The following is a 71,565-nucleotide window of genomic DNA, read 5'->3' as shown; positions in this document are numbered from 1 at the left end:
ATTGCAGCAACATTATTGAGTTCGAATGATTAAAAGATATGGGTCATATGTGGCCTGGATTTTGTACCTTGAAAGCAGCAATGAAGAACCAGGTCAATGGTTAAAATAAGAGACGATTTCGCAGACAAGGAGAGTTATGTCTCGGCTGGTATGCTGTTGTTCGAAGTGATATCATGAAAATTAATAGTGCAGCAGCGACGATGAAGATTCTGGGACAGAAGCTGCTGCTGTGATCGTAGTTGACAGCGATGGTGGAAGTTGAGCTTGCTGTGATTGAAGCTATGATGATAAAGACGAGTCGTAGTCTGCTGTTTGGCTCGAGATGGAGTGTACTTAGATGTTCACGGCAATAGACAATGGGAAAATGGGTTCGATGTGGTCCGGAAATTGGGTTTGATTTGGGACAGTTTGAACTGTTTGGTTTGATTGCTTTTGAGTAGTATTGGCAAGAGTCTGGTGCTGTTTACAGTGGCTGTAGAAGATGGGTTTCGTTGACAGTTCTCAATGAAGAAAATGGACAGCAACGAGGTGATCCGTATGTTAGCTGATAATTGGAGGCAGTGATGGTCGTGTTGGCTGAGTTGTTAGCTGACAGAAATGGCAGTAGTAGTTGGGGTCTTGGCATTCCGTTCAGAGAAGAGAAGTTCGTTGTTGCCTGGATTTGGAAGGAGTTGGTTGAGCCGGTCAGGGAGTACCGTGAAGAGAGGGACCGTGATAGTACAGTGATGTTTCCATATTTGGTGGGGTATATGCAATCACGTTTTTGCATGCAAGGTGGGACAAATTCTTTACCAACATTTATGGAAGGAAAATGAGCAGGCGGCATCTATAAGCTCAGATGCAGACGAGTGTTGGAAGAGAGGAGGTGGTGGAACCTCATTGGGTGACTTTGTTTATCACTCGACATGTGGCATAACTCAATTGGCTAGTGACGTGGTATAGAAAATGAAAAAAAGGAAATCAGATTCCTGCTTGGGGTAAGAAGATATATTGAGCCAGGGCGACAAATCAAAGGAGGGAGGCCCGGCCATAGTGCCGTAAGGAAAGAAGGATTTTGAAGTTTTGTTTTCGATTCTTCATTTTGCATTAGTTAGAGTTTGATTTTAATATGTTTATGGCTTTTGAGAAATCCATGTCTAACTAGAGTCATGTTAGGGTTTAGGTAGAAATCAATTAATTGTGAAAACTCTACATTGATATATGCTTAATAATGATTTGATTGATTAATAGTTTTTCTTCACAGAGCTTGGTGTTTAATCGTTTATGTGATTTTCTTGATTATTTATGCTTTTGAATTGATATTTCGTGTTTCGGTTAAATCCCTAGACGTGGTATGCAAGGATTGATAGGTAATGCTTTAGAATCACTACCCATGAAGCAAAGAAAACTATATCGGAGAAACAGTATTTGAAAATAAAAGCATGGAAGATATTTTAAAAGATTAGTAGAGTTTGCATAGTTATTTGGTGGAAACCGAAAATCCTAATAACCCGCTCTCATTCCGTTTATTGTTAACAATTATTTATTATTTCATTTTGTCCCGAATTCCTGAAAAATCGTTAAACATCACCTTGTCGATTTGTTGATTCTTGGTATTAGTTAGTAGTAGTATTTCACACTCCTCGTGGGAACGACCTGTACTTGCCATTGTCTACTAGTTAGACGTTGTGCACTTGCAGTATTATTATTGTAGGTTTCTGAGCCTACCAACCTTCTAGCGCCAAACTGTGACTACTCGTTTTCCCGTAGTCTACGTAATGTAAACTGTTCAAAGGATCAAATACTATGTAGTAGTGATACCTCTGTTGAACTGATAATGTTAAGTAATAAAAGATATCTAAGATCACGATAATAACAAAGAACACAAATATAATGTAAATGGTACTAAGTTATCATGAGACAAGAGATATTACGTGGTTCGACTTTTGTCTACATCCACGGGGTAATGAGTGATTTGTTTGTATTAAGTTGTAGGGGTTACAAAGATCTTAAATGCTTCCCAAATTAATATAGAGAACTCAAGTTGAAGTAAATATTTAAGTTCTAAACATTAAAGAGGTATAAGCTTAAGACTAGATCTTCTTCTCTTAGATATTGAATGCCCTTGGTTTGTTGGTGAAGCTTGGTATTTATAGCCTCCTCTGATCCAGGTATATTTTTGCTATCTTTGGATCCATCGTTCCCTGATATACCTTCCGTACAAATGGTACCTTCGTTCACCGTGCGCTTTCTCCAGTCGGACTCTGCCACCTCAGCTGACCCACGTTCCTTCGGGAACTTCCCAGCCTCAGTACAGACTGTACCTTCGTTCACCGCTAACCTTTGCCATTCAGATTCCGCCACGTCATTTCTCTCCACGTGCTTTGGTTATGCGTGTAGATAAGAGATTTGTGCATTTAATGTTAGATGCGTCATCTACCTCTGTCCCTTCGCCAGCTGCCCCTCCATAGACTAGGCTTTACTTTTTCCATCTTGACCGCCGAGGTATCCCTTCTTGGGATGAGATAAAGCAGATCTACGAAGGTATCTTCTGCTACTCAGATTTCTCTGTATAGCGAGGGCTACACAGTTATCTTGTATGCGATGACTAAGATCGTGACACGTGCTCCGCGGAATATTGGTATTCACAACATCAGCATCAGAGTAGGATTTATGGATAATAGCCTTTCCTGCTAAGACACTTTTTGTTTTTGGGTTAAAGGAGAGGTAAGGGGGTTACTTGGCAAGGAATTTGGGTGATTCTATGTGGGTGGGATAACATGGGGGGGTTTGGGTGATCAAGGATTCTACAAACCTTGCAAAATTTAATACCATTGAGAGCATAAGAAAACTCCAGCCAGTGAGAGATGGTGGTGGTTTCAAAAGCTTCTATTCCAAATTTTAGAGGTCTAGTAACATCTATAGTAAGCTTAACTTCCATATTCTTTTCATATCTGTCTCTGCCATAAGGTTTTCTATCATATTGATAAATATCAGTATGTTTCAAGATTCCTCTAATGTAAGGAATGATGTGCTTGAGAATTCTCTTGATGAGAATCCATACCATGATTTTGGAGAAAAGTTCTTCATCAATTAAGTTAGGGCCACCAGCAGGATCCTCAACCAGAACCATAAGTGCGCTTTTGAAACACTCCTCTAGTTCCTCCATTTATGAGAGTAGTATAGTCTTCTTCATGAGTGAGCCTTAGAGTGTAGAAATTTCTTCTTCTATTCCAGTTATCCACTTTAATTCTACTCATCATTTCCCAGTTGTCATTAATGAAGTTGTTGACTCTTGAGGTTTCAAAGCAAATATTACTACATAGTTTCCCTATGAAACACCATTTATATCCTAACTCATTCTTAGTTTGGATATTTTCTGGGTTCAGGAATACTTTTGGGAATAGACATAGCTAAAGCAGAATTCATTTTGTTAACCAGACTGTCAATACTATCATTGTTTGAGGTAGATGAAGAAACCATAATGGTAAGAATGAGAAGGGAGTAATGTTTACTTCGCTGGTAGTGAGTGAGAGGTAAGCAACAAATGGAAGAAATATAAGTAGCAAATTTAATTTGAAAATAGATCACGTGCACGGGGTTGTACAAATTAGTGCTGAAAAAGTTTGTTTTTTGGGTATTGAGGCGTCCAATCAGAGTTCTCCAGATGATCGTTGTTTTGTCCTTGAGCAAGAGCAAGTAAAAATTCACATGCCGAAGTCTTGACCAGTTGATGAAGAGTTGTCTGCTGGCTAATGGTAATTGGATGTTTGACCCGTGAGGCACTCTACAAAAATAAATACATATATATAGCGCCTAAATTTGAGTGACCAAACTGAATAGAAGAAATTACTCGGGATTTGTCATCTTGACCATAACTTTGTTCCTTCCGACTTTTATTGACTCCCACATGTGCCAGTAGCAGGAATTGGGTGGAAATAGTGTGATGGGTGTTAAGAGTGGTTGTGTCAGGGTTTGCCGATTGGACATGTTCACCAAGTGTCAAGTGCCAATTGCCAAAAGAGCATAAAATCTTTCGAATCGATTTTATGAGTGTAGGATTTAGGCTATGGGCTAGGCAATGAGTGTGTCTGAAATTAGTGATTACACGGGTAGAAGGGAAGTTAGGGGGGATTAATGGGAAATGAAACGATGTATCTTTGGGAACTACTCACATTAAGGGAGGGAGTAACTGCAAAAGAATTTATAGGTTTTCCTAATTTCCATTTCCATAAACTTTCCTCCTTCCAAACTTACTTATTCTCTGTAAAATTATTAAAAAAATTTGAGTGCCAAATTGAAAAAGCTTACCTTTTCTGAAATGTCTAACAAGGGTGAGAAGATTGATGTTGCAGTTGATCCTGATTTTGCGGTAGAGCAAAGATTCACTTGCATCTTTATGGACATGTGGTGGAAAGATTACCATACGGAATTGCTTTTCCTCAAGGATGTGAATCTCCAGACTATGAATATAATTTCAATTAGTATCTGGAAAATCAGCGTCACAACTATACAGTTAAAATGGAGATGATTGATCTGCAAAGGGATCCTCCTGGATTGGTGCAGCCTCTTCCTAGACATGATCCAGTTGAAGAGTTGGCTAAAGTAATCAATCAGCAGAATGTTCCTTATTATGATACAAGCAATCCTTTTACCATACAATGTAGATTTTATGAGGTTGGAAGTGGCAGCGGTACTGGCAAAGATGACAGTGATGTTGAAGAAGTTGATGCTAATGGTGATGGTGAAATGGATTGTGATGTGAAGCCAGAAACAGGGGAAGACGCTAATGTTGATGCTAATGGTGATGGAGCAAATAAGAGGAAAAATCCAATGCAGGAAGATGAAAAGTCTATTGATCAGAAACCTAAATTGTGTCAGACTAAGCATGGTTCTGATGATGATCAGTGGAAGTTGTATGCTTACTACCCCCACTATGGTCCTTTTGAGGTTAATGAGGGTGTTGCCATTTTTGCTGATCGCTTTCTGGTGGACGGAGTCGGTCATATTGAGTTTATGTCTCTTACCATGCCAGCAGATGTTAGCCATTTCATTCGATTTTTTTCCATGCAGCCGTGGAATTATGAAGCTCCCATATTTTTATCGTTCTTTATTCTCTTTGCCCTACTATTGTCGGTCTTAGACAAGAAGTCTATGGAGGAGGACCAGAAGATGATGGTGGTGATCCGATTAGTGTTCCCACTGAGCCCGCCGATCCAGCTGAGGAGGTCGATCCATCCGATCCTTCTGAGGTGGTCGATCCAGTTGGCGTGGAAGAACCTGTACCTGTACAAGAGCTCATCCCACAACCGCTTGAGCTCCAATCGAGGCCCGTCATACTCCAGCCCGTAGTACTAGCAGTCAGACCCCTACAAGGAACTCGAAGTCAGACTCGTTGTAGAAATACTAGACTTGCCTGAATGGTGGAGATCAGAGTAAACGGTGACATGGTGGGGAGATTGGATTGCAGCAGGAGGTAAGGATAGTTTTTGGTTTCGTATAGCTGCAACTTTATTGGAGGTTTTGGTATAGACTTTTGTTTTTGGATTTGAATGGTGGATGTTTAAAAATCGTCTGATTTTGGGTTTAAATATATAACAATGTGAATGTATAGGATTAAGTCTAAGACCTGTTTCAAATAACTCCTTTTCAGAATGCTTAATGGTATTATGATAATTATGAGTTAGGTTGTTTTTATGATCTTTGGTAACATAGTTGTGGGTATAATGTTGGGGGGGGGGGGGGGGTGAAAGTATTGAGGGATGCCTGGGGATTTAGGATGTGAAGATTGAGATGTTGAATCAATTTGTAGTTATAGGACTGACCCACACTATTGAGAGCAATAGATAGTGTAGAAAAGGTTATTTGTGTAAAAAGCGAAGTATCTTACCTTGGTGCTTTTCCGTGATGCGATCTGTATCTGTGTTGAGACTTGTGGATCTAGAGTTTCCTCCATTAGTAATTGAAAATAGACTGCTAGTGATTGAATAAATGTTGTTGGTGACTTCAAAGATTTCTCCATCAGTGATTTCAGAATTGAAGGTAGTAGATGTGATGATTGCGTAGCTTTGATTAGTGATTTCGTAAATAACAAGCATCATTCTAATTAGAAATTAGCATGATCGAGAGATGCAAGAGAGAATAATCAGATGAATTTCCGGCATAAACTAGCCGTTAATAGAGAGTAGCGGTAAGCAAAATAATCGAAATAAGAGAAATCCCGATCAGAAGAGAGATAGAGTCGTACATGCGAGACAAAAAGCCATTTCAAGTTACGAAACTCCGGAGAGAGAGTTGCACTCATGGCCGGTCAGTGCTCTTTTATGATCATTAAAATCTCCTTTCTTTACTGATAAAAATCACACTCCCACGCGATAAAAAAAGAAGGTAGGCAGTGGAGACTGGAGCGCAGCTGGGTGTCGACGGACCAATTTGGACAAGGCACTGTAGGTACTGCATATAGACCAGTCATACAAAAGGAGAACGGGCTGCGGACTTTCTTGTTTTCACTTCAGTGGGGTGTAAAAATCATTTGGATGAACCGAAGTACGCATTTTTAAAACTGAGAAAGCTCCTCTATCCATCGATTCTTTCACAGAGAGAAGAAAGGATGTTTTGAGAACAAATATTCGAGATGGGTTGTTCTAATATAACTCTTCCATTACCTCTTCTTCACATCTCTGTAAGTCTGTCCCTCTATTTGTTCTGTTTTCTCTTTTTCTCGAGTCTTAGTTTCATTTTCTTTTCACCGAGTATTTTAGCAGAACCATGGTGGTGGTGGTGGTGGCGGTGCTGGAGAGGAGACAAACATCTTGATAAAACCAACAATTCCTTCTTATAAATGGCGCTTAGTTATCTCATATGATGGCACTAAATTCTCAGGTTTGGGTTTTTCTATAGAATGGTACAACTCGTGTTTGTAGAGTAGTCTGTATGACATTTTCAACTATGTTGAATGCTTAAGAACTGTGAATACTTGGTCTTAGGGATTAGGCTGGCAGGTCTTTTTATGATTTATGATCTTGTATTTGATAATCCAGTGAAACTGGAGGTCTTACTTGCTTTAAACAACACAAAATTACAACTTAAAATAGACACATCTAGCAAAACAGTATTGGGGAAACTACCAATAAAATTGGTCTCAATTAACCATGTCAGGACTTTATGAACATCACACTATTGCATAGCTACCTACACTCTCAGACTCTCTCATAAACTGATTTTTTTGCTGAGAAACAATTAGGGTTCTTTATTAATTACCAAATACTCCTTCCGTTTCTAGAAAAGAGTTACTATCACTTTTTCTAGGCTAAAATCAAAAAGTCTAGGCTAAAATGAAAAAGTGATAGTAACTCTTTTCTAGAAACGGAGGGAGTATTATTCATAGCTTGCTCGACTGTTGAGGAAGATAACTTATCACGGTCGTGTCGTCGTAGATATGAAGAGGATTATTTTGATTGAAGAAAAATTCCTAAATTGTTATCCAGAAGAAATCTGATTAGAGGAGAACATTGAAGTTACGCAGTAGTGTGTTGTGATTAAGTGTGAATGTTGTAACTGGAGACTAAGTCTACCAAGTAACTGACAATAAGAGCTGTGCGGATAGTTTCCTAAACTTTGCAGTGGTTAGAATCAGTGGTTTGTTTTTTCAAGTTGTAAATAGTTGTGGTTCAAGCAAGTAAAAGAATCGGTTTCATCGAATTATTAACATCTCGTATTACCTGAGGAGGGAAAACATCTATTGCTGATTGATGTTATCTTGATGCCACCCGATGTTTACATTATCACATACATACATATGTATATATATATATATATGTCGCTTTGGAAATCTTCTAGGAGAGACAGGTCTCTGACACAGTTGCTAGTTATGTTTTAGGATGGCAGTATCAGGAGACAGTGCCAACTGTTCAGTGTAACATAGAAAAAGCTTTAATGCGATCAACAAAGCTAGAGCGCAAGGACCTTTGCTTGGTTGGTGCGAGTAGGACAGACGCTGGTGTTCATGCATGGGGTCAGGTATGTTTTTCTGACCTTTTTGAAGAATGGAAAGCATTTCAATAACGAAGAAGCCTGTAATATATACACTTTTCAGGTGGCACAATTTCTTACTCCTTTCAACTATGAAAGCTTGGATAGCATTCATGCGGCAGTCAATGGTCTTCTTCCATCTGATATTCGTGTGAGAGAGATTAGTCCTGCTCTGCCTGAATTTCATGCTCGTTTTTTCCCAAAGAGCAAGATTTATCACTACAAGATATATAATGATGCTGTCATGGACCCACTCCAGCGGCACTTTGCATACCATTACACTTACAAACTTAATGTTGTTGCTATGAGGGAAGCTGCAAATCACTTTGTTGGAACACATGATTTCTCTGCATTTGCTAATGCATCAAATAGAGATGGTGTGGCAAATCCTGTAAAGCATATTTTCCGTTTTGATGTCATTGAAATGGTAATTCACATAAGTAATAATACCTGTAAAACCCACACTACGTTCTCTCGCGCCAGTTTAATTTTTCATTTTCCAATCTCATCAAAGGCTGTAGATGTCTTTGAACTGACATACAGTTTTGTCCAGGGACCCCTTTTGCAGCTTGAGGTTGAAGGCTCGGGTTTCTTATACAGACAAGTGCGAAACATGGTAAACATAAAACGTTGAGCTATTTTTATTTATTTTGTTCTTAAAAAAATTGTGCTGCTCTAATATTTATTTATAGGATAAAAAGCTGTTCACGTATCATCCTTTATTTGTTTACCATATATCTTGCAGGTAGCGTTATTGCTTCATGTAGGTAGGGAAGCAATTCCCCCTGAAATTGTTCTGAAGATTATGGCTACTCGAGATCGAAGGGAACTTGCAAAATACGCCTTGTCTACTCCACCTCATGGACTTAGTCTAATGTCTGTTTTGTATAATGAAGAGTTGCTAAAGCCTCCCCCAGATTCTCCACCAACTAGTTTTGGCAGATATCATACAATAACCCACTGTAAGCTTCCTTTCTATTGAAGAGACGTACATGTAATTTTGCTAGCCCATGTATCATCGCCAACACTTGGAGGAAGTAATAATAGTATATGAAGTTCAAATTTTAGAGAAAAAACAGCAATAACTTTTATTGTTTCTTATATAACAAACCATGTGCGGGAGTTGCAAAGTTTCTTATGAAATTGGTGATACTTTGACTTAAAAACTGGAACAATCCTCAAGTATGGCGAAGCAATAGTACTGAGCGCCTTGAGCTTGGGTTTGTAACCTTATAAACCTATCTATGTATTACTTTATAGTTACTATCTAGGAAGATTGCATCTTCTTATTAAGTCATGGTTACAGAGAAGGGGTTACATTGTGGACATGATCTGAACTTTGATCAGTAGGTGGGGAGGTAAGAAGTACATCAAAGTCACTAAGAGTCCACTCAGCCATCTCATCTTTGTTGCTGACATAAATTTCTGTTCCCATATCAATGGAAGTCCATATTCTTTTAGCAGGAGTAGTTCCAGGATCCTGCAAAAGGAGAAGGAAATTAATTATTATTATTATTGAGTTGTTCAGTGTTTTTGAAGTGCAGAATGTAGAAACTGACCTGATAAAAATATAGTCTGCTAGAAAGGCCGCCAACATCGAGTTCCCAAGTTTTCGGGTCTCCAACCCATCCTTGTCCTTGTTTTGTAGGATATCCATATTTAGCCCAAATTGGGTGTGGTAGTAGTTGAACCAGTTCTTGTGCATGAGGGTTGCTGTAAGGATCACAGAGACTAACCGGCTTCTCTAAGTATTTAGCATTCCCAGGAGCACAGTAATAATGGTAAGCTGAATATGGGAAATTTGCAGTGTCATTTCTGTAGATCTTTTTATCATTTGGATCTATATGAAATGGCGGGCAATTTATTAGATTTTTAGGACTGCACCATGCTGCTGTTTCAGGGTTGATGATCATCTCGCTGTATCTAGTTACATCAGTAAGAACATCTCCATCACAAGGAGCTCCGTTGTTCTTCCAGCAGCTTCCAATGTCTATCAGGTAAAACTGGCTCTGGGGTCCTCCCCCTTTCTTCACATCCAGGGTCACTCTGACTTTAAAATTCGGCGATTCCGGGAGCTGTAAATGAAGGTATTTTCTTAGTTATAACATTCTACTTTTTTCATATTGATGGATATATTGAGAAGATAGTGATCAATTGTATACTATTAGTTATAAGAAAAACATTAAGAATATGAGTTAACATCCGTACCTGCTTCATCATTCCTCTTGTGTCATAGTGATAACCCCCGGAGAATCCTTTCGTTGCATCAGCTCTTAGATACAACATCAACCATGGATATTTCTTTGTTGTCTTGAGTTTATGCTTGAAAATCCATTTCCCTCCAACATTCTTCTCCCACACTACTTCGAAGAATGAGATCCCATCGATCCCTTTTCCTATATCAGAACCAAGATCGTAAGTCCCATTAAAACTTCCTCTCATTATATCCTTTCCAATGAAACCTGTTGGTTGATGATACAAGAGAGGCTGGTTCATGCATCCATCTCCAAAGCATGGGAACCTCCCTGGCTTGAAAGGGGCTGCCTTTTTCCCATTTTCAGGACATAAACCAGACATAGTATCATAGTTTCCATTTTTCAGCATCACCATCCAAAACTGCCATGGATATGAGGTATCTTTAACTTCACATAATGAAGCCAGATACAATTCCTTCTCCACTGCATAAAGGTCTGTGTTGTTTAGAGCTTCTGGGCTCAAACCTAGGAATTGATGTCCAACCCCTAGTTTGTTATCAGCTTCAGTCACTTTATGATTTAATGATGAGCCTGGCCAAAAACACAACAACAATTGTAGCATATCTATCAGATGCGATCAGAAGACCAAAAAGAAGAATACAGTTGCTTAATGCAGTTCTGTAAAATGAATCTGATGCAAAAGAGAGACAATACATTAAGTGATGTTGCTCTACACATCATATATCAAAATATCAAACTAATAGTGATTTTACTTTGCTGGTTTTGGATTAACTAAAAGCTGGGTGATAAATGAAATGCAGGGCCAAGATTAAACAGAAAAGAAATAGACCATAATCATCTTTTTTGTTGCTTGTTATGAAATGCTTGCTAGAGAAATCAAAACAGTCAGCGGCTCTTGGACTTCCCATCTCAGGAGCTTCTTCGCCAACTTCATTGCAGAAGTTCCATGCTTCAAATGCTAGTCTCAATCCATCTCTTCTCATTCCTGGGTCTCCCAAAGCTGATGTATAACGGTGTTCTGAACCAAAGCAAGTTTCAGAAACAAGTGTAAGTACCATGAAAAACAATGCAATAGTTTTCTTCTCCATGGTTAGGTTTGTGAGAGGATTGACAAGTTCAGAGAAATATGCTTCCATTCACATGGATTTGAGTACAGCGAATGCCTCACGGATCACATAATTGAAACAGTTTCATATGGAACACATCATTTTTCTTTTTGGCTTTTTGCTCAAATGAAATTCACTGTGTGCTTTTTCTATAACTAGTATGTGTACATCACATTCTGGTGCACTAATTCATGTACTAGCAACAAAGAATCTGATCTATAAGAAAGCCATTTGGATTGGTTGTTTAACTTTTACTGTAAGGCAGAATCCCTTTTAAGTTCTTGGTGGATGTCATCTTAGCCTGATAGAGTAGGGTATACTAGTGGGTTTGGGGTCATAAAACGATATTAAGTTGAAACTTGACAAGGCACCAACCACTGAGAAAATGAGAAGTAACAAACTGAAAAAGATGCACATTCTAGCAGTTTACAGAAACGAAACATCCACTGGATTCCTTTACCAACTCTCCATTTCCTAATATATGTTTAGATTGAGAAGATCTATCGTTCCTTCAAACAAACAAAAAAAATCTATAGAAGTTATCTAATTTGGATGCTGATCTTCTATCAATATATGAATACTTACTGATGTAACTTTCATTTCTTGGAACCCTGATTGTAGATGCAGATAAAATGAACGTGAAACTGAGTAGCGTGATCAAATTTATACTCAAGCTAGTAATTGGTGCGAGCAATTCTACCATTCTGTCTCCTGAATTTTGAGAGAAAAAACTTTAAAAAGGAAAGAAAAAACCCTGAAATTTCTACCCTCTTGACTGCATTTAGAGCAAACTTACATTGAATCAGTGAATCACTTCTGTATTTATTATATGTGTATCCAAACTAATTTTGATGACAGAATGAACCAAATAAGTAGGATAGAAACTGGAACAGGTCAAGTTTCCCAACCAATTTGCAGTCAAACAAGACCTTTGAGCTGATATATTAAGCTGGTTTTGTATGTATGTATATATACAACAAATGAGAGTCCATCTCTGCAAAATTGGATCACAGATTTTTCTATACATTTATAGTATTGTATAACATTAAACGAATATACAGATGGTCTACGATGCAGGCTTGGCTAATTCGTTCTCTTCACATCTGCTCCCTTCTCTGCCCGTGGAACAAAGATAATCTGGCTTCAACCATTGAGAGAATACTGGTTCAGTTTGTATTCCTCTTTATATGGATCTTTGACTATCCAGTAACTCAGGAAGTGTGATCCTCCCAGAGTTGTTTGGGTCAATCTTGTCAAACTGGTTGCAGATCAGCAATATATCTTTCTCATTGATCTTTCCCATCTCTTTGAGTTTGAGTATCACATATTCGGATTTACTGAAACCAAAATTTTAGACTAATTAGTATTTGGAAACATTATGCTTGTATAAATAACTTGCAAAGACAAAATTGTAATATGTAATATTGTACAAATGATACGGACACAAAGCAAAAAACTGTCGAAATGACTAAATCTAGTACTATCTTTTTTTCTGAACGACTCTCGAAAATGTGAATCTAGTACAGTTATCAATCATATGGAGTGAACTAAAAGATAACCTTGTGATAATGTCATAAGACAGTTCCCAATGCATGGTTATTTCGAAGTTTTCGGGTTTTACTTATGAACTAATGTTTTCACCTAAAGCATGTTCAATGTAGAATCCAGCGGATCCAAGAAGTATATGCGTGATCTCTGCTAAGTTAAACTGTAGTAGCTACTATACCTTGCTAAAAGATTATATTGAGATGAAAGTTAGCAATGTACCAGAAAAAAGAGGAAGGTTTTACATTCAATGTAGATGCAATACTTTGGAGCTGCAGCAAAAGCTATCAACACCGAAAACTATTAGCATTCCGTCGGAGTTTAATAACAGAACCTCATGATCGAAATCTCTAAGTTTACAATAATGAATAACAGCTTAAACATGCTGGATATTTACATAGTAAGAATCCACATGGCACACGATTCCAATTTCGATAAAAATTCATCTTAAACTACTTGTATATTCACAAAGGTTTGGGTTCCTTGTAGTCTCCCTACACAAGCTGAGCTCAATCACGGGTTTGACTATTCACCCGATAAATCAGGTCATTACTTGGTTGTACTGCCGCTGTAAAATTTAGGCTCTAATATAATCAAGTTAATACTACTCTCAAGTGTTTCCCTTTTAGGATTCTCTGCACAAATTTGTGTCTACCTGTGCTACTCATCCTAGTTTTTATTCGTCATCGCATTTAGTTCATGGTTATAGGATTCCTAACATGCTTTTCATATAACAAATTATGGGTTTATCTAAACAGTGAGTAAAGCATCAGAACACAAAAGAAAACACATAAAAATTCCGAACCTGATAAAACCATTGTTATTGATATCAGCTGCAAGCAAATCTTCAACTGTAATCTGTCTATGCAAAACCCACTTTGTCATACTTCTATGCCTTTTATCAATCCTTAACTCAGCCAGATATAGAAATGCTCTAGCAACCGCCAAAGTCGATGACAAAAGCCAAAACGATGCAAACAATCTTCCTTGTAATGTCTTAAAAGCTCTATCACCATACCCAACAGTTGTAACAGACATGACTGACAAATAAATCGAATCAATCACATCTAACTTCTCAACAAAATGTAAAACCATTGCACCCATTCCAATACACATTATAACAACCACAAGTGCTAATCCAACCTTCATTCTTATCCTCATTCTTCCTTTTTCCACATCAAAAATGTAATTCCTCGCCGAAAACTTTTTACGGGAACCATTAGCCTTGCTACCCATATCCACACGACTATTTGCCAAAATCAAAGTTTCTTGCAAATCTAATGCATAATTCAGCACCCCACTTAGCAATATATCTATAAATCCAAACCCCACTAACACAAAAACACAAGCAAAGATTTTTGTTGCAGGTGTCAATGGTGCAATATCACCATACCCAATTGTACACATAGTAACGATACAGAAATAAAGTGCATCAACAACAGGATGTGTTTCTATACCAGAGAAATTCTCTTGATTGAATGAATATATAGTTACACCAAAAATCAAATAAAAAACCAATAAAAAAAATGCTTGTCTGACCATAGAATTTTCAACTAGTTTTGGTTTCTCTGCCAAGGTTTGACCTTTGAAATCTCTCATAATAGCCATAGCTGGAGCAGTTCTTGATCTTGTAAGACCATGCTTTACCCTCTCAGGTGGTGTATATTCATCATCTGCTGATGGGTCCAGATGATGTGATGATGAAGATGCTTGTAAAAGAAATGGGGCTTCAAGATCTTCAAAAATAATCTGGCTTATAATAGACTGAGATGGTTTGAACTGGATTTCTTCATCAAGGAGATGGTTTTCTACCTGGGTTTTTGGTTGTGAGGCTAGCAGTGATTGTCTTTCCATGGAAAAAGACTAGAAAAGAAAAGATTTTTATTCTTCAGAGAGTTTTGGGGTTTGGATAGAGTCCAAAGAAACAGCAAGAAAAAGGGAGAGATGGATTTGTGGGTGTAGAGGGTCTATGAAGAAACATAAACACTGTGTGAGTTTTTAGTTTTTAGATAGAAGAAGACAAACACAATCACCAACCAAAAGAGAGGCTTTTAATTAGCAAATAAAACTGAAACTGAGTTTGTATTATTAAAGTTGGTGGTGGGTCTGAGACTCTGAGTGTGTGGCAATTTCCGACGTAGAATCTTGATTATTTTTCCGGTGATGGGATACACAGTGGTTTCCTTAAAAAGACCTAAAATACACAGTACTATTGTATACCTCTAGCGATGAAGAGTGATTTACTTGAAAGACCTAAATATCTCTGACACGATATTCATTACGCGAAAATGGCTGATGCGATATTATTATTGCAGGCTTTAAACATTTTTTTATCATCTGAGAATGGTAGTTGGATATTTAGAATTTTCTTCACGACCAGGACAACTTCAGCCGGATGGGTCGTTTAGAGACTTAAGTCAACATCTTGGACCAAAAAATCCCATGAAATTCTGAATTTCATTTTCATTTGATAAAATGTCGAGTAAAAATGATAAACCAATATCAAACATATAACTTGAATCAAAAAATCCGATTCATTTACTCCCTCCATTTTTAAAAAATAGGTAAGTTTGGTTTTCACAAAATTAATAAAACCAATCATTGTACCCACTTTTTCATGTTTTTTCCTAAAATATCATTTGGTCCCTACTCATTTGTTATTAGAAAAAGAGGAGAGAGAAGTGATCCCCTTTTGTATTATGAGAGAAAAAAAGAGAGGAAAATGGTCCCTTTATGGGTATAGTAGTAAAATCATAACATTTAACTTTCCACATATGGAAACAAGCCTATTTTTTTGACATACCCAAATAAGGAAACCTGCATATATTTTAGAAACGAAAGGAGTAACTTTTTTCATAAAAAGAATTTTGTAAAAATTATACTCCCTCCGTCCCACCATTAAGTGACCTATTTGGTTTTTAATTTTGTCCCATCATTAAGTGACCTATAGCTATATTACTAAATAAGGAGATATTTCTAAAATTACCCTTTTAATTGATTATAAGAAATATAAGAACTATGCATAATTTGATAGGCATGTTTATATTCGTTACGTAGGTGTTTTAAAATGCTTTTCAATGGTATAAAGTTTGCGAACATCCGTGGTGTAGTTTGAGAGATAAATCATTTCAAAATTTCATTAATTATTATTCATAAGGATATAATTGTAAGAAATGCTTAAAAATCTCTTTTTCCTTGCTTGCCTTAAAATTTGTGCAAACTTCAACTAGATCACTTAATAGTGGGACGGAGGGAGTATATATTGATTCTAAACTGCAAAAACTTGATTTATACGACAAGCAACTGCAACATGAATACATTATGACCACTTATGAATTACAACTACGGTAAATTCTTAACCTTGATAAGAAGGTTTGACTTCTTAGAAATAGTGCTTGTTAAGTCAACCTGTTTTCCTTTTAATGTTCATAATCAATCTATTTTAAACAAAGGGCTACGGTAAAAACTCCAGGTTGGTTCACCAATTACCGTGCATTCTCCCTCTTTCCCCAAGTTTTTATGTGCTTCACCGATAGGATATCAACTGATATCGTAGAATAAGTATGTTCTTTCATGAGCAAGAAGTCAGGAAATTCTCATGCTTTCCGTTGGTCAACAATTACATGTACTCATACACGTAGCGGAGTATCTATATTTCGACAAGCATATTTTGAGTACGCATATCTTTAAGCACATCCTGTAAATATTTGTTAACTCATGAACCAGATCGGTACGCGTACCCGTATGCAAACCAAAAAGGAACTGTGGTCAAGGAACCGGTTTGGTATCCATACTGGTACACATACCAGAAAAGTTATGTGTTCCGGAACTCAATTTGTGTATCCATACCGTTACGCATACCTAAATAGTCCCATGAACTCCGGAACTTGGTTATGCTTAATAGTATATAAACCGATACACGTACTGTGACTGACCTGACTAACGAACGACTATGGTATTTGTACTTTGTACATCTACTAACCATGTCGATTATTTTCAAATGCAATAAAATTATTTATACGAGATAGTTAGCAGTTGATCAAATCTCTAAAAACACTATAAACTTATTTGATCACATGATTGTGACTCAAGGTTAAAGTCTTAAATGTTTATGAAAATGAATATTAATCTTATAAGTTCAAATCGTCTAGTTTCAACTAACCACCTTGAACATAGTCTTTATTTACGGTTCGGTTACGGTTTCACCTAACCAGAGTGTATATCTTGTTTATGTAAATCAGATTCAAAGATTCATCTAACGGTGGATATTGATTGTTTGGTTCCAAAGCTATCTTAGCTTAAACCTAAATCAACCTATGGTTTGAATGTCTATAAAAGGGGAACTTCAAGAAACTGGGATCTTTGAATCTCGACACTACTTTTCTTGGTGTGTCATAGTTGTTACTAGAGTCGTCCTCTTCCTAAAACCCTTTTATGGTTTAATGACCACAAATACTTTATTGGGGTTCGTGAAGCCTGGTCCAGCTATTGTTTATCTTGATAGCTCGAGTATCCTGATCTTGTTCGATTGTTGAGTTGCTCACTTGAACAATATAGATAGAAATTATCAAAGTTCTCTTCGTCTCAGACTTTGTTGTCCCGCAAGTTTTATACTTATGAGGTGAATAATAATCTAGGCTGCACTTCAGGTTTCATAAGTCCTAATTTTGAGGTTAGATAGAATTTGTCTATTGCTATCGATTTACAACACCTTAATCAAACATTTTGATCGTAAAGGAAATCACATATAGGCTTATCTGTGGGAGGCAGATTGGTTTAAAGTCTTCAATTGAGTTGAAGCAACTCTTAGCTGGTGTGACGTCAACTAAGGGATCAGTTGTGCGGGGTCCTGCTGTGATTCAAGAGGCGTAAGGAACGCGACTGTAACAAAATTGTTGGGAGGGTTTAATTCAGTCTCAACTACATTACAGTCCGAAGTTAATTGATAGTAGGCTAGTGTCTGTAACGGCTTAATACAGTTTGGTGTTCAATCTGGACTAGGTCCCGTGGTTTTCTGCATTTGCGGTTTCCTTGTTAACAAAACTTCTGGTGTCTGTGTTATTTATTTTTTAGCATTATATTGTTTATATTTATAATTAAAATATCACAAGTTGTGCGCTAATCAGTCATATTAGATACATCCGACCTTGTTTGTTTGATACGACTTGATTGATACTTGTAAATTGATCTATGGAATCACCAAGTACTCTCACCCAGAAATCAGGTTCATGGACTTGTGTCTGCAAACGTCCCGATTTAAGAGATAGAGATAACACTCTGAATATTCTTTTTTGATTGAGATTCACTATGTTGAACTCTCGGAACTCTATTTGAGTTCTTCCATAAAGATTGCCTAAGAAAAAGTTGGTGGTGTATTTTGGTACCCTCGCGTTTTCAACTGGTATCAAAGCAGGCAAACACGTTAAGACCTAAGAAGTCTGTGTTTGAAGCAATATGACTATATGGACATAAGTAAAATCTCGAAAAACGTATCACCCGTTCAGAATCATTCAGACATGTTTCAAGGTATCGGTTCACGTGAGAAAATTGTCACATCTGATACATCATCTAAAATTGTGGATAACTGGGAGACACACCTAGAAGAACATTTAGATAAGCTTTCAAACGAAAGTGATTCTGATATTGATAAAGATGTAATTAGGAAGTATCACAATATACCAAAGTGTTTGACCATCTCTTAAAGGGAAAAGGGCCAACATCATGTCTGATTAGTTTTCTGACTCCTCTCTGTCGAGAAAACAAAAACTTGAGAAAGGTCTTTAAAGGTTATGATTGTAATTACCATCTATTACAATCCCTTCTTAAGGATTGCGAAGAAGATGTGCGTTCAACACATTATGAATGTGAAAGTCTTCGTAGAAATCTCATTATGTTGGAAGAAAAACTTGTAAGGAAGGAAGCAAGGTTTAACTCTCAACAAATTAGTTTCAAAGACAGAGAAAGCGTTTTTCTCACTCGAGAAGGACAGCTTGAGGCTGATTTAACTGCTGCTCGTGACAATATCAAGTAGTCGGAAGAAAACTTGAAAAAGTTCAATACTAGTTCAAACAAATCATCCACTGTGCTAGGAGCAAGTAAAAATCATCGTGATATACGAGGACAGGCTATAAGGGAATAGATGCTTTAAGTATTAGCAAAGAGGTAAAATTTGTCAAAGCTAGTACTTCCTCTCAATAAAAGGTTTTCACCAATAGCAAAAGTGAAATACCTATATCGACAGTTGAAGTTCGAAAGAGAAAATTATATCAACCTCTAAAAACAGCACACGCGTATCCAGGTAATAACACTTCACATGTTTGTTATTATTGCGGTAAAAACGGTCACCTGCAAAAGGAATGTCATCTTCGCAGAAGGGATGAAAAACCTCATGATGTTCTTATTTGGGCACCACAAGAAGTTATCAAGCCTAGATTATATGTCAAGACTAATACTCTTGACATTATGGGTTGTCAACGTCCGACCTTTAGGCAAAGAAATTAGTGTTGTGATAAATCTAGATTTGCCTATAAATGTCATACAAAGCCTTTTCACTATTGTAATGATTATAAAAATGATGACTTTGTAAAGACAAGATCCGATGCTCCCGATTGGAAAAAGATTATCCTAAAAAATAGTCATTCCGATGCGCTTCAAGAAATCTTGAAGAGAATAATGGGAAGAAGAGGATGCCGAGATCTCAGAAAGACATCACCACACATTTTTGAACCTTCAGACAAGGGTTGATCATACGATTTCTGATCTCAGAAAACAGATTAACCAATTACAGGAAATTAAGAAGATAAGGAAAAAGATGAATACAGGTAAGAGTTCTACCTCCTTTCCCTTTAGTGATACAAACTGTGCTAAAGATATAATAGGTACAAAACAAGGAAGATCATCAAAGAATCTTGTTGTTCATGATGGGCATTTGATGGATGCCCACCACAACATTACTTGATTATGGTAAATTGTGCTTCCTCCTGTAGTGTATTTTCTTAGAGGACGCACAATCTTCTCAAGAAAGGTAACACATTCCTTCTTGATGCTTAGTGTATCTTGTTTTGAATACATTTCTGTTTGTAGTTTAATTCTTCATAAGGTTACTCTTTAATGGTCAAGTTTATTGGTATCAATTACCTCTTGTGCTCTAGATATGTATCTACTGAGCTAAGAACAAGGTTGATTATATTTTTCTGCTTAAATGAGTCTGGTCACAAATCATGTGTTCACGGACCCATATGCGTGTGAGTACCCAAACCAGTCCGGACCTATCTCTTCAGAAGATTTTAGAAGGATCTCTCTTCCCTCGGTTTCCTTAACCTAAAAACTGTGATATCTATATATATTCAAGGTATGCCTAGCTTATAATATATACAAAGTGGTGGAATAACTCGTGAACGTTCACAAACCATGGATGCTTCTAAGTTTTAAAACAACACAAAGGAAGACAACAAGAAGATGGAGGATGATGGTTCCTCAGAAATTGTTGAGTTTTACGATAATCTTGTCACCATATCCTGTTACTTTTCTCAAGAACATATATAGTCAAGCCCGGTTCAGATGTCCCGAGACTTGGTTGGAAACATTATAAGTGACATCAAAGTGGTGTTCGAACAATTTTCTGCTGCTAAAAGGGATCTCAAGCTACTAAATTCGAAACTGGTAAAAGCCTTTGATGATCTTAGTTCTCTCAAAACACAAGTCGCAGACTACATATGAATTATAGTTCTTCTTATTTTATAGGACACTTCTCGTGAGAATTTATTCTTACTTTTGAGAAGGATAACAAGGGTTTGGTATAGCAAAAATTGTGATTACACAAGCTATTTCCAACGTTTTTCATCTTGCATGTTTTTAGATTTATTTTATTTAAATTCTAGAGTTGTTGGAAGATGAACTTGAGTACTTAATAATTATCGGTTTAACTATTGCAAAAGTCTTATGAAATATATGTGATTTTACATTTTTTGTTAATCGAGCTGATATTTCATATATGCTCAGATGTTAAATCTATTATGTTTTTATAAACTGAAAAATAGAACAAACTCTTTGAGAAATTTTATTGCAGTATCGATCTACTCGTGATCACACTTTTGTGTTATTACTGCAACATACACTCTGTAAGTTTTCTTATATTGAGTCATACCGATTAAAATTATCTCTTTGTTCGAAACTGACGTTGAGATTAATTTAAGTCGATATTAAGGATACGAATCCATGTGATTTGTTAATGTCCGACAAAATCCTTCTTTTTCATAAAGCAAGGTCATTCATTTTGTTCTCTTGCGAATATCATCAAATGGGGGAGAGTTCTTAAATGAACTTGTGCTTAATTGATATATCTTTGTGGGGTGTATGGTTGTGGAAATCAAAGGGATGCTTGTATCTTAAATCTCCTAGATGAGCGCTATGTATTGTCTTAGTATGTGATATCATCTAAATAAAATTTATATGTAAACACCTTGGAATCCTGAAGTATCTTTTAGTTGTATTCATTATGATCCCACGATTTTCGTAGCTTACGGATCATTATGTAAGGATGAGCGAATCAAGAATCTATAGATTTCACCTATTACGCAAAACATGTAAGTATTGATTAAGGGGGAGAAACAATATCACCATAGTATTACTTCAAAGTCGGCATACAATTGAACTTTGGAGAAAATAATAATACTATGTTTCTGTATTACAGCGATTGAGAATATTTGCTTTCTAAGTTGTTACCGCTACGAATCTTCAACAACAACGATGCTGAGTTGAACACGTTCAGTATCATTGCAACTTGAAGTAACGAATAATTCAAGGAGTTGAAGAAACCAAAGAAATCAAGCATGATGTATTCGAGGAGTTTTTAAAGCTTTATATTTTTATCCAAATGTATTGATAGTTTTGTCACAAAAATTAGCAAAGGGGGAGATTGTTAGAGCATTGCTCGGTTGATTTCATAAGTGTTGTTATCTCAAGCTTGTTGTCAAAACTATATCTTGATTTCTAGTCTACAATTAGCTAAATATTGGATTAGGATAGAAGTGTAGTTGATAAACGGAGATCGCGGCAGTCATCATTACGTTCTACAGTTTGAAGACAAAGATCAACCGAAGATTTTGGAAAACTTCTTCAAAAAAAAGTAAGTGAAAACTGAACCACCTTCTCAAGTTATATTCATCTTTCTATCTATGAGACGATGTCGCATAACTTATTAGACTATCATGCATAACTAATTAGATTAAGCTTAATGAACATTTTTTCATACTTGATGAATTTCGGTTAAGGACAATTTATTGTTCGCATACAAAATCATGATTCAAGTTTTATCATTCGAAAATAGCTTGGAACATTGATATGTGTCATTGGTGTTATTCGGGAATGTTTCGAATCGATTTAGAGAGAAATATAAAACTACTATAGATTCGGATATAAGACAGTGTTATCAGTCTTACAAACTGGGAAAAATGTTATAAGTATGAAGCAGTATTACATGTACTCGTACACGTATCGGAGCATATATATGTCGAGTAGAAGATTTTTGGTACGCGTATCTTTATGCACATCTTGTAAAAATATGTTAACTCGTGAACCGGATCAGTACGCATATTCGTATGCGAAAAAGGAATTGTGGTCACAAAACAGGTTTGGTATCCATACTGGTACATGTACCAGAAAAGTTATGTGTTCCGAAACTCGGTTTGTGTATCCATACTGGTACGCATACCAAAATAGTTATGTAGACTCCAGAACCGGTTATAGTCTTAAGGTACACATACCTAAATAGCTCAGTGAACTACGGAACTTGGTTATTCTTAATAGTATACAAACCGGTACACATACTGTGACTGACCTGACTCACGAACGTTTATGATATTTGTACTTTGTACATCTACTAATCATGTCGATTATTTTCAAATGCAATAAAATTATTTTTACGAGATAATTAGAATTTGATCAAATATATAAAAACACTATACACTTATTTGATCACATGATTATGACTCAAGGTTAAAGTCTTACGTGTTTACGCAAATGAATATTCAGCTTACAAGTTCAAATCGGCTAGTTTCGGATAATCACCTAGAACATAGTATTTATACATGGTTCGGTTACGGTTTCACCTAATCAGAGTGTATATCTTGTTTATGTAAATTAGAATCAAAGATTTATCTAACGGTGGACATTGATTTTTGGTTCCAAAGCTATCTTAGCTTAAACCTAAATTAATCCATGCTTTGAATGTCTATAAACGGGGAACTTCAAGCAACTTGGATCTTTGAATCCCGACACTATTTTTCTTGGTGTGTCTTAGTTGTTACAAGAGTTGTCCTCTTCCTAAACCGTTTTAGGATTTAACGACTACAAATATTTTATTGGGATTCGTGAAGCCAGGTCCACCTATTGTTTATATTGATAGCTCGGGTATCCTGATTTTATTCGATTGTTGAGATGCTTACTTGAAAAAAATCGATAAAAATCATCAAAGTTCTCTTCTTCTCAGACTTTGTTGATTCCGCAAGTTTTATACTTATGAGGTGAATAATAATCTAGGCTGCAGTTCGGGTTGCATAAGTACGGATTTTGAGGTTAGCTAGACTTTGTCTATTGCCATCGATTTACAACACCTTGATCAAACTTTTTGATCGTAAAGGAAATCACATATGGGCTTATATGTGGGAGGAAGATTGGTTTAAAATCTTCAATTGAGTTGAAGCAACTCTTAGTTGGTGTGATGTCAACTAAGAGAATCAGTTGCGCGGAGTCCTACTGCGATTCAAGAGGCGTAAGGAACGCAACTGTAACTGAATTGTTGAGAGGGTTTAATTTGGTCTCAACTAAATTCCAGTACGAAGTTAATTGGTAATAGGCTAGTGTCTGTAACGGATTAATATAGTTTGGTGTTCAATCTGGACCAAGTCCCGGGGTTTTTTCTGCATTTGTGGTTTCCTCGTTAACAAACTTTCTGGCGGTTGTGTTAATTCTTTTTCCGCATTATATTGTTTATCTTTATAGTTAAAATATCCCAAGTTGTGCGTTAATCAATCATAGTAGATACATCCGAATTTTTTTGTTGGATATGACTTTATTGATACTTAGAAATTTATCTTTGGAATCACCAAGTACTCTCACCCGGAAACCAGGTTCATGGACTTGTGTCTGTAAACATTCTGATTTGAGAGATAGAGATATAAAAATAAATATTCTTTCTTGATTGAGATTCATTAAGTTGAACTTTCGGAATTATATTTGAGTTTGTCCATAAAGATTGCCTAAGAAAAAGTTAGTGGTGTATTTTGGTACCCCCGTGTTTTCACTTCCACATAATAGGAAATAGAAGATAGTTTAACGACGGAACAGGTTCCCTTCAGGATCCATATGAAACTTGGTATTATAATTAAAAGTATTTAGAAAAATTTCTCATCTGTGATTTTCTAAAAATCAACACCACTCTGTTCTTGATGACAATGCATATTTTATTGAGTAGATGCCAAATTATATCCATGATGCAGATAATGATGAAACTTTTATAAATCCTTGAATAAGAACTACTCAAATCTATTAAAGCTTGGACATCTCCAGGGATAGTGTCTTGCCCCCTCGATTTTGCCAAATTAAATGAGCTCTAGATAAGCAAGATTTTTATATAATGGTATAAAAGATTTCCAATTATCGTTTTCTCCTCAAGCGGCTGAACAAAACTAGAGTTTCTCTTGTTCTAAATAAAATACTAATACTCATCATAAACTTGAAAAGTTTTTGTGACGCTCAATATTCAGCAGTGGTTGACCAAATGGAATATAAATAAGCCTTTATAGCATAATTGGATCAAGAATTGGGAAAAAGCTCTATAGTTAAACGTGTTTGGGCGGGAGTAATCCAGGGGATGGGTGACCTCCTGGGAAGTTGTTGTTGGACGATCGTAAGGGTGCCCGTCGAAAACCTCATAATGTCGTATAACTGCAGTGGCTAAGTGGGGAAATATTGGTGGAGGGTCGGATCATTAAAGATAGTATCAGATTCGACAAAGGGTCAGTTTTTGATGATGACAGAGTACACTGGATGGGTTGGGCCAGTTATTAGTCTCATGAGTAACAGAAAACATCGGAAATCTGGGTTTTACATATTTCCGAGCCGAGGACGACTCCAATTTAAGGGGGTGAGATTATAACATCCAATATTCAGCTGTGATTGGCATAATGGAATATAAGTTGTCAGAGTATCGTTCGGTCGAGCTTGCAAGTTTTTCTATATCAAGCTTGTTGCCAATGTTAGATGTACAAAACTATATCTTGATTTCTAGTCTATTAAAGTCAAGTCGCATACTAAGATTAGATTATGCTAGTTGAGTATCAGACATCACTGAATAACCCTTGAAGATTGAAGACTGAAGAAAAACATAGACACATACGAGGACTTCATCAATAATAATATGTGAAGACTAAATATCCCATGTACTCGTATTTTTTAACCATTCTATCTACTGAGACAATGTTGTATGACTTTAGTATTACGATGAAAATTTCAAAAAATAAATTTCGAGTTCAAGCTAGTAATTGATAAATCCAGAATTAAATTTCAAGTAATTGAAGTTATTCTAAAAGAACTTATCGCGTAATAAGTTTAGAACAAATTATTGTTAAACATGTCATAATTGCGTAAGAAGTTCATAAGAGACATCAATTTATATTCATGCTCACGAACTGATTTAAGCTTATTGATAATTCACCTGATGAATAAATCTCTTATTAACTCACATACGTGAACTGATCTGGTTAGTTCTTGAACTGGTTGATTTTGAGATGTTTTAGGATACTTTTAAACCTCATGATGAACTAAGTTGGTGTTAAGAGGTTTTTGGTACTTTTTGTACGAACTGATTTGGATAATTAACGCACTTATAAATATAAAAAGTTCTTAAATTCCGAGACGATAAATTGTTCACAAAGTGTTTTGGACAGTTCAAGAAATGGTTTAGTCTTTGAGAGATATCAAACTCAATATTTCTTGATTATTCAGGAAAAACTTGACCATAGTTATTGAGCTAACTATTTGGTGCATAGAGCTTATATAGAAAATACGCGGGTGCATATTCTTCTTTGCAATTTAATACAAAATTCACAATGCTTACATGATTAATCCATATTGAGAACTTGATCTTACATGATGTCAAAGTAATTTGCCAATATGAAAACTAATTCACAAACTTATATTTGATTGTAAGCTACCTAGCCTTGGTCGTCGTTACAAATAGAGTCTCTATGCATACTAGAATGTCAATCCTGATACTTTTGTGCCCTAGTTGTGGCTAGAGTCTTCCTCTAAAGACCTAGGTTTTCTTGTGGAACTGTATTTGTTAGAGCAGTGCTCGGTCGAACTGTATCTTGATTTCTGGTCTGCTTAAGTCAAGTCTCGGACTAGGATTAGATTTTGATAGTTGAATATCAGACATCACTGAGTAACCCTGGTAGATTGAAGACTAAAGATCAAACGAGGACATTTGGAGAACTTCGTCAATAAAGAGGTATATGAATACTGAACCATTTTATTTACTCACGAGCATTACCATTATATATATGAGACTATATCATGTGACCTATAGTATAATTAATATTTTTTAAAAATGTTACGAGTCAAGCTTGTGTTGTTAAACATCTCGAAATATGATTCAAGCAATGGATGTTCATAAGTTCTTAGAATTCTTAGTTCAAAAAATTTATTATTCAAGAACTATGTTGTGGATCATTTTAAAATTGCCTGACCAGTGATATTTTTACTGAAAAAGCTGGGGTCTAACAACCACACCCAATATTTCGTTCGACAATCTGTATGGACTAACTCCAATATAATTCCGTGAGAATCAACTAGACAGTCAGACTCAATCAAGGAAATATATCCAAGAGTTGTATCTCTATTTCTCGATACAATCTGCAATCGAACAGATAGAAATCTGTGAGCCCTATTGATATGAGAAATAACTTGAACGGTATGAAAACCAATGTTCAAGTGTCAATCAATTTCTACCCAACAATTTTTTTTACTCGGTCAATAAAATTAAAAAATAAACGAAAATTGTACAGGGACTAGATTAAACTAGTGCTAGCCGTAAGGCCACCACTAGTCCAACCTACTTGAAACGAAAGTATACCTCTCCAGGCCACTCTACAGATAGAATAAAACCTGGCCTACCCTCATAAAACTCAAAAATATCTTCATCTGCAGAAAAATTTACTTCTCTATAGTTATGAACATAACGAATCGTATCATAAAATTCTTTCGCGATCTTCCACTTCGAAACTAGCTGCCAAGGCAACTCACCCTTCTGAAAAGCTTGAATGTAAATCATCGAATCCGAACGAATGCAAAGGTTCTTAACATTCCACCTCTTTGCTAGCATCACTCCATAGATAACATCACACACTTCCGCAAAAAAATTGGTTTGACAGCTAAGGCCAACCGAAAGAACTCCTAAAACCGTTGCATTAGCATCTCTCAAAGTGACACCAGTTCCAGCTTGGCCTGGGTTGCCACGTGAGGCACCATCACAACAGATCATTATTTCACCGGGATTAGGAGGAAACCAATTAACCTCTTTTGGAGTTGAAAACTTGCTTGATCTATGTTGCACCCTAAAATAATTCAAGATAAAATAACACAATTTCTACCCAACAAACAAGGTCGGATTTCCAAATTGATTGAAATACGCACAACACGTGATATTTCAATTATATAAAATATAATGCGGAAAAGAAATAACACATACACCAGAAATTTTGTTAACGAGGAAACCGAAAATGCAGAAAAACCCCGGGACCTAGTCCAGTTTTGAACACCAGATTGTATTAAGCCGCTACAGACACTAGCCTACTACAAATTACCTTCGGACTGGAATGTAGTTGAGCCCTAACCAATGTCACACTAATCAAGGTACAGTCGCGTTCCTTACGCCTCCGAATCCCAGCAGGACTCTACACACTTGATTCCCTTAGCTGATCTCACCCATAACTTGACTCCCTTGCTACGACCCAAATTCGAAGACTTATAAACAAATTTGTCTCCCATAGAAATGTCTATTTTGATAGATAAATATGTCTCCACAGAAATACCTGTGAATTTTTGTTCCTTCTTATGATAAATCAAGGTGCACATGAACCAATTGATAATTCGGACTTGTATTCCCGAAGAACAGCATAGAAATATCAATCACCTCACAATAACTTAACTATAAGGTAGTAGAATAAGTTATTGTGGAATCACAAAGAATGAGACGAAGAGCTTTGTGATTACTTTTTATATATTACCTATCGGAGATAAATCTCGAGCAAATCTTAGAGAAGATAGTACTCAACACGATAGAACAAGTAAGATCAGAATACACAACTACAGAGAAAATAGTTGGATCTGGCTTCAGAATCCCAATGAAGTCTTCAAGTCGTTAACCTATAATTGTTTTACGAAAAACCTAGGTTAAAGAAGAATCGGCTCTATTCGCAACTAGTATCACACAAGAGGTGTGGTATTAGGTTTCCCAGTTGCTAGAGTTCTCCTTTATACATCCTTTCAAATCAGGGTTTGCTAAGTTAACTTAGAAACAAAGCATTCCACATTCACCGTTAGATGAAAATGTGATTTAAGATACAAGCTAAGTCTGCTTGAAACCAAAGAAATATCTATTCACCGTTACATGTTCTTATCTTGTCACACACAAATGAAATATACTTTCATTTGGATATGGGTAACCGTACCTAAACGTGTATATTGAGTTGGCGCAATAATAGTTAACCAAAGTTAGTCATATGAACACTTTTGTCTTAACTACATTCATCTAACACATCTAGATAAACTATGATGATCAATCAATCATGAAAGGTAATCAAATGAATCTAATTGTGTTTCATAAAGTTGTTCAATTGTTGACAATCACATAGAACTATATATGATCCAATTGAACCAAAATCATATTGATTCGTAATGTACAAAGTACAAGTATCAGTTCATTAACATTAAGCCACGGTTTGCAAAGATTGCATTCCTTATTTCATAAATGTATTTGTTCATGAGTATGTAAACATACTAAACCGATTTTAGAACTTTGACCAGTAAGTTTGCAAACGGGTACGCAAACTTTAGTTCCGGATTTTGGTCTTGTCCAACAGTTTGCAAGCGGGTACGCAAACTGTCGTCCCAGATCTAACTCATGTAGAACCGTTCGCATACTGGTATGCAAACTTGGTTCTCGGAATTTGATAGTTAAAACTGTTCGCATACTGGTATGCAAACTTGGTTTCCGGACCTGAATCATACCAACAAAGTTTGTACACTAAGTACGCATACTGTGATGTTTTCCAGACATGGGTTTTAGTTCTAAACTCCCATTTCAATCATGAAACATTCTTAGAAGACGACAATGGCTGTCTCACACAAACCATTAGCTTATAAGGAATTTTCAAGTGATCGGATGATCAATAAGAAACTTTCTAAGTCGACATCAAATGATTGTCTCACACAAATCATGTAAGATGTTTCAAGAAAATTTCCACATGATCATCTTTTGACTTATTATTTAGTTTCCAACAAATAAATTATTTCCAACTAAACTTGTCAAGAATAATGATGAATGTAGCTAAAGCAAAAAGCTAACAACACATATTTCGAGAAATAGATAAGTGAGTTATACTCAGCTCGAAATAACAAATGTGTATAATATGAAAGTCTATATCGCTATACGAATTTTGTCTCGATAGGAGATATAATAGAATAGAATAGACTTCTGAGTGATAGATAAGTTTTAGCCTCCAATACCCTTTGTTGATGAAGTTCCTCCGAGTTCTTCAGTAGATCTTCGTCTTCAGTTGTAAGGGCCGTGAAGTCTAAAGGTCAACTACACAATCTATCCTAGTCCGAAACTCCTATAAGTAGACTATAAATCAAGACTATAGTTTTGATCAACTAAACTTGACAAATAAGCTTGAGATAGCAACGCTTCCGAGTTCGACCGAGCAGTGCTCTAACATTTACCCATTGCTTATTATTTTTTCAAGCTAACAATTCTCAGATGGTATATCTTCAACACTTGCTTCATGTTTTTGGTCAAGCTTCACGCAGGTTATTAATATGCAGAAATCTACTATGTTTTTTGGTAAGCATACTTCACACACTCAAAAAATAGTATTTCTGGCATTCTTAATATGAAAGAGATGGGTTTGGGTGAAAAGTATATGGGTATTCCCCTTTTACTTCATCGTTCAAGACAAAAGAATTTTCAAGGAGTTATTGATAACATGAATAACAAATTGCAAGGTTGGAGCATCAAGATAACTAACCAAGCATGCATAACTACTCAAGTGAATGCGGTGTTGAGTACAATGGGAATGTACCAAATGCAGATTTTTAAACTTCCAGATTCAAATATTCAAAGCATGGACAAAATCCAGAAGAATTATTGGTGGAATAATTTCAACAATACGCACTCTCAACATTTATCTCTTGGAATAAGGTACGAGTTCCTAAAAGACTTGGTCATTTAGGCATAAAGAACTTACCCAGTTACAATCTAGCTTTCTTAGCAAAGCTTGCCTGGAATCTGCTGCACAACCAAGAAGCTCTTTGGTCTAAAGTGTTAAAAGGTAATCACTTTCCTCACAATGACTTATGATTCTTACCTCCTCCATCATGCAATAATTCAAGCTGGGTTTGGCAAAGCATCTGTTTTGGTCTTCATGTTGTTCTTCAAATGCTAAGTGGCAGGTTGGAAAAGGTAATCACATTAACATCTGGACCTCCAATTGGATACCTCCCATGCAGTCCTCTATTCAAGGTTGGGATGATCTTAATACAAATTATTACTAATGGGTATCTAAATTAGTTGATCATATATCAAAACAATGGAATGTGTCTCTTCTTCGACAATTATTTTCTGCTGATCAGGTGAGTTCGATCCTTACCATTCCACTTCAAATAGATTAAGAAGACAGATTAATCCGGCCTTTTACTTCTACTGGTATCTTTACAACTACTTCAGCTTATAAAGTTTTGTGTGAAAAGGAATTAGCTACTGATATGTCCATGGGTTTATCTCTTGCATTTTGGTTAGGTTTTTGGAAATTGAAGATGCCTTATAAATACTTGATTTTTCTTTGGAAGATTATTCGTGATGCAATCTCTATTAAAACAAGAATCTTTGAACACAAGAATGATTCAGATCATCATTGTGTTCTCTGTGTTTTAAAGCAGAATGAAGACTTGAGTCACATGTTACTATTTTGCCTTTTCTCTCAAGCAATTTGGCATGTGTTCTTCCCACATCAATTTTCTTCCATTATGCAACACTCTTCAATCCTCTCTTGGATTCAAAGTTAGTAGAAGAAGGAATCTACTTTCTCTATACAAAACACTCCCCATTCTCTCCACTTAATAGCCTGCATTCTGCATTTCATATGGAAACATAGATGTAGAGTAATTTTTGATAACATAGCACCAAATCACAACACTGTCATACATCATGCAAAGTCTTATATCTGTTATTTAGATAATTACTCTGTTATACATAGTATCCCTCCTAGTGATAATTACAATTTAGTTAGGACTTGGAAACCTCCTCCTTTACAGTTACTAAAGATTAACATTGATGCTTCTTAGAATCATAGTTCTCTTTTAGCTGGGATTGGTATCATAACAAAAAATTCCGCAGGAGCATATGTTATGGGAAAATCTTTAGTGAAAAGAGCTGCAAGTGTCCAGCAGGCTGAAGCATGGGCAGTGTTAGAGGCTATGGAAATGGCAACTGCAAATGGTTGGTCTCATGTTATCTTTGAAACATATAAATATGTAACAATTGGTATTTACAACAATAATCTTCTCTTACTCAATGACAGCATATGCCTCTTCTTAGAAAATGTGTCAATATATGTAACATTAATCCAATGTGATCATGCGTGTTTGTGTATAAAGTCTATAATAAAACTGCAGATGCCTTAGCGAAAGCCGCTAAGATATACAATGGGGGACGGTGGACTCAGCCAGCCAACTTGTTAATTCCCCGCATCACTCGGGACGTAGCCAATCTTCCTTTGCAATATATTGGTTTCTCTTGTTAAAAAAACAAATAATTATATAGTGAAAAACACATCTATCGGGTACAAGGCTCCTTTAACTTTAAGCCAAGATTCCATTGTATTATTGGGGTTTTCAGTACATTATTTTTTGGCTGGAGCACTTTGGTTGGTACATGCAAGTCTTCTGTCTTCATCATCACTCTTTTAGAAACAAAAATTTTCAATCATTCACTGTGATTTATATGCCAAGTGTCAGTTGAGCGTAAGACGTGTGGACCTTTGGGCGACACTTGATCAATTTAGTGAGTGGTGCACACCAGTTATCCTCCTTTCCTACTTCTTCATATATTTTCCGCGATGTGCATTTAACTGTTCTAACTCCTGTTCAATTACAAACAAGACGAGGCCATTTCTTTCAGTTCAACAATTACTTACAAAAAGTGTGACGGAAGTATGATGCATTTTAAGTCAATCTTTGGAGTATATCTTAAACGCAATGCAAGGTATATGCTTCACTAATGGTGTATAAATTCGTTTCTTTTTCAAAACTAAAGTGACATTAGCTCCACATCTTAATCTATCTTTGACTTAATAATCTTCCAAGTTCCGAGCATATACACAAATAATTCAGAATAAAATAAGCAGCAATTGACAAAAATGGGTTGAAGATTCCTAACATTTGAAAAAGTGAACTTGTGGATATCATATATTTCGTATTAAAAGTGGATAGCACAGTGTGCCCAGCTTATAACTGCATGATTTCGACCTAAACTAGTTGCAACTTGCAACCGTTCATGTATTCATGTACTCTAAAAAGAACTAAACATTCTAAAACTTGCATCATCCTAATCAGTTTTATCTGGAGTTTGAATGCGATGGCAAATAAATGAGCCTATTTGAAAGTGATGCTATTGCTATCCATCCACACTATACATAAATTCATATATTCCCTCCGTCACTATTGTGTAGACGGAGAAGTAGAAATCTCGTAGAATAAGAATAAGAGAGTATTTTGTTTTCATAAATTTTCTCCTATTTTCCTAATGTATTCTCATCTATCCCAATACAAATATTATATCTTATTAGATCTACTCACTCCGTACCACATATTTAGGTGGAGTGGGTCAATTCTCTTAGATTAAGAAAATTGCTTTGAATTCCTCATTTTGCCTATCTTTTCTTATTTTACCATTTGTCCTATTCTCAACACAATTTTCCATACATAATAAATGAGGGTATTTAGGAAAAATTTCATCTTGGAAATATGACTCCGCCTATCTAGTGGTACAAATAAAAACCAAAATTCTTCCTATATAATACTCCCTCCGTACCTATTATATAGGCGGAATTTTAGTTTTTATTTCAAATAAAATTCTACGATTAAAATTAATCCAAACCGGGACGTAATCACTTTTACGGTTGGAAATATTTTAAACCTGGACGTAAAATCACTTTTACGGTTGGAATTAAAAAACACTGGACGTAAAATCGGATTCTACGGTTGGAATTAAAAAAAACCTGGACGTAAAACTACATGAAAATAAAATTCTACGGTTGGAATTAATCCAAATTTGGACGCGAAATCACTTACGGTTTTAAGTTTTTATTTTAGTTAAAGGGTAATCTAGACATTTTTTATATGTGTTAGGATATCCCATAACCACTTTTTTGGACATTAAGAATCCAAATGAAGCCCCTCTATTGGAGTGTGACGCCCCAATAATAACGTTCTACATAAAACTAAATTGTATGATAACCATGCGTCATAAATAGGGATATAAAAGATAAAAACAACATTGGAACTAGAACTCTGCCTATCTAATAAGACCACAAAATTTACAAACTCCGCCTTTATAATAGGTACGGAGGGAGCATATCGGAGGAATACATGATTCCAATCCACATCTTTCCTATGAAATTTAAGAAGTGCGCAAGTTTTAAGAGCGCACCCGCAATGGTCGAAATTGCCCATCGCATAGGAATGCATCACATATCAAGCCAGTTAGTTTACCTACCTAATGCTAGTCGGAAAAATAACAGAGGTAAAAGAAAGAAAAAAAGAATAAGAGAAAGGAAGACAAAAGAGACAAGAGACATGTGTACGGTGCCCCAATGCTTTTGGGAAAGGACGTCAAAAAGCAAAACACGTATGTATCTTGTGGATTTCCGCATCCGAAAACTTAAGAATGACTCATTCCTAACGACTCGACTCTGCTTTCCCTTTAGCTTGTGGGACTCCTCCAATTTTGCTGCAAATAATTACTCCATAAATATATTTTATCGATATTTTATTTTGGAAAATAATAATAAATAATATTCTTAGAGTGTGCTATCCACCAAGAGTGATACAAAAGAGTGATATCAGAGAAATACAGCTAATTGGGAAGAAAAGTTTGTAGTCTCGTTTTCATTAATAAAATTCGTGACAGCGATTCGATTGATCAGTTTATTAATCCATAATAAGGAAAAATATCAGTAATTCAAGGTTCATATATCATTCTTGAGGATGCTGGTTTCTTCCACGTGTAGTTACCACTCTTTTCTTATTCGCAACTTCTCGGCACGATTTTGAATCAAATTTGAGATTCAAAATCACTCTCCGGTACCCAGTATAATCTGTAGAGTAAGTAGCTCGTTTCATTTCCTTATATTAAGCACCGTTTAGGCATACAAAAAGAAAAAAGAAAATGACACTTCCGTTGCACATAAAGAATTGCAGCACATACAAGCATCGAAAGGATTTCTTTAAGCATCCCATAAAAACCAGAATTGCTGATGCGAGAAAATCCAAAAATATGAACTTCAAGAATCTGACAGTTATTTTGCTGATTGGAGATGCCCAACGGCCACCACTTAAAGAAAACAGCGAGACAGAGAAGGTAACATGAGCACCCCAATGACCCCATGAAAAAGGAAGACCTATGCCATAAGAATCCAAGGCGGGGATGACCGTTACGTTACAAATTTATTACAGATCTTGAAAATCTGACTTTAGCAAGCAGAACTTTGAACGGAACGCCAGTCAGTCAGTGCTGAACTGCTGATTCATGTTTGACATGTGTACTTACACGTTTTCCCAAGACTTTTTTGGTTTGGCCCAGTAGTCTTATACTCTCTCCAGTCTCCCCTTTGACAGAACTGGCCCTTTTTTTCTTTTGACACAACAAGGCTTTCCTATTTGCTCTCCGCTTGTTACATACCTGTATTGCTTCCTTCGATCAAAAATGAAAAATCACACAGACTACAGTACAGAAACTAGATCATTAGGGAGAGTGAACAGTTTAGTTCATGCCTTCCTTTGGCCATTGGTTTCTAAAAGTTTATACAGCAAAAAGAAAAAGAACAATAGAGACACTCAAGTTTCCTTGGAGGTGGTTGGGATGTAGATAACAAGGGAGGGCAATGGTTTTCTGATTAGGTCTCGAAGAAACGAAGTTCCACCATGGCTTCTCTTTGTTTTGTAGAATACCACGCAACAGCTTTTGCTGATCCAAGAACTTTTAGTGCATATTCAAACGCAAATACAGTATCATCTATACGAGCACCATAGCTCTCTCTACTTTTTGTGTCCAACGCAACTTTTGAATCCATCCGAAAGCTGAACTCTCCAAATATCTGCACAATACATTAAAACCAAAAAGAAGGAAGAAAACTGGGGGTTCAAGGAAACTTTTAGTAAGTACATCCATTTCTCTACAAGTTTCTATTAGGAAACTGGGGGTTCAAGGAAGCTTATACCTGTTGCTGGAGAGAAACTGTGATATCAGGGCAAATTGCCTGCACTGCTTGCATATCCAGTGGTTTTGAGTTGTAAAGATCGCGTGCCAGATTTGTAGTCCCAGTCAAAAATTTGGAACCTGAGGGAAAATCCAGACGAGCATGTAGTCGTGTAAGATCCAAGCAAAGCCTGTGAAAGTTCCCATGCTGAGCAGTACAAGAAATGGTTGCAAATAGATCTGCTAAAATGGCTGATTTGTTATCAGGGCCACCACGAAAACTTATGCCACCAACGCTTTGAGACTCGTCTTCTCCTTGTGATCCAACTGGGTTACCTCCATGAGATGCAGTAATCACCGTACCTACCAGTTGCATAATCAGTAATTTTTTCACAAAAATTAGATTTGGATAGAGATTTATCATAACTTCAAGTCACTAGCGACAAGTTGATTTGTTAAATAGATTCAACTAAATGAATACCCAAATGTAAGAGCATCCGTATCATTGGAAATTCTAAAAAGAACCACCCTAAGATGTCACTGCTTGACACCAGAGTTGACATCATTCAAAACTCAAAGTTGATGGGCCAGGTTCTGTTTACAGCTTACCAATACATCCTGATGCTGAGATATGAGGATCAGAGAGAAATACATCAAAAGGTTGCACCATCTTCAGCTTGCCAGCTTTGCTTCTCCATACGTCAACATTCTTCTTGAACGACAAGGCAGTCTTAACAGATAACCCAGGGAGTAGAGCTTGTGGTATTTGATCAATTTGATTACCTTCAAACTGTTTGGGAGATCCACTATTATGGTGTACACTTAAGTGACAACTAGTGCCAGAATTTGAAGCAACAGACGCCAAATCAACTTCCATCAAAAACGGCACATCCCAGTAGGTACCATGCTTATCAACAAAAAGACCAGGCCATACTGCCTCTGCAGTTAAATTATGCTGCGGAAACTGAAAGAGTGTAAAGAATTAGGCTCTACCCACAAGATGTCTGAAGGAATAGATGGGAAGAACATACTCATGGATGGAAATTGAATGAACCAATAACAAACATGCTCTATAAGTTCAACGATGCTAAGCGAATGTCATAAAAAACTCAGAGATGCTTACACACTACATCGCATAGAGCTTAACAGCAAATATTAGACATGGAGAACTGAACACACTTACCTTGTGGTGAAAAACTGCCTTATTTCGTCGAGACTTCTTATCATCACCACTTAATTCTGAACTCAAAAGTAATGTATCATCTGGTCCGATTGAGATCTCCGAGCACAGCCCAAGAGCATATAATGATTTGTCACAAAAATGTTTCCTTAAGTTCTTACACCAAGAGGAGTCCCGTGGTTGTTGTTTTGAACTCTCTTTCATAGACGCTACTAATTTTTGTACATTGAACTGACCTAACATAGTGGCAAACCTGCATAGCTTTAAACAAAGATTATCATTTAAAATCAACTTTAGTGTGATAAAGATCTTTTCACCTTATTTCTGAGCTGGTCAAAAATAAGGTGGGTTTAGTAAAGAAACAACAAATCTCGAGTACTAATTAAAACACAGGAAGTGCTCTAAACTTCAAACGCTAATGACTTGATATAATTCTAAAGGAATCTAACACTCGCATGTATTTAAGATCTCACTCCTTAAATGGCTCTCGGACTCCCATAATTTGGCACGCATAGCACCATTCTTGCCAACAGCAGGACATTTCAAAACATAAAATTCACCTTTTCAACTCAGTGACTGCTAATCAATTTCCAAACTAGATGTTTCGGCGCCAAATTCTTTACTTAGCAAACAAGAATCCTTACCGAGTTCTAGCTAAGAAATCAGTGAACAACACTCTAACCTAACAAACAAAAATGCTATATCCCGAGTGCAAAGTTTCTCTGTCAAAGGTATTTAAAACCAGTTATCACTAACAAGCTTTCTAACCTAAATGTTTTCCTTGTAGAGTCACTTTTTCTTATCGAATTCCGACTAACCAACAACATTCTAACTTCATGAACAAGATAATCACAATTATACTTAACTACACTGATAATTTTAGATGATAATTTTAAATATGAATGAAACATCAACATATTCAACAGCAAAATGGGGATTCGTTGTTTACCAATTTTCTCCTAAAGGGAGATTAAGAAGGCGTTGAAGTGTAAACCCATTTCCACCTTTATCCAAATCACCAGAATAAGATGGAACAAAAGGCATTGCCATGAAACGTTGCATAAAATCAATTTGTTTAGGTCTTGATAATTTAGTTCCTCTTGATAAACCTAATGGAATAGTTGTATCTCCAGGAATTGGTCTAGCTAATCCATCGACTGTTATTGGTGTTGATATATCAAGATCCCAGAATGCTCCATCCATTGCCCATCTGAGTTTCTTCATTTTCTTAGGGTTTTTGGCGTCTTTGGATTTGACGCCTAAAACCCTAAAGGAAATTATTTTTGAAGAATTGAGTTTCACTCACTTGACATAAACAGCGAAATGAACCAGGAATATCTTATTTTTTCTTGATAATGAAGAGTATATGTTGCCGAATGGGTACGCGCCACCCTACTTGTCCTTCTTACTCGCGGTGGTTTATCCGTATTTTTGATACTCCTAGATTTCCACGAAAGAGATATGATCCCCTTTCGATGTTAAATTGAAAAAAATGATAGTATTTAATTTACATAAACAAAAAATAGATAAAAATGAAAAAATAAATAAACGAAAGTATTGATTTTTTTTTTTTGAAACTGAGAGAATATTAAGTTTGTTATATCCTCGATTTCAGGTAAACTAGAAGCATTTAGGTGATTGATAGATTAAGGTTGTTAGAGCATCTCCAACAGTAGGTCAAAAAATTCTACGTGGATGTCATTATTAGACTCCCATTTATTTAGATTTTATCCCTGGATTTTTATAAGACCTTTTATAAGAAAACTCATCTCCAATAATTAAGGTTATACAATGTATTTTAGATTTAGATAAACATTACGAAAAAATATTTAGCTTGATTCCATATTAAAAATTATTATTTTTTAAATAAAATTGATGACATGGAATTAGTTAAGGGTCATCCGAAGGTGTAGTTAAGACTTTCTTTAACACCTTCGTATTTAATATTTGACCCCTCCTAGTTTGTAGGACCTAACCATTAGAGATACTTTTATAATAAATGAGGGTCTAAAATCCTGCGTGTCATTCAAAAGATATATATTTTCACCCTTTGTTGGAGATGCTCTTATGACTGTCGTATCATTTTTGTGCTCACAGTGGCATTCTAACCCATCATTTTCGTTGTTATTTGCAGCATTGAGAAAGTATTAGGACGTGGGATTCAATTTATATAAGATTTATGGAAGTTGTGCAAAAAATAAGAATCTGAGGAAGGTTTTAAGGGTCAATAACTTTAACATCTGACTTGAAAAGACAACGGTAAATACAAGAAATTAAGATGGAAGGATAATCGTAAAATCTACAATGCAAGTGATAAAAACATGGGAGGATAAAATTGTTGCAAAGATAACAATTGTTGGAGGTTCATGAAACCTATCTGATGAGTTCTTACAAGAGAATATGGCTGTCAATCTGATTTCGAAATCCGATAGTCGTTTCCGATAATCCAGAATCCAATAGGAATTTTTCCGACATAACGGGTATCGCAGGTTAGAATCGGAAAGTTATCGAAATATTTTGGCTTATTGTAACGGAACCAGTAGTATATAAGGGTGAATATCCTTCGTACCTCTAGTCTTTCTCTCGTTAGTCATTCTTGTTCATATTTTCTTCTCTTCGACAGAAACAAAGAAAGAAAAAAACTCACCTCTGAATCTTCTTCTTCTTGTTCTTCCTCCAGACTCCAATCATATCTTTTTCGTCAGAATTAATTCATCTCCTCACCTCTTCTCTAATAGTCTATACTATCTATCACTGTATCAGTGAATCAAATATTAGAAAATTAGAGTTTTCGTAATTCTGTTCAATCTAGGGTTTTCGAATCCAATTTCGAATTCAATTTTGGAAGCTAGGGTTTCTTTCAGAATCCAATTTTGGGTTCAGTTTTGATTTTGAAACTCAATTTTCAATTTGGGGTTTCATAAATTAGGAATTTCATAATTGATTTGTGAAATTAATCATGTCACAAAGTCAAAGAGCATCTAATCATGTTGGTACCTCAATTTCAAGAATCCATCAAGTTTAGTGGCCTCACACTTACAAGAACCAAAAGCAAGTGTTCAAGGTTCATAAATTAACTCAATATTTGTGAGTCGTCCCGTAGAAGAAAGGGCGGAAGAGGAAGATCCACTTGCAGCTGAAGCAAAGAAAAAACTACGTACAACAAGGTCATATGTATGTAATGAATTTAAAAGAATCGTTGTTATAAAGATTTGAGCAGATGGAAAGAAGGTGGTTGAAATTATAGGTGAATGCAACCATTTTAGCAAGAGAATTGAAGCAACAAGTGCAAAAAGAACCAGAAACTTGAGAACACATCTAAATACCTGCAAAAGAAGCCTGAGAATCAGCCTGGACAAAGAAAGAAAACTGTTATTAAAACAGGTAAAACACAAACTAAGTTAGTTAATTGAAAATATGATCCTGATGTTACTTGATTACTTTTTGCTAAGATGATTGTTAAGCATGGTTATCTAATCAATAAGGTTGAGCATTCATATTTTAGAGAGTTTATCAGGTCTCTGAATCTTTCTGCCAAGTGTTACAATAGGAATACAACTAGGGATGACATTATAAAAGTGTATGCTGAGTTCAAACTTCAATTACAAGAACAATTTGATTCAATGAAATATAAATATAGTTTGACAACTGATATATGGACTTGTAAACATATAAAAGATGGTTATTATTGTGTAACATATCATTACATAGATGATGAATGGAAATTGATAAAGAGAACACTAGCATATAGTTTAGTGCCATCACCACATACTGGAGAAGTTCTTGGAAATTTTTTGAAAGCTAGCGCTCTAGATTGAAATATAGTTAATAAGCTTTTTGCTTTAGTTGCTAACAATGCTTGTTCTAATGATGTTATGATGGAAAATCTGAAGACTTGGCTTGACAGCAAGGATTGTCTAGTTCTTGAGGGGGATTTGTTTCAAATGAGGTGTCATATATTGCATTTAGTTGTACTATGTGAGATGAAAGTAGCTGCTGCATTTATAGAAATTATTAAAGATTGTGTGAAATATGATCGGCCAGTCTATATGTGGACACCAGATGCAACTCCACCTTTAAGATACAATTGAATTAAGACATGGATTTGTCAGTTTAGCTGATTGGGATTCTGATTTAACTATACAACCAAGTTCAAGAGAGTGACGACAAGGAATACATATTACTGAGTGTTTGGAAGTGTTTGATGTTACAATTGAAACTATAAAAATTAATGCCTTTGGGACCAACAAAATTTATTAATTAAGCGAGATTATCAATTTAACGAGTTAAAATTTAACTTTTGTAAGTCTAATTAGGATCAAGATATTATATTATTTTAGAAAGATTATTAAATAATGGAGTATTAATTAATGGTGTTTGAACTATATTTCAACTAAATTTGAAGTTATTAAGTATTCAACAACAAATATGTATTAGAATGGGGTCTATGAGATTAATAAGAGCATTAACCAATGGGAATCTAGTCCTCGTGTGTATATCATAGAAATGGGATTGAAGATGAGGTCAAAGTTTGATAACTATAACCTGTTGATGAGAAAAGTTGGAGAAATATTTAGAAGAACCACTAGTTAATAAAGGAATACCCAAAGAGGAAATTCTGTTTGATATATTGAGTTGGTGGAAGAATCATGCTCCTAAGTACCGAACTCTTGCAAAGATTGCAAGAAATGTGTTGGTTGTTCTCGTGACAAGTGTAGCATCAAAATCCATATTTCAGTGCTGGTGGTAAGGTTTTTACAACACATAGAAGTTCATTAGCTCCATATGCTATTCAAGTACTTTTCTCAAGTGATTGGCTGCCAGATCTCAATGACAATGCTAATACCAGTTAATAATTTTCATTTAAATCATTTCCTTTCCTTTCATATTTCTTGCACTGCCAACTAACTCATCTCAGTTTATTTGAAATGTAGATGTACTTTGAAGTTTGAATCATAAGGAGTAAGGAAAGATTAAAGCATGCTGTCGGATGCATACAAGTTGCAATACACACATGTCAGTTCAAGGATCTTTTTTTTTTTTTTGCATTTCTTTTTCTTTTTCAAAAACATAAAATATGTAAATTTGAAACATTTGTGTGTGTTTTCTTTGTGTTTGAACTGAAAAACAAGTTATTCTGATTTCTGTCAGATAACAAAAGTTTTCGGAAAATGTCTGATAACCTTAACGAAACAGAATTGGCTGGGATTTTTGAGATTCCATCGTAAGTTATCGGATACCCGATAAGTTATCGTAAAGGAACCCGCTGAGCCAATTTCCATCTCGATAAGTATTATATAATTAACACAAGTTCACTTGCTCAAATTTCTGCTCTCAAGTTTCTTTTTCTCTTTAGGCGTTTGTTTCTCAATGACAAATGTCATTAAATGGAAATTTCATGTAATTTTCAATTTTCATTTTCACTTTTCTAGATTTTTTCTGACCAAAACAAGTTTACAAGAGTTGCCAATGCAAATATTTGTAACATTCCTTTATGGTCTCATCACACATTTATTTTATATACGGGTTCCATCATGTATAAAAATAGGTGTTGTGTAAGGTCATGCTTGGATCACAACAACATCAAAAAAGGGGATATTTAATATTTGGTACCCAGCAAATGACCAACACATTGCTTTGGTACCCACCATTTCAAATATTAAGGGTTGGTACCTGGATCCATGAGAGACTGTCAAGTCAAACCCTTGACCCGACCATACTAAAACGCCCGTAACAGAAGTCGTGGTATTACATTATTGTCGTTACCAATATTAAAATTGACCTGGGTTGTCCTAACGGCTGGTTAGAGTCATGATACGTGTTTCAATCTGGACGATGATTCACACGTGTGCCATTTTTAACGGTCACGATGAGATCTCGACAGGTTAGATAAAAGAAACACCTTCTACCCTAATCCTTTCGATTATCGAGCAAAAATAGAACTAGGGTTTGCAGTGAAGACGAAATGGCGATTTTTACAGATTTCAAGTGATTTCGATTGATTTCGAGTGATTTCCATGTTTAATCCTAAGGTTTCGTTAGATCTACCACTGAAACCAGTTTGATAAGATTGATAACTTTAATTTTGTTTATTGGAAGACAAAAAGGACCAAATCGAAGACAAAAAGAACCAAATGGAAGACAAAATCAAGAGATTATCGAGACACAGTAAGGTAATTTCGGAACACAGTCTATTTGATTTTAATTTGGGATTGTGAAATTAGGGTTTTATTAGATGCGAAATAGGGATTGTAAATTAGGGTTTTCATTGTTTATTGATTCTACTGTTAATGATAAACTTTTTCTTTTGTTTTCTTCATAAAGAACAAGATGATGTTGTTGTTTAAAGAGACAAAATCAATCTTTTTTAGCTGTTTAGTAGTTGTTGTTATGTCAATTTTGTATTTTCATCTGATGGTCCCTTCCTTTACTGTTTTTTTGTCAGAAATGGTGGGTTCTGTAGGAGGAATTTTTTTTTTCCCCACTAAAGATGGATATCTGGCTGATTCTCAAAGGGTAAGAAAGATACTCGTTTGAATAAGAAGAGAGTTGATTGTGTGTTGGAGGAAGAGCTTGATTGGTTATCTCAGCTAAATAAGTTTAATGAGACAGGCAGAGTTATTGAATTGGATGATGAAGTAGCAGATACTGCAGTTAATGAAGGTAGTATGATTCAGTTGCAGGTGCTAGTACAGGGTTTAGAGATGATGAAGTAGCAGAGACAACAATTAATGAAGGTAGTAAAGGTGTTAACTCAGTTGCAGGTGTTGGTACAGGGGTTAGGAAAGTTGTTAGGAAGAAGGTTGCTAGTAAAAGTGGTAAAGGTGTTAGTAAAGGTTCAGTACATGGTGATGTAAATGCTGCTGAAGTACATGAAGCTGTAAATGTTGGTTCAGTTAATGAAGATGTAAATGCACAAGTGACAGGGTTAGTAGATGATGTAAATGCAGTAGAAGGTGGTCACTCAGGTGGAGCCTTCACAACCTCAAGATTCAGTGGTACCACCAGCTAGACCAAGACCAAACATTAATAGTTGTGATCCTGAAGAAGGCTACCATTCTGACTTTGATGAGGAACCTGAAGAGGAGGCATTCCCAGATGAGGAGGAATTTGAAGATGATCTTGCAACTCAGATCATAAATGTTTTAAGGTCAACTGCAGAGTACAAGGCATATGGTAAGAAAAGTGGAAGAGTTTATGAGGAAGAAGAGATAAATAAGTGGAATACTGATACCACTATACTGGATGAGTGTTGGGTAGGACAGGAATGGGCCACTTATCAGCACTGTAAGGACTATATCAAAGATCAACAAATCTTCCAAAACTTTGATATAAAGCAACTGAAAAACACTCGTGTCAAACAGTCATATGAATGTGTGCACAAGAAATCCCAAGGCCGTAAGCGGAAGATATATTGTTCAGCATATGACAAGACTTCTTTTAAGTGTAAAAGTGGTTGTTTTGAGCACACCTGTTCCACTACCCATGGGATAATAAATCCCATTGCAAAAGAAAGGTACTGTCTCATCACATGCCCTTTATTCTTTTGACTTTGTTCTTTTTTCTTTTAACTTTTGATTGTTACTTTAACTTTATGAATATGTATTGTTTTGCAGATGCGCATTTAGAATGATGTTGGAGAAGTTTAAAGATCACCCAAACTTCAAACCTAAAGACTGCCAGTCAGAAATCAAGTTGGCACATGGAGTGCAGATCTCATACATGACTGCATGGCATGCTAGGTATCTCTGTATAGAGAGGGTGTTAGGTAATTTTGAAGAGAGTTACAGTTTTCTCCCTGAGTTCTACAAACAACTTCTGAAGAAAAATCCTGGTAGTGTTGCTGCTTGTAAATGGGATGCAGATGGCAAGTTTTTGAATTTTTGTATCGCTTACAAATGTAGCATAGATGGATTTATAAATGGAGGTAGACCTTTGTTAGGGTTAGATGGTGCTCATCTGAATGGAAAGTATGGTGGTTTTGTATTAGCTATCATAGCTTTTTTATGGACACAATGGGTTATTTCCAATTGCTATCTTTTTGTGTAGATCTGAGACCAAGGAAAATTGGATAGAACTTCCTAGAATCATGGCACCATATCTGAAACAGCACAAAAGGGCTTTGACCTTTATTTCTGATAGGCAGAAGGGACTTAAAGCTGGTGTTGATGTAAATTTTAGTGATGTCAACCACTACCACAGGTATTTCATGAGGCATATATGGAAGAACATGAAGAAGTACCATCCTGGACAACACATGGAGAGTTTGTCTTAGAATGCAGCTAAGGCATATACCACACCTGAATTTGAAGGGTATATGGAAAGGATTGGTGAGGCAAAGGAGGCTGCAAAGATGTATTTGGAGAAGGAAGAGGTGGAGCATTGGGCTAGAAGATACTTTGATTTTTCATGCAAGTGTGAGCACTTCACTAGCAACTTTAGTGAAGCTTTCAACTCTTGGATTTTGGATATCAGGGGTCTTCCAGTATGCAAGTTATTGCAAGTTTCACCTCATGATGATGAAGTTAATGTTTGATAGAAAGGAGCAAGGTGAAGGGTATGTTGATGGAGGTGTTGTACCAAGAGCAGAGAAGATATACAAGGAAAACAGAGACAAGGCTTGTTTTTTTAACAGAGTTCCCTCCACTCAACATGAATGGTCTGTTGTAGATGCACATGGTAACAGCTGGAGTGTACACTTGTTACAGCATACATGTGATTGCCACTATTGGAAAATGACAGGAATTCCTCGTCCACATGTTATACAAGCATCTTTCTACAACAAAAATGCTGACTGGAAAATGTTAGTGTGTTTTTTCCTTTTTATTCTTTCATTTTACTTCATGAAATATGTCTCTTACTCTTACTCTATTTTGCAGGTTGCTTGATCCTTATCACAGTGTGGCCAACTATAGACAACAATATGCTGGATATGTTGGAACAATGCCGGATCAGAGAAGATGGCCTAAGCCTCAGGTGAATGTAAATTTTACTTTCAAATGTATCCCTTGCTTTGTTGTTTAACTATTGTTTCTAATGCTGAATTATGTTATTTTGTAGCCTGATGCTGAAGGAAAGGTGTTCAAGGTTCTTGCACCACCATTTGCAAGACCTCTTGGAAGGCCCAGATCACAAAGAAGAAAGGATGCTGATGAGGGTGGCAGTAACAAAAACACCAAACAATGTGGGAAATGTGGTGTAATTGGTCACTACAGATCAACTTGTACAGGGTTAACAGCTGAGCAAATTGCAGAGAGGGGAGGAGGTATGGTATTTTATTTTGCTATTGTTCTCATAATCTTGAACACCATTTTTTGTTACTAACTATTGTTTCTCTTTTCTATGTAGTTTCTACTGATTTGACAGGTCCACATAAGAGGAGAACAGCTGCTAGGGACTTTGAAAATTCCAGGCCTTCACCTCCTAGTGAACCAAGAACCATTTCTCCTGAAGACTTTTTAGTGACTGACCCTTCAACAATTGATACAAGTACTGCTGGTAGAAGGGGAAGAAAGAAAAGCACCAACAGAGGTGCCTGGTCAGCTGCTAACTATGGTGCCAGCTCAGCTTCCACATCAGCACCAATGCAAGCAACATCAGCTCAAATTCCAACTTCAATGCCAGCTAACACACCAGCTGAACACAATTATGTTGGTATGCCAAGAGGTGGCAGTATAGGAGGTAGAAGAGGTGGAAATGCAGGTGGGAGAGTGGCCAGGGGTGCTGAGTATTTGTTATTTGGTGAAGGAGGTGTTGATGGTGTGGAACCAACCTCTGTTCAACCAGTTTGGATGCCACCAGGTACATCCACAACCACCACTACAAGAGGAAGGAATAGGGGAAGACCAACAAATGCTGAGAAAAGAAATATGGTGCACAGGAGACATGGGACAGTTTTTGGTGTTGGAATTTTGAATCCTAACGATACTCTGAACCCACCAAGAGGAACTACACCTGTTTTTAGAGCACCGAGAGTTCAGGTATTACAAGAGGATGATTTCCTTATAAAATTCTGATGTACTTTGTGTTTTAGTGTTTGATGTTTGAGTATTTCAACATATGCAGGTGGAACCACAGGCAGCAATACCACAAGTTACGGAACCAGATCACCAACCCACTTCTCTGCAGAACACGTGTAATCAATAGAGCTGAAGGTGTTGAAAGAGTAATAATGAGAACTGGTGGATGCAGGACAAGAGGTGGAGTTTTTTCTAACATACCAAGGGGTGGACCATCATCAACACAACCACACAAGAGAAAGGAACCTGTTGACAGTCACTCTTCACCAGTTAGAAAGAGCAACAGAATTTGTGGTGGGCAAGGTAAGAAATTGAATGGTCTTAGCATTGACCTCACTGAGGATGATTGAATCTCATTAGCACTGATCACAGAATTTCAGTCACACTAAACATAGTATCCCTATATATTACCAACACTAGTTTTATTTAAATGCTTTTGGACATGTTTAAATCATGTTGTATGAATGCAGACAACTACTTTCAACTGTTTAACTATTAATGCAGTATTATGTTCTCTATGATCTTGTATTACATTCATGGTTGTCTTTATAGATTAAGAACATAACTTTCATTCATGGATTAAAGTACAACTACAGGACACTATAGATAACAGTACAACACACTTGAAAACAATAGGAAAACATTACTAGATAAACTTTACTAGATAAAAGTTGTTGTAAATAGTAAAGGCATGATCATTAGGATGCTTTCATTCTATTTCTGTAGTTTTTGCAACATTGCAAATGCTCCACACAGCTCACAGTGCAGGTATGCCTCATTCATTGTATCAGGTTGACAACTTTTACCTAATTTCATTATGTTGTTGCAACCTGCAATGCAGTCAATGCCTTTCCAAGGGCATGGATTAGCAAAGTGATCATTAGCATTGCAGCTGTAACAAGTATTTTTCACCTTTACCTTAACCTTTGTTGTAAATGCACTGCATATATTATTCATATCATCAGATTTCTTCTTCTTACTGGTAGGCGATGATTTCATTATTTGGTCACTGACCATAGCAGCCTCATGTGATGCCATATAATCCACAAGACTTATGGCATATATTGCACTTCAGAAATCTGTTTTCTGGATGCTCTCGTCTTGGATACTCTGATAGGCCTGGTTCCATGACATTCTTCAGTGGGGCAAGGTAAGTTGGACCATATGCAGTTGGTTCTCATGTGTCCCTTTGTCTGACAGAGCTCACAAGTTTCTTTTGTTGCATTCTTAGCATCATCAAGCCACAAAAAACCTACACAATGAGGAAACTGACACTTTAAGCACATTTTACCCTTGCTTAGAGCTAAATCACTCTGCAACAACATCCTAATACCAATACATCCAGGTTCAGTGCATTTGGTATATGTCCATGGGCATGTTTTGGCTATATGACCTACATAGTCACATTGCTGACACACCTACAAAACAATAGTTAAGTCATGATCTTGAAAAAAATAGTTATGATCTTGAAAAAATTGACACACTTACTCGATATTCAAGTCTGGAAGATGATGCCATCACTTCAGTTGTGATCTTCAAAGAAAATTTACAGGTGTAGGGTGTTTCAAAAAAAAAAAGGGTGTTAGAGCATAGCTCGGTTGAACCCACCAAGCGTTGGTATGTCAAGTTTGGTTGTCATATTTTAGTGAATCAAAACTCATTTTAAGAGTCTCTTGATTATATACTAGAGTCAACTTCGTATAGGTTCGCTTGAAATTATTAGGATATGAGACATTACAAGTATTGGACGATGATAGGTGTTGTAAACACCTTGATTTTATATCTATGTTTATGCTTTCTTTACTAGTTTTCTTGTAAAATATGTATCTTATGTTTGCTTTTGAGTGTTTAGGTACTTTTGAGTCATTTGGAGCAAAAGAAGGGGAAATCATCCATTTGGAGCATAAAACGCAAAAAGGTCAATTCATAGGCGAATGATCCATGGAGCCGGTTTAGGTCGCAAGGAGTGAAGAATGAACTGTCAGTTTTCTGAGACTGACAGGCCAAATAGTAATTGGATAGCCTTTATCCGAGTTCTGGGTGCCTAGAGTAATCTGAATACCCCTTATCTGCTTCTCCCGAGTGGCTGTATCATTCCAGTTCTCTTACCCTAAAATTCAGAGAAGAGTTTCTCTTCTCAGTATTTTCTTTGCCTGAAATTTAGTGTGAAAAATAGGTGCAGCTACAGAGAAATCGATGAAGAGATGTCGAGAAGAAAAAGTAAGAAGTGGAGCTGTTAACAGTAGATTGATTGTCTGCTGATGAATGAGATGCCGTGAATTACTGGAAGTTTTGAAAGAGATCTGAAAATTGGGAGATTGAGGAAGTAACTGAAGTTGCTAATGTTGATGTGAACCAGAAAGAAAGGGGATTTCGTGTGTTGAATCTGGGAATGGTTTTGATTCTAAGAAGAAACAAATGGGGTTCTGGTGATGAAATTGATATGGGATTGAATTGAGTTACAACCATGGATGGATTAGAATTGATTTGAGATATTGCTGCCGTCGATTGAAAGAAGATGGTGGTTGTAATGGGTTTGTGGTAGTGGATCGAAAGAGTTGCTGTTGTAACTGAAATAGAAGAATGGGTATTGTTGTTGGTGATAATCAAGGGTAATTGATGAATTCAGAAAGGAAATTGAGGCTCTGAAATGGTTGAATGAATGGGTGATTGGAAGGAAGATAGAGATTACAGGGTCATGGTGGGTTTGATGTGAAGATGGGTTCGAATTGAGTTTGAACCAGAAATTGAAGAACGATTGCTGCTGTAGCCAATTTGTGATTGATTTAAGGAAACAAGATCCTAATAGTTTTCTGTAGAAGAATAAGAACATTTAGGGTTTGTGGTTGAATTGAGATTGGGGTTTAATGAACTCCAAGGCAGAGAAGACCAAGGATCTGTTGCTGTTCAGATGGGGTTTGCAGTGATGAATTAGCAGATGGGTTTCAGTGGATTCATGAAGCTGAAAAGGATAATGGAATGAGTACTGGTGGTGTTGGTGGAACTCGATTTCTGGTGATTGATGCTTATGAAATGGAATCTGGTAGTGGGTTCTGATGAAATGGTGGATTTGAGAAGTTAGAGCTGCAATTCAGGCTGGTGATGGCAAGAATATAAGAACAAGAAGAGTGAATTGCAGCTGAAATGGAATTGTTGTGCAGCTGGGACTTGAGCTCTGGAGGTGGTGTAGCTGAACTGAAGTGATATGACTGAGAGTTGCAGCTGCAGTTGCAAGCAAAGGCAAAGCTGAATGGGTAAAACTGAAGGCAGGCAGCTAAGCAGTATTGCAGGTCATGACTGATTCAACTGGTGGTGCTGTCTTGAAGTTGCAAGTAGTTGTTCAATGAGAAGTAGTATTACGGGGTCGGAGTTTGAAAGACATCTGATGTTGATGTTGAGAGCTTGGAGTTGATGCTGTGCACTGTTGTTTTGAGATTGACCTGATATATTGCAGGTGATCTTGGTGTTGGATGATGGTGACAGGTTCTGGTAGGATCATGAATTTGGGTTGCAGTTGAAGGTTGAATTAGAGATGCAGCTGGTTATAAATCTTGTTGTGATATGTGTTGCCGCAACTATGTATTGTTGCAGTCGAGTTGAAGCGAAGAATGTATGAGGTTGTAGCTGAAATTATGGGGAATTGCAGGTCTGGATTGCAATACAGAGTTGATTTGATGGCATAAGGGTGGAGGCATTGCAGTTAAAGAGGTGCAGGTAACTGGTGGTGATGCTGTGTTGCAGGCAAGACTGAACTGCAGAATGGTTTGTTGAGCATGAATTAAGCCAAGAAACAAGTGAACTGCAGTGGAGATTATGTGTGCAGCTGCAGAATGGTGTTGGCACTGATGGCCTTGTTGCAGCCTCTGTGTTGTCTGCAGGATTGGGAAGTATGTGTATGTTATTGATGGGAACAGGTGGTAGTAGTGCTGTTGTAATTGGTTTACAAGCTTGGGCTCAAGGGAATGATGCTGGAATTGAAAGCACTGGTGGACTTAAGCGGAACTGGGATTACAAATGGAGTTAAAGCTACAGATGCTTGTGCTAATCTGAGGTTGCAGTTGCAGCTGTTGTAGCTGTGAGAGTTAGTGGAGTTATGGAATGAATGTGTTGCAGGTGTTGGGATTGGAAGATCTGGGTTGCAGTTGTTGTTGCAATCAAGAGGAGCTGAAATGATGCTGGTGGTAGTGTAGTATGCAGTGACTAGTACTTGGTATGAGGCAGTGAAGTTGGCAGTGTAGTGGACTGAGCTACTGAGAAGATATGCAGATGATGGAGGTGATGTAGCGTCATCTTGGCTGCGGTGAAGCTGTGATGTGCAGTGATTATGCAATGCACAGCTCTGGCCTGTGCAAGACTGCATAGCTCAGGCCTAAGCTATTCAGCCCATTCAGCCTAAAGATCTCAGCTGGCTCATGGTCCGACTCTCTGGCTCACGTAACCCGGTTGACTCGGTGTGACTCACTGAGCTTGACCGTGCTGTCTCGGTTGACCGGTTACCGTATGGACTTTGCCGGTCACCTGAGATACTTAATCCGGCCAAATTCCGGCGTCGACACCAGTTTTCCGGAGACATATTTTTGGCAGAATTTTTACGTGGGTGTTTCTATGGGCTTGTTGGACCACTTGGACTTTGGGCTTTGAAGACCTAGTTTTGGAAACAAGGAGAGCTACAAAAAGGGAAGTTTTCTACTTCCTTTGGATGACGTATTTTTTTACTTGGAGTTTTGGAGGAGAGCGGTGATTCTACTAGGGTTTGTTTTCGTATATTTTTCATTTCTTTATTTTATGAAAATGATTATGATGAACTCCATTACTATGAGTAACACAATTATTAGTTATGGGATAAAAGTTGATTTCTCAAGCATGATATTTAAATCAGTGGATTAGTTTTGTCTCAACTTTATTGTTTATGATTCATGGTTTGTATTGTTATATGATTTGATTGTTTGTTTGGTCGAGTCCGGAATCAATCCGATTTTCATTTATTTCTAAAGCTATATTAGGGTTTTCAATATGAAAAAGTTGTTTATCCCTGATTCTAAGTAGCATAATTGTGGGTAGTGCTTGTAGTGATATATCCTACTAGTCACAAATGAATCATAACCTTGGTCAAATCGAATTAGTGTTTTTACACGTTTGATTGCCTTGATTAGTCTTATTCCATAAAACTTAAAGCTTTTAGGGAGTTAAACTTAATTGTGCTTTTACACTTTAGGTTGCTTTCTAGGAAGAATTCACATATGCATCTTTTAATGTGGTTGTGATGAAATCAGGGAATTAGCGGGATAAACTTGCGATCAAGATATCCTAGGACTTTTAGTAAATGAGAGATTAAAATTCCAATTCTAGTCATTGATGAAAATACATGTTTGTGAATGATACTATCCCGTGACCAATATCTTCTCTTTATTGATTATTCAAATTATTTTATTTGCTTTGCTCTATTTTATTGCTTAGATAAAACAAAAATCCCCCCTTGGTTACTAAGAAACTGAAATTTTATAACAACAAAAGCCTCTCTGTGGGAACAAACTCCTTCTTACCACATAATTCATTTAAATTTAGTTGGTAAGAAAGTGAAATTATTTTTGACGCATGCGACAACGATCAGAAGACTTGAAGAAGTGAAGAAGTAAGAAGCTACACGACAACATCATCCTTCCACTTAAGGTTAGTGATATTTGACTTGAACTGTTTCATTCCCTAACGTATCTTTCAAGTCGTGCATATTGAAAACAAAACTGCGAAGCATGAACACTCTAGATAGACATAGTATTAAGGAATACAATACGATTGGGTCGTAGCAACTCTTAGTTGTGGGTGAGATCAGCTAAGGGAATCAAGTACGTAGCATCTTGCTGGGATCAGAGGCGTAGGAGCATAACTGTACCTTGGATCATTGTGAGATTGATTGGGGTTCAACTACAGTCCAGACGAAGTTAATTTGGAGTAGACTAGTGTTTGTAGCGTCTTAATACAGTGTGTGTTCAATCTGGACTAAGTCCCGGGGTTTTTCTGCATTTGCGGTTTCCTCGTTAACAAAATTCTGGTGTCTGTGTTATTTCTATTCCGCATTATATTTGTTTATATAATTGAAATATCACAGGTTGTGCGTTGTTCAATCAATTAGAATATCCGACCTTTTGGTTGTTGATTTAAATTGATTGACACTTGGATATTGGTCTTTGGTACCATCCAAGTAATCTCTCCTTGATAAAGACTCACAGATTTCTATTTGCTTGAGTAAAGATCAAATCGAGAGATTGAGATATAAACTCTTTGATATACTTTTATCTAGATTGAGTCTGACTGTCTAGTTGATTCTCTAGAAAGTATATTGGAGTTTTTCCATACAGATTGCTAATCGAATTGTTGGGTGTGGTTGTTGTACCCCCGCTTTTTCAGTAAGGAGCGCAATTGTACCTTGAATCAGTGTGAGATTGATTAGGGTTCAACTACAGTCCAGACCGAAGTTAGTTTGTAGTAGGATAGTGTCTGTAGCGGCTTAATACAGTGTGGTGTTCAATCTGGACTAGGTCCCGGGGTTTTTCTGCATTTACGGTTTCCTCGTTAACAAAACTTCTGGTGTCTGTGTTATTTCTATTTCACATATTATATTTTGTTATATAATTGAAATATCACAGGTTGTGCGTTGTATCGATCAATTGTGAACTCCAACCTTTGGTTGTTGATTGGAAATTGATTGATCCTTGGACATTGGTCTTTGGTACCATCCAACTTTATATCTCTTGTATTTGATAAAGACTCACAGATTTCTATTTGTTTGAGTATAGATCAAATCGACAGATAGAGATATTGACTCCTTGACATACTTTTTATTAAGATTGGGTCTGACTGTCTAGTTGATTCTCTTAAAAGTATATTAGAGTTAGTCCATATAGATTGCTAATCGAAATATTGGGTGAGGTTGTTCTACCCCCGCATTTTCAATTGGAATCAGAGCAGGCAAACACGTTAAACCTTATAAGTTTGTGTTTGTCCGATTTTAAAAAGTCTATCCCTATGGGAAATATTTTTGAGAGCCTTGCTCATGGCATCTGTAACGCATGCCAGAGTTCCTTAAAGACTGCTCAGAGATTATTTTTCAGACCGACGGTCTCTCATGATAATCTTGTACCATCTAGAATATTGGAAAATCTAGATGTGAAGAAACAACCTAAAGAAAAAATTAAAAAATTTCTAAAGAGAATCGTCACAGAAAACATGATCAACGCTCAAAGGTATGGACCCTCACAAGAATTACTCTTAATCTCTTTGAGGAATACTATCATAAAGGATCGATTGACAAGGATCTATTTAGAGCGTTTGAAAATGTTTTAAAATTATTAGAAAAGCTTAATTCCATAGAAGAATTGAATCGTTCTGATAGAAGTTTTGTACAAGTCAAATCATGTTCTAATGATGTACAAAATGTTCCAACTACCATCCCTCTTGAAGTTGATAAAAAGATTTTTTGGAAGGTTGGTAAAGGAACCATTTATCAGAAAAAGTCATCTCTGTGTCATAAGAAAAAAGGACCAACGGATTCTGAGTTTTATCACTATGATTTTACTCCTAATTCTCGCCACAAATGTCAACCAAAGAATTTGCATGAGAAATTCTCTACATTCTACACCACCTGATTTCAGGAATGGCATCACCCCATTTGTATATAACTTGAAATGGGGCAAGTAACTGGTTGAATTTATCTGTGAATTCTTTTTCTTATTTTCCTTGTGACAAAAGCTTTTCAAAAAGGTTTGTGCAGGTATATTTCTTCATACTGGTATTTTCATCCCAGTACGCGCACCTCTAAAAATCCAACATTCCTTATGTAGGTCGCGGTTCGTAAACGGGTCCAAGCCCAACTATGGGTATAAAAGAAGTACGGGTACGGCTACCCTCCTTCCTCCCTCATCTGTCCGCGTTCGTGAACTTTTAGGGTTCATTTTTTTTCCATTAAAGCTTGTTGGAAAACAACTTGTAAATGGATTTCTCAAGATAAAATTCAAGTAAGTAATCTCTTGTCCACTCCCTTATTTCCTTCTAGAATCATGAAGAATGTTAAGGGTTCAAAAGGTTTTTCAAATAACCTAGGTTCTTCATCCTCTTCAATTGATCTTCGTATTGAACAAAATTCTATTAGGATTAAGTTTGTGGATGAATCTTGTAGCAAAGTATTTGAAAATATTTCTTCTACTGGGTTTATTTTAGAAAAGAAATTGGATAATACTAGTGGGTATAAGGAGGATTTATCTTGTTTTGAAAAATTCAAGCTTGGAAACATCTTTGATGGCCTTGGTGAAGGTTATGATATTCTTACTAGAATATTCTATGCCAACATTCATGATGTTGTTCTTGAGGACATGGAATTCAAGACCATGGTCAATAGAGAAAGGATTCTAGTGAATAGAGAATTAATTTCAAAGATTACCAAAATCCCTTTGGGTAATTTTCGTCTTCCTATACCAAGCAATGAAAGACCTTCACATGAAACCATTTCAAAAGGTCTTTGTGGTAAAAGTGTTGTGTGGAATGGAGGAAAATTTCCTACTAATCAATTAGATTTTCCTATAAAGTATTTTGGAAAATTGGGTATTTCTAACCTTTGTCCTTCCACGGTTGATAACTCTCGTTGGAGTCGTGAGTTAGCGGAATTGGTGTATTACCTTGTGATGGAAACCAAAGGTCTTGACATTTGTGGATTCATTTTTTTCAAATGTTAGACATGACTTTCGTTGACAAGAAGTTAGGTTATCCATGCTTGATTGAGCGTATTTGTCGCAACTTTTCCATTGAACCCATTGGGAACTCCATTGGAACCCCCAAGCTTGTTCTGTCGTGTACTTTCAATCGAATGAAGGAATATGCTTGCAAGAGACAAAGGCGTGACACAACTAATGGCTCGAGTGATCCTTCTACGAAGCCTCTTCGCCAATTTACAAAGGTGTTTGTAAATTGAATGCCAAAGTAAGTTGTGTTCAAGAACAATTACTTGTGATTGCTACCAAGTACCCTGATATTAAAGAAGACACGGACAAGGTTCGTTCCACCTTCGTGGTCTCCGAAAATGAAGATGATGAGTAGTTTCTCGTGCCTCTTTTTATTGGTGTTAAATTGTTTTAATGTCTAGTCAAACTTCTTAAGAAAATTTTTATTCTTGTTTTTGTTTAAGAAGGATAACTAGGGTTTGGAATAGCCTTTATTGTGAGTACACATAGCTATGTTTTCATCTTCATTTTTTAGATTTATTTGTTTAAATTCTAAAGTTGGTTTGGAAGATGATGTTTGCAGATCTTGGGGTAATTTGCGTTACCTCCCCTGGCGAAGATTATAATTTGAGTTACCTCCCCTACAGAACTAAAATTAGCAAAACCTCCTTTTATATATTCCGTCAAAAACCAGTTAGCTGAGTCATTAGCTGTGTATACGTGGACAAAAATAAACACGTGGCATTTGACTATCAAAAATTCCCTTATAACAAATCGCACAATTCGACGGCTGACGGTAGTCTAAATCAAACCCACCACTGACGCCATTAACACTTCCCCGCCGTCGCCATTAACAATCGTGCGTCTCCATTAACTACAAAACAAGAAAAACATAGGTATTACCTAATTTGATTTCACGTAAAACGTGCGTCTTCCGTAAATTAAAACTAAAGAAATCAAATTCTGGTGTCTTCATTAACCACCGATTTCACAGGAATCATCATACTAATGTTCTCGTACTTTTAAAATGAAATTCATCCTAAATAAAACCCATATTAAATTGCAAACTAATTTTACTAATTTCAAACTATTACCAATTCAGTATACAAAAAGGAAAAAGACTCCAATTCGGAAATTTGAACAAAGACCCATTGATTAAAAGTAAAATGAAATTTTTGAATCCTAAAAGTTAAAGAGAGTCTACATTCCGATGTTGAGCAAGATGGGTCCTCAAATAAGGCAATAATTTCTTCTATTCCTTGCCAGTTCTTCCATTATCCCCTACAATCCATTCAATCATCACACAAATACAATCTTTGTAGAAAAAATTTACAATAGACAAAGAATAGAATAGAGGGACATAAAAAGGAACCTTTAGGATTGATAACGAACACGAGATCGCTAAAAATACGTAGTATCCTGGGATCAGAGATGTAAGGAGCGCAACTGTACCTTGAATCAGTTTGAGATTGTAGAGGTTCAACTACAGTCCATACCGAAGTTAGTTTGTAGTAGGCTAGTGTCTGTAGCGGCTTAATACAATGTGGTGTTCAATCTGGACTAGGTCCCGGGGTTTTTTTGCATTTGCGGTTTCCTCATTAACAAAACTTCTGGTGTCTGTGTTATTTCTATTCCACATTATATTTGTTATAATTGCAATATCACAGGTTGTGCATTGTATCGATCAATTGTGAAATCCAACCTTTGGTTGTTGATTGGAAATTGACTGATCCTTGGATATTGGTCTTTGGTACCATCCAAGTTTATATCTCTTGTATTTGATAAAGACTCACAGATTTCTATTTGTTTGAGTATAGATCAAATCGAGAGATAGAGATATTAACTCCTTGATATACATTTTGATTGAGTCTGACTGTCTAGTTGATTCTCTTAAAAGTATATTAGAGTGTCCATACAGATTGCTAATCGAAATATTGGGTGAGGTTTTTTAACCCCCGCATTTTTAGGAACCCTCGTGCTTAACTTTATAGGTTGCAAGTCTATTTTTAGATTTGTAAGATTCTTTTCGGTTTGTCCTTTATTTTTTCGTTTCTTTGTCATTTTATGAAAAAAAGGGGGAAAAATATATGGAGTAAACAAGTGATACTGGCATTGATTTTATATTGATTGGTATCACTAAGAAAAAGGACAATTGTGCTTAAACGTTTATCTAACGAAAGAGTGAAAGCATAGACTAGGGGGAATAACAGATCATATTAATTGGTATAACAAAGACGTGCGGATTGATAAAATCTACCTATCTCACCTTTAGGGGGAGTATTAGCTTTGTTATTATAATGTCAACAACGACATTTAAGGATTGAATGTATACAGGTTATTGTGCTGTTGAATTCGGGAATCAAGCGTATGTGTAATGAATTCTTGTAATTTTTTATCCATATGATTGTAAGAGTTTTGTCATTGACAAAGGGGGAGATTGTTAGAGCATAGCTCGGTTGAACCCACCAAGCGTTGGTATGTCAAGTTTGGTTGTCATATTTTAGTGAATCAAAACTCGTTTTAAGAGTCGCTTGATTATGTACTAGAGTCAACTTCGTATAGGTTAGCTTGAAAGTATTAGGATATCAGACATTACAAATATTGCGAAGACTTGAAGAAGTGAAGAAGTAAGAAGCTACAACGACAACATCATCCTTCCACTTGAGGTTAGTGATATTTGACTTGAACTGTTTCATTCCCTAACGTATCTTTCAAGTCGTCCATATTGAAAACAAAACTGTGAAGCATGAACACTCTAGATAGACATAGTATTAAGGAATACAATACGAGGTTTATTTCTTAACCATTAAACTTTGTAGATAAGACATCGACATAATCGTTTAAATATTATTGTGATTATGTATGGGTATGAGGTGAGGATTTCATCCTAGGAAACAATGTTTTACATGTGTTTTAAGGAAGTAAGTTCATAAACTTGTTTATGAATCGAAAAGGAAATCGCCAGGCGTTATTGGTATTGTTATTCATTGCATATCTTGTGAACAACCAATATGTGTCATTTAGTATAACCGCTCATGACTTGTTTGTGTTCTTGGTAAAACTATTCACAAAGGCCTGACTTATGTATTGGTATGACTTTTATTAGTGAAACTGATCTAATTAAGTAATCACCTGAGATGGTATGATCGAGTTTGTGATTTGTGTATGGCCGAATCCGGGTAAAGGGGAACCGATCCTAGTAAGAGGTGCAACACATCACAAAGGGGAATCGATCCTTGTATGAGGTGCAGCAAGTTTATAGCAGAAAGGGGAACCGATCCTATGGACATGTGCATGTGCAACACATATAAGTTAGATACCATATATATGTGGGGAACCGATCCTAGTACCTAGTCAACCGAATTTTGGAAACCTAGTGTGACAATGCACAGTACTCACATGGAGGTAGAACCAAAATTTGTTTTGGTAGAACCGTTAAACCCATGATTTGTGATTGAGTGTTCTTGATTAATCACATAGTTCTTGAAAGTCAGGTGAACCAATTCTAAACTTGTTTGGAAGTGTGGCAAATCGGTTTCAAGGTTGTAAGTATGAAAGAGGACTTACAAAGTAAGGATGTCGACACACTTTGAACACATGAAGTAATGTTTATCTTTAATTGTTCAAAGTTATTCCTTAATAGCTAAAGGAAGAAAATCCCAGGATCGAAACATAAATAAGTTAAAAATCTTTTATTTAAGGTTGTTAATTTTATTTTAGGAAAATGAGAATTAGTAATGTGCATTTACTAGTTGAGATTTTCCAAAGAGATTTTCGGTCATTATTTTGGACAGAGCATTTCCAGGAATTATGGAAACCAAATTTGAAAAATATCGAATATCTTTGAGAATATTTTCGGTTTTGGAAATTCCTTGGTGTCCAAACTTCATTGTCTATAAAGATTCACTCAAACTAGATCGAAGTTTCGACAGGGATCTTTAGACTGTTGTTAGTGCTAAAGACGATCTTGTGATAATTCATTGTTAGCAGACTCCGTTTTGTACGTGATTGATCACAAGAGATTCAAGTTGTTGTGTGCAGGCGTTTATTGAAGATCTAAGAATATTTGAAGACAAAGAAGATATTGAAGATTTTTGATTGGGGGTTCATAATCTTTGGTGTGCACAATACTTGTTTCGGTATAAGAGGATCCAACTATAATCGGTTTATCCTTGTGGTAGATTGGATTGATTAGTTGTGTATATCGGCATCACTACAATTGTTTGCGATTAATAGTATTGATTGCAAAATCTTAACAATTACTTCGGTAGTTGAGAATAAGATAGATCTAAGAACTTGACGAAGGAGTTTGTTTGAGATAAACAGAAGAGCCTTTGTCGAACTCATATCACTTGGTTGAAGAGAGTTGATACCAAACAGATTTGTTGTTCCTTTACAACATTTGCGGTTTCCTCGTTAACAAAATCTTGTTGTGTCATTTACTTTGTATTTCCGCATTATAATTGTTTTATAATAATTAAAGTAAATCACACAAACGTTAATTCCTATTTACTTGATAAGCAATCATATTGTGTTTGGTTAAGTATGAACCCTGTTATCAAGTAAACATACTTTGTTGTTGTATTGTCTCGATCTCGTATCCATAGACGATCACACGAAGTGTGAACTGATTAGTTGCATTGTCTCGATTCAGTCCATAGACAATCACTTTCGGAGAAAGGACTTATAAGTAGAAAAAGTTTTAGCTTGAGGTATATTTGGGTACCCTCGCCTTTTCAATTGGTATCAGAGAAGACAAACACGAAAAGATCTAACAATATGTGTTTGGTGCGATCCAACCTATAAGAATGAACTCGAGTTCTCATGAATCGATTTCAATTAACGTACCGCCAAGATTTGACGGAACAAACTATCTATGGTGGAAATATGCTATGAGATCTTTTCTTCAATCACGAGACTTTAATACTTGGCTATTAGTCGTCGATGGTTATATTCGTCCAAAGATAGAAAATTCAGAAAATGAGTTTAAACGCTTAGTAGATTTATCAAACGAAGAAAAGGCACTTGCAAAGAAGAATTCAGATGGTTTGAATACTATAATACATGCTGTAAGTCGTGATCTACAACATCATGTATCAACATGTCAAACTTCGAAAGAAGCTTGGGATAACCTTCAGATCGTATTCGAAGGAAACACTTCAGAGAAAGAAGCTATACTTCAAACTCTTACGTCCGATTGGGAAAACCTTCGAATGGATGACAACGACAACTTTGAAGAGTTTCATCTTAAACTCTCTGAGATAATTAATGCCTCTTTCTCTCTTGGAAAGACTATCTCTGAAAAGGATATAGTGTGCAAAATTCTCAGATCGTTGCCACCAAGATACGATTCTAAGAAGCATGCACTCATAGAAGCAAATGATCTCTCAACTCTCTCACGAAGCACACTAGTTAGAAAGTTAAAGATCTTTGATCATGAATCACAGTCTATTCAAAGTCAAGGAATCGCTTTTAAAGTTGCAAAAATTCCGAAAGCTCCAATGGAGAGGAATAGACAGATAGATGATTCAGATGAACAGATTGCAGAAAATTCTAATGATGAAATTGAACAATCATTACCATTGATTACTAGACAGTTTTGAGATCTCTTAAAAAGGAGTAATAAGATATTCATTAAGGATACTCATCGATCTTCTCGTCCACATGATCGAGTTCCGGTCAAAAAGGATCATGAAGAAGATGATGAATATTATCCACAATGTTTTAAGTGTAAAGGGTTTGGTCATATTGCTAAATACTTTCCCAATCTTAAGAAATATACTGGAAGCAAGGCGTTGGCTGTAACTCTAGATGAGACCTCTGATTCATACGATTCTGAAGAAGAGGAAACAACTAATATTGCATTAGTTGTCAATCTGATTTCTTCCTCCTTCATTAGTGATTTACCCATTTTTAAAATGGACATGTCTTCCGATGTCATTAAATCATCTAATGGTAAAGGGAAAAATAAGACAAGATGCAAAAACTGTCTCAAAAACAAAATTGCTAAAAGTTGCATAGGCAACCCAAGTCAATCTCAAGATACTTCGCTCGTCTGAGGTAGTAAGAAGAGAATTTCTCATACGATACTAGATCAAGGACAATCTTTTTGTTTAAATTTCGATAATAAGAGAAAATATCATACTAATACCACTTGATCGGTATTAGAATTCTTTCCTCACCATGTGTTTCGAATTTTGAGTGCGGAAGAAGAAAAATAAGGCACTTATTTGTAGATTATGGAAATAAAATCTAGTATTTGAAAATATTTGATGTATTCGAATGTTGTATTTTCGGAAGTATGAAAATTATAAAAATATCCTTCTCCTTCTTTGGTCATTCCTTGTCCGAACCATGATTATGGATCCAACATCTTCTTTTGGCAAGATGCTAGATCAGAAAGATCAACTTAAGATTAAGTCTGCATCTTCTCTTGATATTAAGAGTAAAATTAGAAAAGGAGAATGGCTTAGCAAGAAGGAAAGAGAGAATACTCTGAGGAAATATCAGTGTATTGAAGCATTGACGCACTTTTGTGTTCAATCAAAGATAGAATTGCATGCTCTTGCAGAATCCTTCACGAAAATTTCTCACCTGCGAGAAGTTATGGTCAAGCAACAAGGTTTTGTAGTAATCCGCCTTCATTTAATACTGATATGAAGGACTGAGTTGCAAAAGGAAACTAGACATCAATTTTTGATTTCTTTCAATGATTGTATTAAGTCTATTATGAATAAAACTATTATGAATAAAATTATTATTATTTTTTTTTCTTTTTATTATTATTATTATTATTATTATTATAAATAAATATGGAAATATATGGATATTTTCTTTTATATTATTACATGAAACTAGTTGGAAGCCTAACAAGGTAAGCTCCAACGACATACTATTACATTAATTGAACAGGTTGTTGTGCTAATCTACCAGCGAGCCTCATGGGTAACCTAGCCAAGGGAGCCAAAACGGCGGGAGGGGGGCTGAGATTGTGTCACAAGGGGGGCAAACTAACACTACCTTCCATGTTAATTCCTGCAATATTACGCCATTGGGGACTCGATATTATTTTATTATTATTATTATTATTTTTTTTTTTTCTTTTTAAATAAACTAATAACTGGATAAAGAGTATTACATTAACTAGTTGGAAGCCTAACAAGCTAAGCTCCAACAACGCACTACTACACGAATTGAACAGGTTGCCGTGCTAACCTACCAGCGAGCCTCATGGGTAACCTAGCCAAGGGAGCCGAAGCGGGAGGGGGGCTGAGATTTTGTCACAAGGGGGGCAAGCTAACTCTACCGTCCATGTTAATTCCTGCAATATTACGTCATTGGGGACCCGAACCTGGAACCTCCTGGAGCGCATGAAACTTTGGGAAACGGGGATGACCAGCTGAGCTAGGGGCCCGTTCTTTTTATTATTATTATTATTATTATTATTATTTTTTATTATTATTATTATTAACAAAAGAATCAAATACAAGGTACAATGTCGATAGAGGGAAACCTAACAAGAAGTTGAGCCCCTACACCTTTTTGAATTGAAATACCTAATCTATAAAAAAGAGAATTACCTATTTTGTAATTGAGATCATAATTAGCTATACAATTTCTCAACCTCTTCAAAAGAAACACCATGTCTTCACTAAGTTCGCCTAAAGTGGAGAAAGCAAGAACGCCAAAACCAAACCCATGAGTAGATACCTTATCCGAATATTTCTCCCTCTTGCGTGAAATAGCATTATAAATGGCGACACCCGGAACGAAAGTTCGACCATGAATACCAGAAAAAGGTGAAACACCCGTAACATCAAAACAAAAATCTTCCCCGTTAACCCAATTACATACAAGAATGTCGACACCCAATTATTATTATTATTATTATTATAATAAGAGCCACTCAGGGCATTTTATTAACAAGACGACAATGTGTATATTACAAGTCGGTAGAAGGCAACCGAGCAACAAGCTGGGCGTCAACACCTTTTTGAATAATAATACATAGCCTATGGAACAAAGAACTGCCTATTTTGTAATTAACATCGTGACTAACTAGGCAGTTGCTCAACCTCTTAAGAAATATAACTAAGTCATCTCCCAATTCTCCCAGGGTAGAAAAAGCTAGTGCCCTTGAAACCGTAACCATGTGCAGTACACTTATCTAAGTATTTTGTACGCTTACGACTCACTACTGCAGTGATGGCTTGACCCGGAGGAGTGTTACGTGTTCTGGAGGTAGTGAAAGGAGAAATTCCGGTGACGTCAAAACATACATCTTTACCGTCCTCCCAATTATAGACGATGATATCGGCCGACTTAAGTTCTTTGCCAGAGTTTGAAAGAAACCCTAAAGAGAGTTCTTTACGAGCCACAACACCTGACCTGTAACATATGTCAAGAAGAGCGTCACGAGCCATGTCATGTATGAATTTTGAACCCACTTCACTTGCACAGTGGACTGCATGGTCTGCATAAACATCCATCGGCCTGTTACACACTGAACACCTGCTATCTTCCTCAAAGAAGGGGATGACAAGCCTGTATTTAAGAATGGATTGGAATTGTCTCGGTGCGACAGTTTGGTTCAGTCCACTGATAGGAATTGCCTTAAGAAAATCCATTGCATGTTCACGCCTGTTGCATTGCCAGACTAACAATTCTCGTTCATTTAGGTTGAAGCTGGCAGGTAAGTGTTCCTTAACAGCGCCAAAGTATAGTGCAGCCAATGATTTCATGGGATGATGGGCGGCATCAATGACGCTGGAAATGGAAGCAGGAGATCCACAAGCTTGAGTGAATGATTGAAGAGCTAGTACATAACTTGAACTGAGGTCAGCAGGCGGTGAGAGTTGAAGAATGGTTTCCTGCAGATGTTTTGTATGAGCATGAGAAGCCAAATAACAATACTTCGAAGTGTCTACCATAGTATAGATGCCGAACCCTCCATCCTTAATTGGCAAGGTGGCTAAACGTTGTTGGACTAATCCAAACCCAACACCATCACCTACCGTTAGCTGCCATAAGTATTGGAGTAGATGCTTGTCATAAACTGTAGAGGCGGCTTGCAGATGAGCAGGGCAGGTGGTGCGCATTGCGAAGTAGAGTCTAAAAACCCCATTACAGTTTCTCAGTAGCAGCAACTCACACTGTGGATCATGTAGTTGTTGTACTTTCTGCATCAACTGGATGGTTTTATCCGCCCTGTGAAGAACAATATCACTGCAATATTGAGATTCTAGGCTAACAGGGCCTCCTAAGAGTTTTACACCACTTAATGGCCTGCCAATATCTCTTGGGAAGACACCCTTTTGACTGCATCTTGGATCTGGTGATGGCCAGTAAATTTCAGTCTTCTTGATGTTCAGTTGTAGTCCTCGCTTAGGCCCTACCATCTGTATGATGTTCAAAGCCTTAGCTACCTCCATTGTATTGCCTGCAATGGTGCCATCATCCAGGTACCATGCAAGAAGATCTAGCTTACATTGATTAGCAATCATATTGACGAGAGGTTGTAATGTTAGAGCAAATAATAGGGGACCAAGGGGGTCTCCTTGTTGCACGCATTGAGCTGATGAGAGTATGGAGTCATTATAATAGAGCCTGGAAGGATTTGAATAGCAAAACCCCACCCAGCGAGATATTCCAGGGCAATGGGTTCTAACTTCTCTAATCAATGAGGATCTGTCTACAAGGTTGAAGGCATTGCTGAAATCTATGAGCATCATAGTATTAGTATTGCACTCACCTTTCATCTCTAACAGCCTATTTGCAGCGTGCAATATGGCTTCACCACCACATGGCACACCCACTCCGAATTGATATGTTCCAAAATAAGGATCCAAGTGTTTACAGACTACAATTGCAGCAAGCTTGGAGCAAAGTCTCCTCCATATCGTGCCAACGACAATGGGTCGTATGCCACCACCCGGTTTGAGTAGTGGATTTAATGGAGCGCTTGCAATGTACTCTCCTAGTATAGAAGGACATTTCCCATCTAAACACAAATTGATTCCATCTGCAATTGAGGTTAAGAGCTCTTCACCAACAGCTGCAACAGGACCACTCAGGGCATCTAGTAGATGTTGCGCTCTAAGGCCATCTCTGCCACATGAGGTGCCCTTAGGGAAACTTTTGATAGCAGTCACAACTTGTGCAGCGTCTACTGATAAAGCAGAAGCATTGATGTCCTCCGCAGGAATTGAAGGTGGTGGAGCTTGTGGGTGTTTCAGTTGGAGGTCGTGTAATGTGTCAGGTGTAGGAGGGGCTAGTTCATCTGAGGAGAGTATGCGGATGGCTGCAGTATAATGGCCGTATGTTAATTTCTTCCTGCAGGCATCCACATTGGAGTTCTTTTTCTTCTTCTTCTTGCCACTGAGTTGTCTTTGCTTGTCATTCTGGCTAGAAGATGTGAGTAACCGCTGAGACAGAATGCTGCACCCATTGGGTTCCCTCCACTGAGCCAATGATTGGTTAATTGCAGCAATTTGAAGCTTCTTTTTGTTGCCAGATCGTGCTTCAGTCGAACTCTTAGGCATGTAGAGGTTTAAAGTGCACACAGGAAGTAATAAAAATTGTAACCAGGACTCCACATTAGAAGGGTTTGCAATGACTTTGTCTAATACTGCTTTTAGGGTTCGAGAAAAGTTCAGTCTGCATGATGGAGGTATACTTACAGTGGTGATTATGCGTTTCTAAAAAATACAATTAAGTAATTCCACTGTAAGGCCATAATCCTAAGCAATCTGTGAATAATTAATTGGAGGGTTATTAGACTCTGGAGGTTTCTCAACCCCATGAATTAGAAAATCAATTCTACCCTCATTGTATGGACCAGGGATTATGTCTCCAGGTTGATGATTACAACAGGATTTCTTCCAAGCATGAGTATGCAGGCATCTGATGCAGGGCCACATCTGCATGGCATGCATACTCTTTTCCCAAGAAAAGTAGCAGTTAACGTTGTTGCGTATTCTATCCCTGCATTTCTATTTGTCATTGTCAGTGGGAAAGTGCTTATCATGTAGGTGTTTGTAAATCGCACTTTTAGCGTACCCTCTGCCAGCAACACTTACGACGCATCCATCATAGTTCTTGAATGGACAAGGAATTTTGTCACTTTGAGATGAAGTAGATGGGTGTTGGGAATATATGTGTTCGGTGTCTTGAGATGTGTTTTGGGGGTTTGACAGAGAGAAGGCGTTGTGTTAAGGCAAAGGAGATGCATTGTCATGTGGAGGCACAGTTGAAGATGAAGCATGGTCGTGTGGTGTTGAAGATGAAGATTTCCTGGATCGTGTTGTACGCATAATGGATGAAGGTAACTGCCGTAACTGCCCTAAATTGAGAGAAAATCCTGACCAGTATAGAGCGTCAAATGCTAGGAGATAACAAGACGAGTTGAATGAGGAAAAAGGGGTGGGATTCTGTGGAGAAATCCTGAGGAAACCGAGGAAGAATCTTCAGACTTTCAATCGCCTGAAAATCGCCCAGAGCCTCTCTCTCCTCTCCTTGTTGTTATTATTATTATTATTATTATTATATTATTGGATAGATATTATTACATGAAACTAGTTGGAATCCTAACAAGCTAAGCTCCAACGACATACTATTACATTAATTGAACAGGTTGATGTGCTAACCTACCAGCGAGCCTCATGGGTAACCTAACCAAGGGAGCCGAAACGGAGGGAGGGGGGCTGAGATTGTGTCACAAGGGGGCAACTAACACTACCTTACATGTTAATTCCTGTAATATTACGCCATTAGGGACTCGAACCTGGAACCTCCTGGAGCGCATTAAACTTTGGGAAACGGGGATGACCAGCTGAGCTAGGGGCCCGTTATTATTATTATTATTATTCCATGTTATTATTATTATTATTATTTTATTTAAAAAAATAATATTCATAAAAGATTACACGGGAATGGTTGGGAGCCTAGCAACAAGTTGCGCTCCAACTCTTTTTTGAATAGCTAAGCCTACCCTATGAAAAAGAAAACTGCCTATCTTAGAATTAACATCATAATTGGTTAATCAATTTATCAACCGGTTCAAAAAGACAATAAAATCATCTCCTAGGTCACCTAAACTAGAAAAGGCTAAAACCCCAAAACTGTAGCCATGAGATGTGCATGTGTCCAAGTATTTACCACACTTGCGATTGATAGCCATAGAAATAGCATGTCCCGGAACAAAGCTACGAAGTCCACCACCTGTGAAGGTCGAAACCCCTGCAACATCAAGGCAGGTGTCTTGACCGTTCTCCCAGTTGTATACAAGAATGTCAACTGGTTTTAAACCATTACCATCCGCCAAAAATCCCAAATAAGACTCTTTTCTAGCATCGACACTAGCCTTGATACATATACCCATGACCACATCGCGAACCAGATCATGTCTGAATTTGGGGCCGACTTCATTCGCACAATGGGTGGCATGATCACCAAATGTATCCATATTATGGCTGCAACATGGGCACACACTATTCTTAGAAAAAAGAGGTACGTCAAGACGGTATTGGATTACAACCCTAAACTGTCTTGGTCCAATATTTTGGTTGAGCCCAGCAATAGGAATCGCCTTTTAAAAAATCCATCGCATGAGACATCTTATTGCTCTTCCAAAGAACTGCATCTCTTGCAGACATTGCAAACCTGGTAGGTAATTCTCTCTTAACAACATCAAAGTAACGAACTGACAATGATTTCATGGGGTGTGGGGCAATGTCTTTGATATGGAAAGTAAAAGAAGTAAGGCCACAGGATTGCATAGCATGTGCTTGAATGTTTTATTATTGCTATGGATATTTATGGGATGTTTGATTTCGGTTTTATTACCTTGATATTTGATCTCATAATGTTGTGAACCCTTATGGTTTGGGTGACTTTTTGATTTAGCAGGATTAAGTTCTAGCCCATGTTGGTAGGCTTTATCAAAGGATCATGAGGGATTCTGGTAGAAACAATATGTGAAAAAGTCACAATATGTTGAATCAGTTTGGTTTAGCATAAAAACATATGTGTTTCGGTGGTTTTCAACTTTTGCTTGCAATAGTTAAAAACCGGTTTTCAACCTTTCTCTGGTAAAGGTTGATTGTTGTTATTCTTTTTTTTTTTGCATAAGGATGACAACATAATGATATTTCGATATCAATTCTCCCTGGAAGAAGATGCAAACATATTGGAGAAGAGGATTCGAAATTTGAGGTAACAATGTTGTTAGTTAATTGTTTTCCTGTTTAAGAAAAGCTTGATTTTATTTCATATATATTTTGCTTTTGCTTAAGAAAATTTCGGTACAATTGATGATTTATTCCACTATGTGTGTATGGATGTGTGTGTGATTCAATGGGTTCCGGTTAAGAAAAACTATTGTTATCTTGCTTTATTGTGTGATATCAATTGTTTAGGCTTACAAAATATGGGTGCAATTGCGGTGATATAATGCTTATGTTGTTTCAATTGCTTCCGGTTGAGGTGAATAATTATGCAAGTTGATTTATTTTGGTTTGTATGAATTGTTTATGCCTTAACGAAAGAAAAAGTCTACGGGATGGATTGTTTAGTCCAATTCGATTCCGGATAAGAGAAACTAAGTTTATCTTAGTTAGACTTATCAAAGTGGAGGTTTCGGTTATTCAAGTCTAGTCGAAAGCCTTAACAAGAAATGCTAGTTAACTAACCTAGTACTTGTCTTGTTTAAAATTTAAAGGTCTAAGTTATATGGATAATTAGAACCTGATGAGAAAAATAGGGTTATCTTTATTTTGGTCTTATCGAATGAAGCGATTGTATTTGTACAATCGGTTTAGCAAAGGGGCTAAGGTGCTTAGTTGATTTTTGGTTTGCTAAACTAAATTGGGAAAATTTCTTCGAGCAATTATTTCCTTGATAACATATCAAAACAAATTACTTTGTAGTTTCGGTTTTGATATTGGTTATCAAAAATGGTGTGTGGAACTGTTAGAGCATTGCTCGGTCGAACTCGCATGTGTTGCTATCTCAAGCATGTTTGTAAATATTAGTGATCAAAACTATGTCTTTATTTCTAGTTTACTTATGACTAAGTCTCGGTCTAGGATAATTAAGTGTAGTTGTGCTCCAGACTCCATGGCGATCATCTTACGAAGACGAAGAACTACTCGAGGAACCAGTGGAACTTCATCCGACTAAAAAGGTATGTGGAGATTTGAACTTATCTATCACTCAAAAGTCTACTTTATCTCCTACTCTTGAGACAATAGTCGTATAAGTATGATAGTTTTCATACATACACATTTGCTATTTCGAGCTGAGTTTACTCGCCTATCTTTTTCTCGAAACATGTGTTGGTAAGCTTTTGCTTTAACCAAATTCATCTTTACCCGTGACGAAAGTCATGATGACGTTTCAATCTTGAAAATAGCTTTGATGACGATAGTCGTGAATAGCGATTGTTATAACATTATAGAAGAATGTTTCAATGATTGAAATGTAGAGTTGAGATTACCAACTATGGATATAAGCATTTTTAGTGTGTTCGCACATTAATATATAAATCCATGTGCCGGAAAACCAAGTGTGTGCATATGTGTGCATACGGTATTGGTGAAGGAGACAGGTTGGGTATGCGTACCCGTACGCGTACCAATGGAAGTTTTCAACCGAAAATTTCTTATGAGTTTGTCGTTTGCAAACTAGTAAACCAGACACCTTAAGTACGCGTACCCATAGGCATACCCACAGAAGTTTTCGAACCGAAAATTTCTGCTGAGTTTGTAAACTCAAATCCGGTAGCTAAGGTACTCATACTCGTACGCGTACCCAAGCTGGTTATTTCTCAAATCGGTAGTTCATGAACTTAAAACAATAAATTATAAGAAATGCAATCTTTGAAAACCGTGGGTATATTGTTCATGAATTGATTCAAATGGATCAAACCGATTTTGTTTCAATTGTGTCTATGATTAAAGACCTAAGCAGCTGAACAACTCTTCAACTAGTTCTTATGAGTCATTTGAACTAGTTATGAGAAAGATGAACACGGTTAATATGAAAGTGCTGATATGGCTAACCATTGGTTAACTATTTGTGAACCAACTAAGTGTACACATTTAGGTACGGTTACTCAAACCTAAATGAATACATTTCATTTGTGTGTGACAAGATAAGTTTCGATCTAACGGTTGAAAGATATTAGCTTAGTTGAATCAGGTTTTTCATCTAACGGTGAATATTGAATGCTTTGTTACCAAGGTAACTTGGATTGCAATCCCTGATTTGAAAATTATATAAAGGAGACATCTAGCAACTGGAAAAACTAATCCCCACACCTCCTGTGTGATACTAGTTGGTTTTGCTAGAGTCTATTCTCCTTTAACCTTAGGTTTCTTCTCGAGACCCTGTAGGTTAACGACCGAAAGACTTCATTGGGATTGTGAAGCCAGACGAAACTACTTCTCTTGTAGTTGAGCGATCTGATCTTTCCATTTTATACCCTACGAGTTCAATTGAATAATTGACTTGAGATTATATCTACGATAGGGCAAGATAAACAAAAATCACAAACATCTTCGTCTCATCGTTTGTGATTCCGCAATATCTAGTTTCGCTACCATACGATTTAGATTATTGTGAGGTGATTGATAATACTAGGCTGTTCTTCGGGAATATAAGTCAGGGTTATCAATTAGCTCATGTTCACTTTGATTTATCAAAAGACAGAACAAAAACTCATAGGTTTATTTGTGGGAGACAGATTTATCTATTATCATAGACTTTTCTGTGTGATACAGATTTATTTATTAAAGTCTTCGACTTTGGGTCGTAGAAACTCTTGGTTGTCGGTGAGATCAGCTAAGGGAATCAAGTGCGTAGTATTCTGCTGGGATCAGAGACGTAAGAGTTAGAGCATTGCTCGGTCGAACTCGCATGCGTTGTTATCTCAAGCATGTTTGTCAATGTTAGTGATCAAAACTCTAAGTCTTGATTTCTAGCCTACATAGCTAAAGGTCTCGGACTAGGATAAAAAGTGTAGT

The 71,565-nt window shown here is 36.6% G+C and overlaps 5 protein-coding genes across 13 annotated transcripts; 2 read left to right on the top strand and 3 right to left on the bottom strand.

Moving 5' to 3' along the window:
- The first annotated feature begins 6,530 nt into the window (after nt 1-6,530).
- Nucleotides 6,531-9,086, top strand: LOC113333022 (tRNA pseudouridine synthase A 1-like). 5 transcript variants are annotated; one of them, XM_026579505.1, is made up of 6 exons: nt 6,531-6,661; nt 6,744-6,861; nt 7,859-7,998; nt 8,075-8,437; nt 8,564-8,626; nt 8,756-9,086. In XM_026579505.1, the coding sequence occupies exons 1-6, from the start codon at nt 6,614-6,616 to the stop codon at nt 8,990-8,992; spliced, it is 969 nt and encodes a 322-aa protein (XP_026435290.1). In that variant the 5' UTR covers nt 6,531-6,613; the 3' UTR covers nt 8,993-9,086. The 5 variants fall into 5 exon arrangements, with proteins under 5 accessions (XP_026435290.1, XP_026435289.1, XP_026435291.1 ...); XM_026579504.1 differs by having other exon boundaries at nt 6,534-6,661; nt 6,741-6,861; XM_026579506.1 differs by having other exon boundaries at nt 6,549-6,661; nt 7,867-7,998.
- On the bottom strand, nt 9,087-11,569 carry LOC113333020. The gene is made up of 4 exons (XM_026579503.1): nt 11,056-11,569; nt 10,219-10,796; nt 9,570-10,085; nt 9,087-9,490 (listed from the first exon to the last, which is right to left on the bottom strand). The coding sequence occupies exons 1-4, from the start codon at nt 11,360-11,362 to the stop codon at nt 9,311-9,313; spliced, it is 1,581 nt and encodes a 526-aa protein (XP_026435288.1). The 5' UTR covers nt 11,363-11,569; the 3' UTR covers nt 9,087-9,310.
- A 527-nt stretch (nt 11,570-12,096) lies between these two features.
- LOC113333166 (two-pore potassium channel 5-like) lies at nt 12,097-15,147 on the bottom strand. The gene is made up of 2 exons (XM_026579679.1): nt 13,683-15,147; nt 12,097-12,669 (listed from the first exon to the last, which is right to left on the bottom strand). The coding sequence occupies exons 1-2, from the start codon at nt 14,729-14,731 to the stop codon at nt 12,516-12,518; spliced, it is 1,203 nt and encodes a 400-aa protein (XP_026435464.1). The 5' UTR covers nt 14,732-15,147; the 3' UTR covers nt 12,097-12,515.
- A 20,017-nt stretch (nt 15,148-35,164) lies between these two features.
- LOC113333259 (protein TRIGALACTOSYLDIACYLGLYCEROL 4, chloroplastic-like) lies at nt 35,165-38,323 on the bottom strand. Of its 2 annotated transcripts, none has more exons than XM_026579777.1 (5): nt 37,763-38,323; nt 36,817-37,066; nt 36,243-36,588; nt 35,656-35,996; nt 35,165-35,532 (listed from the first exon to the last, which is right to left on the bottom strand). In XM_026579777.1, exons 1-5 carry the CDS (start codon nt 38,035-38,037, stop codon nt 35,332-35,334), a joined length of 1,413 nt encoding a protein of 470 aa, XP_026435562.1. In that variant the 5' UTR covers nt 38,038-38,323; the 3' UTR covers nt 35,165-35,331. The 2 variants fall into 2 exon arrangements, with proteins under 2 accessions (XP_026435562.1, XP_026435561.1); XM_026579776.1 differs by having other exon boundaries at nt 36,243-36,597; nt 37,763-38,312.
- Nucleotides 38,324-42,750: 4,427 nt separating this feature from the next.
- On the top strand, nt 42,751-51,693 carry LOC113332692. 4 transcript variants are annotated; one of them, XM_026579213.1, is made up of 9 exons: nt 42,751-42,986; nt 43,259-44,329; nt 44,430-45,616; nt 45,693-45,789; nt 45,874-46,078; nt 46,162-46,793; nt 46,879-47,135; nt 47,908-47,982; nt 48,685-51,691. In XM_026579213.1, the coding sequence occupies exons 3-7, from the start codon at nt 45,090-45,092 to the stop codon at nt 46,957-46,959; spliced, it is 1,542 nt and encodes a 513-aa protein (XP_026434998.1). In that variant the 5' UTR covers nt 42,751-42,986; nt 43,259-44,329; nt 44,430-45,089; the 3' UTR covers nt 46,960-47,135; nt 47,908-47,982; nt 48,685-51,691. The 4 variants fall into 4 exon arrangements, with proteins under 4 accessions (XP_026434998.1, XP_026434997.1, XP_026434995.1 ...); XM_026579212.1 differs by having other exon boundaries at nt 47,819-47,982; XM_026579210.1 differs by having other exon boundaries at nt 46,879-47,982; nt 48,685-51,693.
- The last annotated feature ends 19,872 nt before the right edge of the window (nt 51,694-71,565 follow it).

Source organism: Papaver somniferum, unplaced genomic scaffold (genome assembly GCF_003573695.1).
Source record: "Papaver somniferum cultivar HN1 unplaced genomic scaffold, ASM357369v1 unplaced-scaffold_132, whole genome shotgun sequence".
Classification (NCBI taxonomy): domain Eukaryota; kingdom Viridiplantae; phylum Streptophyta; class Magnoliopsida; order Ranunculales; family Papaveraceae; genus Papaver; species Papaver somniferum.
This window is presented reverse-complemented; position numbering and strand designations above follow the sequence as displayed.

Coding starts and splice junctions, on each gene's coding strand:
- LOC113332692 (XM_026579210.1), top strand. CDS start 45,090: ATGCAGCTAAGGCATATACCACACCTGAATTTGAAGGGTATATGGAAA. Junction 45,617..45,692: donor AAAAATGCTGACTGGAAAAT/GTTAGTGTGTTT, acceptor TCTATTTTGCAG/GTTGCTTGATCCTTATCACA. Junction 46,794..46,878: donor TTAGAGCACCGAGAGTTCAG/GTATTACAAGAG, acceptor CAACATATGCAG/GTGGAACCACAGGCAGCAAT.
- LOC113333020 (XM_026579503.1), bottom strand. CDS start 11,362: ATGGAAGCATATTTCTCTGAACTTGTCAATCCTCTCACAAACCTAACC. Junction 10,797..11,055: donor CAACAAAAAAGATGATTATG/GTCTATTTCTTT, acceptor GTTTTTGGCCAG/GCTCATCATTAAATCATAAA. Junction 10,086..10,218: donor CAAGAGGAATGATGAAGCAG/GTACGGATGTTA, acceptor CTTCATTTACAG/CTCCCGGAATCGCCGAATTT.
- LOC113333259 (XM_026579776.1), bottom strand. CDS start 38,037: ATGAAGAAACTCAGATGGGCAATGGATGGAGCATTCTGGGATCTTGAT. Junction 37,067..37,762: donor CTCCCTTTAGGAGAAAATTG/GTAAACAACGAA, acceptor AAAGCTATGCAG/GTTTGCCACTATGTTAGGTC. Junction 35,997..36,242: donor CTCAGCATCAGGATGTATTG/GTAAGCTGTAAA, acceptor TGCAACTGGTAG/GTACGGTGATTACTGCATCT.
- LOC113333166 (XM_026579679.1), bottom strand. CDS start 14,731: ATGGAAAGACAATCACTGCTAGCCTCACAACCAAAAACCCAGGTAGAA. Junction 12,670..13,682: donor AATAACAATGGTTTTATCAG/GTTCGGAATTTT, acceptor TTTTGGTTTCAG/TAAATCCGAATATGTGATAC.
- LOC113333022 (XM_026579504.1), top strand. CDS start 6,614: ATGGGTTGTTCTAATATAACTCTTCCATTACCTCTTCTTCACATCTCT. Junction 6,662..6,740: donor TACCTCTTCTTCACATCTCT/GTAAGTCTGTCC, acceptor CGAGTATTTTAG/CAGAACCATGGTGGTGGTGG. Junction 8,438..8,563: donor GTTTTGATGTCATTGAAATG/GTAATTCACATA, acceptor AGTTTTGTCCAG/GGACCCCTTTTGCAGCTTGA.